We start from the raw sequence: 72089 nt of genomic DNA, 5'->3' as shown, positions 1-72089 counted from the left end.
ATCGGTTTTTCTGTTTTGGTAAAATCCAAGTCGATTTTATCCAGTTTTGGAAGCAAAATATCCAATCATATATAACCGGCTTCGGATTGGTTAGAAACCGGTATTTAGAATCTGCTCGAAAATTCTATATTTCTCATTTTTTTCGTATTTTGCTGACCTTTATTTTATTGTTATATTTTAAATTTTAATATAATTTTCATGATTGAGGAAACAGTTCTATGAGAAAAACAGAATTTTTATACTTTGAATTCAGTTGTTTTGTTATACAACACCGGTAGAATACCCGCTTTTAAACAGAATTTAAAAGTAGTAAGGATTGGTTTGTATATAATATACCCATCAAATTAGTTTAATTTATTATGGGCCAAATAAAACCAACTTTGGTGGGCTGGGCCTAGTTTCCAAATAATTAACAAAATTATCTCAGCCACGGCCCACGAGAGTTTCATTGGATATTTCATGATTATATAAATTGGTTTTATTATACAAAATGCACTAAATATGTTCATGACATAGCAATAGCATCTAGCATCATTACCCTTATTTAACAAATCAATTCAAATATTTAGCTCATAACATAGCATTTAAAATCTTTTAACTAAAACTAAAAACAAAAAAAAAAATAAAAATAATAAAAAAATAAAAAATCAACAACGCATCTAATCAACTCATGCATCGTATGCATCACTGTCCTTTGCAACAATTACCCTTTTGCGCCTACGGATTCTTGCATTGTCAATGGAAGATCATTGTTAATTTTAATACCTTAAGGTTTCCAAAGCTCGGATCTTTGTCAAACACGAACTTATTCTCATCAAACCTATAGCATATACAGAAAACATGAATGAATCAAAGAAAGAAACACTAATAGATCTTTACACAGTAAGAACGATTGATTCCAAAAAAGTATATACACACACTAACAATAGTCGATTCTAAATATTTTGTCCCACAGCAACATAGAACAAAAAATAGAAAAGCCTAAAGAAAATAGGGAAAATATTTTGAACCACAAGATTTTAAATTAGTTCTTGTCGTAATTCAGTATCATGTGATAGAAAAAAAAAAAACATTTTTAACATAAAATTCACCATAGTAATCATCGAAAGCAAGCCAAAAAGGTTGCGCACAATCCTAAAACTTTGGGTAATTTAACACTCAAGGGACGAAAAGTGTTACCAAAGATAATTTTATGAGCAAAATGGTCATGTTACATGAATTTACCATCGGGTGAGCATTTAGACTTGTGGTCCACGATATTTTCTGAAGTTTTTCCGGTCCAAGAGCTAGTACAGTCCGGTCCAAGGTCCACAATATTCGCTGAAACTTTTCCGGTCCAAAAGCTGATACGATCCGATTCAGTCTGGTCCAGTCCAAATGCTCATCCGAACACCACAAGGACAAAAAAGTCACCTCTGATTCGAATCTTATTCACTCCTCTTTAGCTTTGTTTCGCGATTTCTTCCATTCTCACACTCCTTGAATCCAAGACCACAAACAAGATTTGTATTATTATATGTATACTCTAATTTTGAACTTGAAAACTTACCCAAAAAAATTACTTTCAACTCAATAAAAATTATCGAGTAAAAACCAAATATGAATTAAAATCATATCAAAGTAGAAAATTATAAATTTATTTTGTAATAATCCAGGAAGACCATTATTTACATTTTTTTTTTCAAAACATCAATATATTTACTTTGGGCCAACTTAAAAAGTTATCATAGTTATTTTGAGAAAGATAGCATACTTAAATGTGATCGATTACTATTAAGGTACACATGAACAGCAATCTTATGCCATATTTGAATAAATATCGCAAACTTTTTAAACTAAACCATCCTCATTTTTCCAGAACTTAGACCAAAATCTGTTAAATTCAATGGACACATCTATAAGACGGAATTTTTATAATAATAATAATAATAATAATAATAATAATAATAATAAACTCCCAAATTCATTGAAATTCAGCATAATCAATATGTAACCTAAATAAAAAAAATTTGCATCCAATAGAAATCACAATTGAAAAACAAAGAATCGAATTGAGATGAATTCAAATTAGGAGAACCCAAATTTAAAATCATACCATAACTTTAGTACAAATGGGGAAATCAATATTTGCATCAAAGATGTAAAAGAGGCTTCTTAAACGAAATTTCAAAAATCAAGTAAACCTAGCCAAGGAAAGTTCACTACAAACCACATATGTCGCATATTTATCATCTGGTTGTTTGGATCCAAACAACCTGTATGTAGTCCTGTACATAGAAAATGTACATAGAAAATGAGAAAAACAAAAATCAAATTGAAATTATTTTATGTCGAACTTGGTTGATTAGTACATAGAAATTTCTTGAATGGGTGGAAGAAGTCTACTAAACAGTCAGCATATAGTCATCAATTTCGAGAAATTTGATTTTAGTTCATTTGGAATTTGCAGAAAAGGAAATTAGAATTGACTTAAAGCCCTAAGTGAATTAAAAATGACCGATTTCAGTTCGAATTTACAGAAAAAGAAAGTAGAAATTAGAAATTTGATTTTGACTTAAAGCCCTAATTGTCAATTCAATTTCAAATCAACAACCATAAAACTTCATAGCAAAGAAGAAGAAAAAATTATTCGATAGCATACAAAAATGTGATTCTCGCTAAACCACCTGTAAGTTGCGTTATGTTTAACGTACTTTAAGTATAACTTATGTTTAAGTTCATTATCTTTATTATGAACCTATAAACAAGATTTATCAGTGATTCCAAGTCGTTATATTGATTGACCTACATACGGTGATAATGTCTAGGCTGGATTTACTGAGGTGTTTAAAATGGGATTTCCAAACAGTATATTTTGTATACCAAATGGAACATACCTCCGGTATGATCCTACCTGAGTGTTCCTTACTTGATAAATCTTGAAGTAGACTTTGAATTAATGATGAATCTAGACTAATAATTATTCGCAATAAATATCATACTACGACTTAGTGATAATGATATTAGGTTACGTCAAAGGAAAAGACAGTTTCTAGCAGCGAAGTGTTGTCCGAGTTTTGAGTCATCACTTTAACAAGTGAGTGCATATCCCTTTCATAAACATTATTTTAATACAAGTATTAATTAAAGTACTAAATATATGTTTATGTGTAATATATTTGATATTACATGAAATACGTATTAAGAGCATATCTCATAATATATGATGATTTAGAACTTACAGAATAAACCTAAATTAATTAAAATGAATCTCGGGTAGTATCTCCTTATGAGCATGGGTAAGATATACACAGATGGTAGAACTTTAAAATTTGTCATTGATCAGAGAGCATGGATTAGACATAGTCATTCGTCCTTAGTCCGAGAGTATGGAGAGGCATAGTCATCTGTCATTAATCCGAGAGCATGGATTAGGCATAGTCATTCGTCCCTAGTCTGAGAGTATGGATTGGGCAATAGTCATTTTCCATTGATCCGAGAGCATGGACTAGACGTAGTCGTTCATACCAGATCTGAGAGTATAGATAAGGTAAAGCCGTTCATTTTAGATCTGAGAGTATGGATAATGTCGTTGCGATGATCGACAGGGTGGGGTATTAGAATATTAGAATATTTCACTAAAAGAATTTGGTCTCACAGTCTCACAAAATTATGTTCGTCTCAAATGAACTCTTACCGATATATATATATATATATATATATATATATATATATATATATATATATATATGTGTGTGTGTGTGTGTATGTGTGTGTGGGTATATATATATATATATATATATATATAGAAAGAGAGAGAGAGAGAGAGAGAGAGAGAGAGAGCTAGGGTCAAATGTGGATTGACATCTTTTGTGCAGACATGTGGACAGTGCTATTCTGTGAGAATAACAAAGAAAGTATGTTTTTTCATAATATGAATACATTCAATCTTACAAAACTATTGTCATTATCATACATTCTCACTAATTATACCGTCTATAAGGTTCTTATAGATTTTTTTATTATGATTCTCATTCTGTCAGAATGTTTATTGAGTCGTATTCTGTAAGAATAAAAATGAGTGAAAAATGATGCATGAGAACAAAAATGAATAAGAATTAGTGAGAATGTATGAAAATGTCAATAGTTTTGTGAGATTGAACAGATTTACATTACTAAACAACTTATTATATTAGTAATTCTTATATTATAGCACTATCCACACGTCTGCACAATAGTTGTTCATTCATATTATAACCTATATATATATATATATATATATATATATATATATATATATATATAGTGGGTGTTAGTGGAGCAAAATGACAATGATTCATACCTAACCCATTCAATAAAATGGTTAACAGTTATGGATCGTAAACAGATCAAAATCTAAGATTCAAATCAGCAAAAATTTTACAGGTTTGAAGCAAATCAGGAACAAAATGCCGTCCATTTACAGATCTACCTAGGCCCAGCCTAATACATGAGCGAGTTGGGCTTAGGCCCAGGGCATCAAACTAAGGGGGGCATAAATTAAGTCTACTAAGTTATGGTATGTATATTACTTTGTCCCAAAAATTTAGTCCAAGAAGCCAAGAAGGCAGTCGACTCAACGTCTTGCAAGAGCGGGACTTCTTGAGCGCCAAATAAATGAAGTTGAAGAACTTTGAGAATTGGAATCGCTAAATCGAGTATATCCCCAAGAAAAACGTTAGAGATTGAGAGATCGAGGAGCCCTCTAAGGCCCTAAAGTCCAAATCGAGTTGGAGAGATCGAGAATCTATTTACCATCCTTCTACATCCGATTTCTACTCATTATTCTCTTTCTATTTCTCTCTAAACATGTTGTTGCACTTAATCGATCATCTCAAATTCTTAGTGATCTCATAGTATTGCAATTTCAGATTTGCAAGTTGGAGTTCGATTTATGATTGTTCAATTTTCTTAACCAGTTAACTGTTGACCTGAAGCAAAACCGGCAAGGAAAGTAGAAAGCCAGAAAGGTCTTGTTGGATTTTTTGATCCGATTTCACTTGAACTGATTTCGATGAGTTTTATATTTTTATTTTTCTTAACTGTTTTCTAAGGAAAAAAAATTCTAAACCTGCTGACCTTGGTTGTGGTTTGTTTTAGGATTTTGATTTTTACCTGTTTGATTTCATTTATAGTTGATATCTCGATTTTTGATTTCTTTTCAACTGATTTGGATGTTTGGGTGAGTTTGATTTCTATTAATGTGATTATAATTTCTCTTTATGTCTGCTGCCAGAGGTCTGATTTCTGACTTTTGTGGTTTTTTCAGGAGTTGGGTTTGCATATTTGATTACATTAGAATGGACATGGGAGTTTGATCAATTCCAAAGGTCCGATTTCTATATGTTTGTGCTCGAAATCTGTTGGTTTATGTTTGATTTTTTAGATATGCTTTAGGTAAAACTTTGGCTTTCTGAGGTTTGCTTTAGTTATAATGTCTACTAATTTTGATTTTACTTTCTATTTGAGCTTAAAATCTGCTTCCATCAATTTATCTCCGATTAATATGATTTTTGTTGTTTGTTTTGGGAGTTGGATTTTTTATTTTTGCATGTTGGAGTTCGATTACAGTAAAAAAAAAGTGTCTTTCTCCTTTGTCTGAGCCTTGGTTTCTCCCTGTTTAAGCTCGAAATCTTGTATCTTATAGGTACCACTGTGGTTTGCTTATGCTATAAATTTCTAAAGCTCCTTTCGTAACTTTTTTGTTCTTGTTTCTTGTTTCTGTGATGTAAATCGGGAGGCTGATTGAACTTCTTATTTATGTATTTGTTTCTTTGTTTGATGCTTCCAAATTAGTTTTTTTAGTTGATGATCAATAAAAAAATGTTGTTTAAATTTTGTGTCCAATTTGACAAATAGTGAAGAATATGATATTGAAAGAATTGGTTTATATATTGAATTACAAATTTTGTAGAAAATGTTGTCATGAAACATACAAAGGTCCTCTAACATCTATTCAAATAATAGAGTATGCAAGAAGAATAGATATGTTCTCTAATGTGTTTGTTGTATATAAGATATTTTGACGGAGCTCTTATGGTTGTTTCCGTGGAAAGAAGTTTTTCAAACTTGAAGCTCTTGAAATCGTATCTTCAAAATTCCATGAATCAAAGAAATATTGAATAGATTAACAATTTCAAGTATCGAAAGTGATTTTTACAAAATATTGATTATTGTAAAATAAAAAATGTTTTTGCTTCAAAAAACGCACGATGACATTGTTTTAGGTGGTTTTTGTAGGTTTTTGTTTGTATTATTTGTTTGATTATAAAATTTATTGCATTTTTTATTTTTCAAATTTTTTATATCTAATGGCATAAGGTTCTTAACTCGTCCCAGGTAGTAAAAAACGATGGACCGGCCCTGGATCTACCCATGTTATGTAATCTTCTTATCAACTTTCTTGTAGTGAAACTTTTAAAGTTGGTTGGCAAAATAATCAGTGGAATTTACTAATTAAAAATGCATTTCTTAATTAGAAAATAGTTAATTTGATAACTTAATGAAGAAACCATAAAAACTAGTTATTGTTTTTTATTTTAGATTATAGCTAACATTTTTCTTATTTATACATAATTACTACTCTACTCCTAAAATACACATTTCATCCAAAACGAGACCTGAACATTTAATTTTTTTACTAAGTATTTAATATTTGTCGACTCCTAATACCACCATCAAGGAGGCCCTTTGTTGTCATCGCTTATTTAAATAGTTGCTAATCTACCCTAATAAATGAAAATGTTATTGACACTTGTCATTCTTTCATTTAATTGGTCACATGTCATTTTGTCATAATTTTGAAATATATTTATTTTCCACTTGTCAATTACTTCATTATTCATATTCATTTTCATTATATCATTAATTTAGTTTCTATAAATTAAACCTACTATAATAACTATCAATTTCAAATTTCAAATTTCAAATTTAAAATTTAAAATTTCAATTTCAATTTCAAATAAATTTACATTTTAAACCTTTGTACTTAACATTTTATTATAAAAACTCGTTTACTACACGGGTCTAACAATTAAACATATAATTTTAATTAATTTATTTTTTGCATGTTTTTTATCATAATTTTCACTTATTTCATATTTCAAATTCAAATAAAATTTTCATTTAATCGCTCCTATTTAAAATTATGTTTTAATTAACCCGTATAATATACGGGTTTCACCACTAGTGATAAAATATATTACTTTAGTTTATAGTTATTGTTCACACCCTCACTTCAACAAGTACAATTCATATAACAATATTTTAATAGAACAAAGTAGTATTTTTCAAGCATATGATATATGTAATGGTATCCATCGTTAATTTTATCAATTTGTAACACTTCAAATAAAAATGTAACTTGTAACATCTGAAATGAAAATATACACCCATAAAGCACTATTCAAGTAATGTTATCATCATTGTGTATAAGTTATATTTACATACGTGCTCTTGCATGCACCCAAAAATATTGATCTTAACTTTACCATTCTAACACTTTTGGGATGAATGACGGTTATATATAATCTTGAAGAAATCTAAAATGGTGGGAAAGATAGCGGATGAAGCTCGGGATTTATCTTTTTGTGGATTGAAAATAGAAGCAAAAATATATTTTCTTCATGGATTGATTGGGTTTGTTGTCCTCAAACATCTCGATGTTGGTTAAATTGTTGGTGTTTTTTTCTTTCACACCTAGTTTTTTGGTAGCCTTTTAACAATAAATTTGGATGTTTAAAAAAACTTAGATCATTATATCACATGCACATTGTTCTTTTTCATTCATGATCACCCTATGAAAGCATGTTGTTCCATTAGCTAACACTTCGGAACAAACGTTGTGTTTTACCTTTATAATTAATCATCTCATCGATCTTCATGTCACATTGTATGTCATTACATATGTTTCTCATAAAAGTAACATACATGAACTTTTACCATACAACTCTGCATTGATTTGATATAATATTTATTCATAAACATTTAATAGTGATGTTCATATAATGTTCAATATTTTTTGTCTCTTATATTAAAATACATCCTGGTTTTCGAATACTCACAAGAACCCACATAAGATTACGTTACGTCGCTCGGTTGTTAATCACTTTCCTCAAATCTTTATTTGTATGGATTTTTCTTAGGATAATATCACATTAAAGATTTCATATTATACATTAATTTGACTTAACAAACTAGAAAACATTCAATGGTTAATTAACCAAGGTGCCCTTGTGAAATTTGAACTATTCCACTTTCGTCACCACCAACCAACAAGGTTTTCACAGTAAACAATATACATATCAAGAGGATGGTTTTTTACAACTCCCAAGTCCCAACTAAACAAAAAAATTGCCAAACTTTACCGATTTTCTATCGATTCTTCACATAATGAACTTAAATGTAACTTCCACATAAGTAAATGGTTTTACCTGAATCTTTAAACAACAAAGCAAACACTAACCTTTTCGAAATATATTATTATAAATGAGCATGGAAGTATTAATTTGTCGCTATTTGGTCTTGTAAGTTTAAACTGTGTTAAACTGGGCCCAAAGGTTTTACAAATGTATCAATTGAATCATCTTAATGGTTTTTAGTTGTCTATACTTTAAAACGTGCTAAATTGTACTCTATAATTCAAACTTGCTAAATTAGACTTTAAAAATAAAAAAGCTAAATTACACCATTTGTTTTAAAAAAATTAATATCTTCATACGTATCTTTCTATTCTTATAAAACAATAGTTCATTAATTTTATCTTTTAATCTTTTTCTTTTTACACTTAATCTAATAAGTAGGAAGATTTATAGCAACAAAATGTAAGAAAATTTTAGATTTTCTTTAAGAAAAATTAAATCTCTCTCTCAAATAAATAAGTAAATAACTCAACTATTAGTATCAAGTGTTATCCTTTTTTTATGTCAAAGATTCAAGTTCTGTTTAAAACATAAGTGGAATTATTAATTATAATTACGTTAATAGTAGATTATTTGTCATTAAAAAAAAACTTATTGGAATATTTTGTTAACTACTTAATTTTCAGAACATATATGAAATTTTTCTTTAAATTTGTCAACGTTGAACAGTTGATATTACACATATAATACTTTTATAAAATATGACACATAGTATTGGGTTCACAAAATACAGTCATTGGAATATTTTGAATACATGCATTAATCGTCTATAACTACCTTCATTGGCAATGAGTTATAAGTTATTTTGTTTATCTTAATTCCAAGTAATGGTTATATTAGAGTCGTAGCGAAAATGTGAAATTAATGTATCTCACAATCATGTTATAACCAATTTTTTATGCTTATTACATAAAATTTATTTACTTTTATAATATACAGTTGTAATAAACTAATTAACTTTCAAAACAAGTTAAATTCAAAATCATGAAACGAATTCAAATAAATTCAAACATTAAATATTCTCATTGATATTAGAATAATCACAACCTTCGAAAACATAATCATCAAAATTGAAGAAACAAAATCACAGGTTTCAATCAAACAAAAATCTAAACAAGTTACACATTTCATTCACTCTTCTTGATTTCTTCCATCATTCGAATCTTGATTACCCAAACATTAAAAGTAAAATCCTAACTCTACAAAAACAAACCCTGTTTTTGTTTTCAATTTATTAATATTAAATTAATCAAGCAAAAACAGAACCACAAGATAAAGCCATCAACAAAATCGCAGCTTGTTCTTCTTCACCGATCTTCCTCCTTTGTTTTGTAACTCTTGATCTTGGCCTCTGTAACACCACTTCTGAACCAAGCGCCATTAATCGTTTCTTCAAACAAAAATCACCACCCATGTTGCTGCCTTTACTGGTGGTCAAACCGCTAGTTTGACTATCTCCGCTAGCTGACGTGGCAGCCATGGTGGTTTTCTTTGGTTTTTTCTCTTCTTTTGGCATACCCAAAAGGGCTCTTCTTTTCTTTCTGCTTCTGATGCCACAAGCATTGCATAAAGACTGTATAGAATTCATCAAAGAATCGAATTAAAACAAGATTCTTGTTCGTTGATAGAATTGAAGATAATTTGGGGGAAATTAAATGAAAAATATTAAAAAAATGAATAATATATACCTTAGGACCAGCTGGGCCACCTCTCCAGAGAGGCGTTTTGGTGGTCCCACAATCGGCACAGGTTTTGATCAGATGACTACCACCGTCGGATGAAGATGATCCGCCTCTTTCTGGGCTGCTTTTGCAGTTCATCAGATCATCACACTCGGAACCCTAAAAAAAACAGAAAAATAATCAATTGAAATCAAACACGAAATCATTCATCAATGGATGATGATTTTGATCAATGATCACTCACCTTATCGCTTAGATCCCCCATTTATGAATCGCTTCAGTTGAATCAATCGATCGAGCCACCGATTCAGCTGTTCTTATCACGATCACCTTCAAATCAAGTGATCACACCGGAGAACAGCGATTGAAGTCGGATAAACCACACCCAGATGGTGAAAAGCCTGATCAAACAATGATTAAAGATAAACCAGTGATTCGGTTCTGAAACACGGTAGAACAGAAGCTAGAAGCTATAGAAATGTCGAGAGAGATTGAGATTGAGATCGAAGTCGATTTCTTCAAAGGAATTGAAAACCCAGATGATCAAACAGGTGATAAAAGCAGAATAGCTCACGATGCTATAGCGAATCACTCGAGATATTTCAAGTCTTCTTAGCTTGAGATAGAGAGAGAAAGAGAGAAAGAACAAGGAGCCGAAGAAGTAGTAGCGGCAAAATAAAATGAAAAGATTTTTAAGGTCGAAGAAAACCCTAGGAGCGCGGTAATGTTGAAATGACGAAACTACCCTTTTGTTCTGAAAGTTTTTGGACGTTATAGCTTACCCCGCCAAAAAATGAAAAAGAGCGCCATTTAATTTTATTATTATATTTCGTTTGGGGGTATTTTTGAAATTTTGACGGAAATTTGAAGTTGGAATTACGTGTGTGCGGCTACACATATTTGAAATTAGGGTTTCCTTTTTTCTGTTTTTGAGTTGAGAATCCTTATCTTGATATGTCCAAATACTTTATCTAACGGTTTAATTTTTATTTTGGAAATATCCCATATTTTGATTACTATATAATTGGATTAAAACGTAGGCCTCATCAAAATTACCACAAGTATATATTTGGGCACCCACTAATGTATTAGTATGTTTAATTAAGAAAAGACAAATGTTATATATGCAAATGGTAATTGCATTTAAAAATAAAAAGCTGGACTATAATATAAATACGAGTATCCGATTCATTTTTTGTACTGTTCAAATCTTTTATTTTCTATGTTGGTCGTATAAAATTCGTATCATCAAGGGGACAAAAAGAATTATATAAACATAAATTTCAGTCGTAAACCCGTCGCTAGCCAGTCGTCAATCTGTCGATAATAGGAATCCGTTGGAATCATGGTTCCATCGCGAATTACCATTATTTATTATTTGTGTATTAAAAGGTTTTTTATCCTACTCGCTAATATATATAGAGATGGCCTACTAGATGTTGAAGCTTATCATAGTATTAATAAATTTTGTTTATCTATAAAACAAATATTCATGGGCATTTTACTTTTCGAATATGCATTCAAAATCAACTTACGGCCTTGTAAACATACGATTGAAGAAATATATATATATATATATATATATATATATATATATATATATATATATATATATATATATATATATATATATAATTTTCTAAAAATTAAATATATTATTGACACCGGTAAAAACACTAACTTCAGAGTTATCGTGATCGTCCGATCTTCTTAAGATTGAATCTAGGATGTTTAAATTAGGAGTGGCAATTGATGACACGACAAGACAAAAATACACAATACGAAACGAAATTATGACGAAACTGGATTTTGAATTCGTGTTCGTGTCAAATATAAAAAACACGATGTTGCGTCGTGTCGTGTTCATGTTAAACATTCGACACGAAATTGACATGATTTATCATTTGTTTGTCGTGTTATGTATGAGTATATATTAATTAAATAAATTAATTATTATTTTATGTTATATTTGTCGTGTCGTGTTGTGTTTTTCGTTTTTTAATTGCTTCAATTTCGTGTTGATTAAAGAAAACAGGAGAGCCAAAAGTGATTAAGAAATTATATATCAATCATTACCATAGAAAGTGTGTGTGTCTATATATATATATATATATATATATATATATATATATATATATATATATATATATATATATATATATATATATATATATATACTCCTATTATTATTCATGAAATTGTATATCTGTAATACTCCTATTATTATTCATGATATATATATATGATATATATATATATATATATATATATATATATATATATATATATATATATATATACTCCTATTATTATTCATGAAATTGTATATCTGTAATACTCCTATTATTATTCATGATATATATATATGATATATATATATATATATATATATATATATATATATATATCATGAATAATAATAGGAGTATTACAGATGAATAAACTTTAGTATTTTAATTTAATTAATTGTAGTCATTTAATGGTTTTACTGCAATCATTTAATGGTTTCGATAACTGACATAACCACTAGTTTACTATAAACTAGTTTATAACCCGTGAGAACCACGGTTATAAAATTAATCAAACTTTTATAGTAAAAACTAAAAATTACAATAAGTTATTTTAAATAAATTATTAATTTAAGATATATTTTTTATTAGTCATGTGAAATTATAATCATTGATTCAAATAAATATATAAAATTAATTTTTAATATATATTAGTTATTTTTTATTTGTGAATTAATGAAAACAATAATTTAAAATTTAAAATAAAATCACATTAATGAAGAGGTCTAATAAATTTAAAATTAAAAACTAATAGATTGACAAGTGGCAACACATTAATTAAAATGTCTAATATGGTGACACATGGCAAAAGAGCTACTCTTTTATTAGTATAGATTGTCCGTTAAATATAATTTGAAATCAATATTTCAAAATTGACAAAGTTGTCGATCTTCTCACCTTCGTTTGTCATTCCAAAATCAAATTGATATTATATAAGCGTACACCTCGCATCATCTGACTTGTATTAGAAATAATTAATAACCCCCTTTGGCACTCGTATTAACTCCAATTTCACTTAAATGTACAGTGACACTAAAATCACCAACAATCCTCCCACAGTTTAGTGTAACCCATGAATTAACACAAATAAATTTGAACAAACCAAACTTGTACATAAATTAAAATATTGAAATCGATTGAATTTTCATCTTAGTATCTTACACTTTTCAAATGGTCAAGAATCAAGGTGTTATAATAGTTGAACCCTTCAACATGACACAAATATAAAGTTGTGTCCTAATCATCTCATTATTGTATTAAGGCAAAGTCCCCAAGTCTACTAAATCTTGTTTCGTTCTCACAAACATGATTAAGATCACACAATTCATGATTAATTATATAATCATATTGTGTATAAACACCTAAGTGTTTAGATTTGCCATTATAAACTTGGATGTATGCCTTATCCAAAGTGGTTGCAATATCATAATGGATAAAAATAGGTGCAATCAACTTCGACCACAAATGGAATCTCATAAATCAATTTCCTTAACCACTCCACCTCTTTTTCAGCAGAAGCTGTTGCAACAAACTCTAATTCCATCATTGAGTATGTAATGGAAGTTTGTTTCTTGGATGCCCACGAAATTGCACCTCCCCAAAACAATAATACGCAACCGCTAGTTGATGAATGATCCTCTTTGTTGGATATTCAACTTACATATGAATAACTTTTTTAAAGCTGAAGGATACCCCACGTAACTCAAACCATAACTCATGGTTATTTTGAGATACTTAAACACTCTATGAATTGGTTCTTAATGTTGAGCACTATGATTACTGGTATACATACTTAACCGTCCCAAAGCATAAACAATATTAAGCTTGGTACTTGTCATTACATACATCAAGATATTAATCACCTTATAGTACTCAAATTGTGAAATGGGAATGTTCAGATTTGACAAAAATTTCACACTACGATCCAGAGGAGTGCTAAGGGGAGAACAATCACTAAAATTGAACCTTTTGAGAATTTTCTCAACATAATGACTTTGTGTCATTAAAATACCTTTGTTAACCCGTTTAATCCTTATTCCAAGGATTACAACACCATATCCCATGTCTTTTATTGAAACCTTAGATGACGACAGTTGCTTGGTTTCATATACTTGATTTTGATTAGTCCTAAAAATCAACATGTTATCTACATACAAGCAGGTGATCACTCATGCACCAGTAGCAACATCAAATCTATTACAAAACATCTATATTACATCGGTTTAAGGTAAAAACCACAAGACAAAATAATCACATCAAACTTTTTATACCATTTTTGGGTGCTTGTTTCATCCCATACAAAGATATAACAAGTTTACACACCTATGCTCATTATTGGGGATAATAAAACCTTTCAATTGTTCCGTGTAAACTTCTTCATCAAGATCACAATTAAAAAAAAACCATTTTAACATCCATTTGAGTAATAATCATATTTTAAATGCTCTCTAGGGCAAACACCAATATAGTAGTAGAAATACATGCTACCGGAGCATACATGTCAAAATAGCTAACATCGAGTGTTTGTCTAAAACCTAAAATGACCAACCGAGCCTTAAAATTATCAATTGTTCCATATTTTTTTTTTTTGAAAAAACATTTGTGATCAAGTGGTATAGAACTTGGAGGCAAATACGATAACATCCACGTATTATTCTCAAGAATCAATGACATATCATCATCAATTGCTTCATTCTAAAAGACAACATCTCGAGACTCCATGGCCTCTTGAAAAGTTTTGGATCATCTTTAATACTGTAATAATCAGAGTATTGAAGACCAATTTTATCCCTTAAACCTTTCACTAAATATATATGGAAACTGGGATCGAAATTCTTGGAAATTCTGCATCTTTTGTACTTAATTAGTGCTAAAAGTCACACCCTTAAGCCTTAGTATTGATGAAAAACACATTTCATCAAAATTTGCATTTTGTGACTCAATATCAGTGCTAATCGACACCGAATCACTAAATTATAATACATATAACCTATAGGCCTTGGAAATTTCTACATATATAGTGAATATATTGTCAATTCCACATTCACCTTAAGTATTCCTTTTGGGTTTGAGTAGTTTTAGAACAACTTGACAACCCCAAACCCAAAAATAACTCAAATTTAGTTTTTTCTTGAACCAAAGTTCATATATGGGTGCTATGTTCATTTTATTTGGAACCCTATTTAATAAATTAATAACAAGTAGTTAACATGGTATCTCCATAAAATTCCTCGCATAATACGTAGTAAGAAAGCATCGAGTTTACCGTTTATTTTAAAACTTGATTTTTCCATTGTGCAATATCATTTTGTTGGGGTGTGCAAAAATGTTTTGCAATTATGTAGAGTACATTATGATATTTTTGCCACATGTTGTCTGGTGGATAGAAACAACCGAATTTGAATAAGCTTTTGGATTTCCCCAGCCATTTGAGATCTCCGATGTATGTATTGGAATATATGATGTTTGCATGATATTCATAAAGTATTTTAGTGTTTTAGGTCGCATAAATAATTAAGGTTTTGTTTAGAATATTCAATTTTAAGAAAGTTCATTTTTGTCTCCAAATTGTATGTGTGTGTATTTTTAACCAACCTTCATGGGAAATATTGAACGATCCAAAACTTATATATATATATATATATATATATATATATATATATATATAAAACAAAAACAAAAACAAAAAACATGTATCATATATGATTGGAAAGCTCTATATGTGTAGTTTCTAATGAAAAAAAAAAGTCTTTTAGAGTTTTGTAGAGGGAGTTACGACGTTTTTCCACATATTGTTCGACATACAAAAAATGTTTGATGGTCTATTTTTTTTACTAACTTCAACGGGAAGCCTCTAAAGATCCAAAAAAAATCATGTATTATATATGACTGAAAAGCTCTAGATGTGTATATTCAAATGAAAAAAATGGATAGCCTTTTGGAGTTTTATGAAGGAAGTTATGATGTTTCCATAGACTCCCCATTAACAAAAAAAAAGTTTTGTGGTTAGAAAAATAATATTTTTTGACTTATTTCAACAGAAAGTCTGGAACGATCCAAAAGTCAAAAAACTATGTATTATATATGCATGTAAATCTCTAGATGTGTAGATTTTAATGAAAAAAATAAGAAAATGTCTTTTGAAGGAAGTTATGACGTTTTTGCCATATATTATCCAATATACAAAAAAAAATGTGGTTTGAAAAAAAAAAGTTTAATCAACTTCTAAGGAAAGTCTTGAAGGATCCAAAAGTCAAAAAATTAAGTATTATATATGCTTATAAATATTTGGATGTGTAGATTCCAATAAAAGTAATGACAAGCTTTTTGGAGTTTTGTGGATAAAGTTATGACGTTTTTGTCATAGATTGTCCAACTTATCTCATATGTTTGAAATGCTCTATATGTGTAGTTTTAGTGGGAAAAAAATACGGGAATCCTTTTGGAGTTTTGTAGAGAAAATTATTGTCTTTTTTGACATTGTGTTTAGTGTATAGATAAATGTTCGCTAATCTAAAAATATGTTATATGATATGAAATAGTGGTACGAAAATATGTTATGTGGTCTTAATGTATGATCCTATTTGTAAAATTAATATCTATATGTCCGTGTTCATGGGGCCTATCACCCAGGTTGTTTCGATATAATTTAGAAAATTAATAAACTCAAAGATGACTCAACCACAGTAGCCAACTAAACATCTTTTATTGATTTTAATCACATTGATATGTGTATATATGTAGTAGAACTATTTCAATTTGTTTGCATCCATCTCCCTTTATCCTTTTGTCTTTTTGTCCATCTTTAAGCATGTCATCTAACACAATTTTTGAGAAAGACTACATACATAGCGTGGCTTTGTTTTTGTAATCAGAAATTGATGCACCACACCAGGTTAATGGTGGATAACAGAGTTATACTTCAATTCGACCAACAGAGTAAATTAGAACAACTTGAAGCAATTAAGAATAAAATACCTTCTGAAATCATGAGATTGACAATAATATTCTATTCTGTGACATCCCCAAAATCACGGCCAGAAAAGACCGGTTTGTTTATGCTTTGTTTAAAAATCAGAGTTACATTTTAAATGAAAGTGTTGCGGAATTTGTCCCAAAACAAAAATATGATAAAGATTTATCAAAAACATTTCCATAGAAATGTATTTTATTAAAAGACTCGGGATGTCATGTTCGTACATATCAAAAGCATAAACAGTACAATATAAGCCTTACTACATTATTTCATATCTACAGGCCTATATCCGTAATCCCTCGTCCAAAACATCACACCTATGCTCATGCGCCACTACCTGTAATACATAAAACTGAGTGGGTCAGGCTTGGGAGCCTGGTGAGCACATAGGGTTTTCAACCCACAATAAATAAGTTTATTAATTTCATCGATCAACAATAACCCGATTACCCGTTCCCGTTATCCTCACTTTACGTCCCTAAACACCTATCATAAGGGACCTAGCCTAAGGATCATCATCGGGACGGACACTACTGCTAAGGGGATTCCTCATCAATAAATGTCCTAAAGGAAACCATGTGGGGGATGGAGTACACCAGTGAACATATCGTTCACAAACACCTACAGGTTGCGAGCCTGCTAGTGTTCCACTAGACTGTCTAGAAGAGTCCGTGGTCGTCATCCATACTCCGCTAGATGACAGAATCAACAACATCAACATCGAGGCCTCTCATCATTTTATCACACATCACCTATTGCATCTACCCATGTTTTACCCCAACATTTTCGTAGATATAAAATACATATACAGTTTAAATCATTGAAAACATGTATAACAACGTTCATCTAGCATAGATAGCAAGTATTCAGATAATATGCACACATAGCACGTAATTTATATAAAGTACTTCATATCTATGTGTAAGTTGAAAGTAACTATGCACTCACTTGTTAAGGTGATGATTCCAAAATCGGGCAGCGCTTGCTTCTAACGATTCTATTTTCCTTCGACGAAACCTAGCATTATTATCGCTAAATTTTAGTCTAATATTTACCGTGACCAACTATTAGTCTTAGTATTATTATTATTATAGAAGCGTTAAACAATATTTTCCAACCACTATGTACAGACAGGGGCCAGACATAAAACACCGGAGGGTAGGACCATTTTGGCATATAGCACTTCTGAAATCCAACAACCCTATGCGGCCCTTTAAACCAGATTCTCCGTACCGCGAGTAGTTAAAAAAAATATATTATAACGACATTTATATAAGTTATAATAATAGCTCAAATATTTATTATAAGTTCATAATAACAATACTAATTTTAAATATAAGCTATGTTAAAATAAGGTAAGCATAACTTACTTACAAGGGGGTTTTAGCTAGGAGTCGGGCTCTGCAGGGGCAGAACTTCGTCGCTGAATCTTTCTAAGAAAGATTCGTGCAGCGCTTCAGCGCTCACCTTACTATACTAAGCTACAGAAAGAGAAGTCGAATCACGAGGGACCGAAATGCTCGGGGGATAAGGAGAGAAAGACTCTTGAATCAAGAGAATGGTGCAAGAAATATGAGAGCCCAAGGCTCTTATTTATACTAATTGAATTTTCAAAAACTACCCTCCATAATTACTTAATGACCTTTTAGTTATATAAACAACTAAACACCCCTATATAATACTATTATAAATGGATTTAATGATATTTGTACTAAACTAATGTCGAAAGAACTCAACATTAGTCTTATAATGACCGCATCGTCGATACCTTTCTAATGATATATACATATGTATATATATGTGTATGTATACATGATTTATACTTTATTTTAATACGTAAATATGCTATTATAATTTGTAACTCGTTCATACGAACTCCGTTTCTGACGTTCTTTATATCCACGCGTAGGTGAAGACGTACTCTACAACTTTCGTTTAGACTCCGTCGGCTAATTTTGATGTTATTTTTAAAGTTATATTTTTAACAAGCCGGGACAGGATTGGTCTGTTTAAAATCTCATAACTTCTTCATACGAAGTCAGATTTGGGCGTTCTTTTTATCGATGTTCTTAGTTTAACATATTCTACGACTTTCGTTTAGATCACTAAGGCTAAATCTCGCTCTATCATAAATTCACTATTCACGCTTCCCGGTATCGTGCCGGTTCTGTCATGAAACTTCGACGGGTTATAACTTCTTCGTTATAACTCGGATTTCGGCGTTCCTTATATGCACGGAAACCTTGAGACATATTCTACAACTTTATGTAGAGATATCGGGATTATCTCACACTTTAATTTTGACGCTCATTTTTATTCTTTATTAATTATACATTTATAATTAAATAATAAACACATATAATTCACATAATACTCAAATATTTCATCTTTATTACTTCAAAAAGAGTTACAAGAGTTGACATAGACTATTACATTGACAAAAATGCTTAGCCCTGAAACTCGGGCGTTACATATTCTGAATAAAAATCTACTGACAATGTTCTTATTAAGTATAGAAAAGAGGTTTTAGGATGTTATGAAGAAGAAAAAAAAACATTTTGTAGCACCTGGTTCCTGGTATGTGAAATTTATCTAAGTGTTTTGCATTTTTAGCCTTGGACTCGGCGAGTTGTAGGCCCGACTCGCCGAGTAGAGACGGGATATGAAACACGTTTAAGTTGGCGACTCGGCGAGTCCATATTCTGGACTCGGCGAGTCCCAGCTGTCTGATGAAACCCTAAATTCCAAGGTTTGCACCCTATTTAAACCAACCTTATGCGCCGCAACCTCGCCCCCTTCACCCTCAGAGCTCCCTATATCGTCCAACCTTTGTTCCTTGTGAGATTAAAGTGCTTTGGTGTGTTTTCTTGAAGATTTTGAGAGAAAAGAAGAGTAGATCAAGAAGAGAAGAAGGAGGCCAGACATCTTGGTGTTATTCCAAGTGATTCCCTTGAGGTATAACTCAGTTTCCCTCTGTTTCCATGCTTGTAGTCCCTTATAGCTCCATTAAAGTCCTCCTTGAGTCATTTCCAAGCTTGGGTATGATTTAGGGTCTGTAATAAGTTGATTAACCTTTAGATCTAGGCATGATTGAGCTCCAGGAGCTCGAATCTACTGCCTTTATGCAGCCGTATTGCATGAAATCCCTAGATCTACTCTTTTAGTGCATTTTGAGCCCTAAAACCTTCGTTGGTGTTTATTTACACGTAAAGTGGGAAACTTTACGTGTTAATCAGGCCCTAGAAACCCAGATCTATGTATGGCATGAGCTGGATTCAAGCGAAATCGAGTATATAGTATTTGCATGTGAAAGACTCGACGAGTCGTTCATCGGACTCGGCGAGTCGAGTCGCGAGTCCCCGAGTTTTCCCCTTTTCGTGTTTGCGGAGTGGAATAGTGAGTCATGGGGTGTAACTCAGTGAGTCGGAAGCCATACTCACCCATGAAGGAACTCGGCGAGTCAATGTCATGACTCGGCGAGTTCAAGGCAATCTTCTTGCCTCAAGAACAGACTCGACGAGTTGTTCGTACAACTTGGCGAGTCTCAGCATAGCATGATCTTCGAATGAAGATGAACTCAACGAGTTGTTCATACAACTCGGCGAGTAGGATGAAGGACTATTGGACTTTGGGTTAGAAGGATAACTCGTCGAGTCAATGCCTAACTCGACGAGTAGAGACGAGATTTTGGTCTATCAAATGAATAGGGACTCGGCGAGTCGGGTCAACTGGAAGTTGACTTTGAATTTGACTCTTGGTTTGGTTAGGGGTAATTAGTCATTTTACCCTGAGGTCGGTTAGCAGTATTTGACTGAGTATTTTGTGGGAATTATAGCCGGAGGATTTCCGGGGCAGCAGCAGCAGAAGACAGTCAGTTCCCACGCAGATCAGCAGCTACTTTGAGGTGAGTTACCTTCTAGTAACGGTGGGTCTACGGCCACAATGCTGGCCCACCAGTAGGAGTTGTATGCTAAATGATTGTCTTTGTGATATCATCTAGGTTTGCTACTACCTGATATGTTATATGCTGGCATGATATGTATATGTGATTGTATGGTATGTGGTAATATGGGGGAACTCACTAAGCTTCGTGCTTACAGTTTTCATTTTTGGTTTCAGGTACCTCTTCTTCGAAGGGGAAGGAGCCAGCGCGGTAGCGGCACATCACACACACGCCTCGTATTCCGCACTATGAGATCTTCTTGGGGACTTGTACTCTGACATTGTTATGTTTTATAAAATGGTTTCCAGACACGCAACATCTTTTTATGAAATGATATGATCAGTGGGTGTTCTATTTCTAATGTTTTGCAAAGTGTATGTTTTAAAAATGAAATTTTTGGCTCGTATTTTTGGGACGTTACACATTTTGATTCATTTTTTTTAAAATAATCTAATATTTTAGTATTTATTTAAGTTTTTTTATAAATAAACAAATAAAATATGTTGCTTTATGATTATAAAGTACTTCATAGATAGATATTTGTGTTTGCTATGTTTCATAATTTCTTGATATTAATTATATCATAGAACTATTTTCAATATCAATATCCCCATTCCCTCCCGTGTTCACACGAGTTTATTGATGGGTTTTGGTCATAAGAACATCCTATGTGCTCATACAAACCCTAATGCTTGGATCTAGGTTTCTCTATTGCACATGCAAGTTATCCAAGACTATAAACACTAATTCTAGCATATGATAATCAATATAACATATAATTAGGGGTTAGATCATACCTTGATTGTTATGTAGCAATAACAATCTCAAATCCTTCTTGTATTGACTTTAGAAAGCTTAGAGTCACAAATGTCACTCCTCTAATGGTTCACAAACACCAAGAGCAAGAGGATGAAAAGGAGAGGAGAAGGAGGCTGCCCAAAACATGTGGAAACCCTAGAAGGAAGCTTGTCCACGTTTTTGGGGCATAAGGGCTCTATATACATTGAGGCTATTAGGGTTATCTAACAAGGAAATCCTAATTTGGATGCTTAAGCCCTAAGCAACCCATGGACTCCTTTCCTTAAAGGCCTTGGATGATTTCTAGTGGATTTTCCCATAGAATTCGTCCAACCTTATAATATAAGGCAATCCATGGCACAATTGCAATTATCTTATAATTACAATTCCAGTCCCTTAAGTTTAATTAATCTCTTTTAGTCACAAACTTATTTTTTATTAATTAAACAATATGATTTCTCCTTTAATATATTATTCTCACAATATATTAATAAATCATATTTAATCCTTTCTCTCCATAATTCATCCTATCAAGTTGCTTTAGTGAAGGCAACCCAAAAGAACCATGCACCATCGGGTCAAGTACATACCAAAATAGTTATGGAATTAGACACTAATCCAACAGTCTCCCACTTGGATAAGTCTAATAATTATTCTGCGTATGACTTCAGATCCTGATCTGCAATCGTAGCTTTCCAAAGCCGCTGTCAACTCTGATCCTATCATATACACGTGTACTTTAGATAAGGGATCATATATTCCTCCATTCTAGATATCGTGTTAGACATGATTTCTAATCATTCTCTCTGTACTATTTATTGACTTCCGATTTATGACGACTGACTAATTGAACAAATCAAATTAGCCCTAGCCCGACCGAGCATTTACGTTTGTCATCACTAAATCATCGAGGGGCCCAAAGATATCGCTTTTAACCTACTTTAGATAAAAGGAACGGATAAACTTTGATTCAATGCTCGCTTGCACTCACTCACCGAATCACACACAACAATATGTTTTATGACACCAATTTACTGGTGCGTTTACATATTATCAATGTGCAACCGATTTGCAAGATACAACTCACACATCTCGGTTTCAAGAATATATAATGTTATCGTCTCACCAATCACTCGTGATACAAATCATGGGGTGATCCAAGTGAGCGTGGGTTTAATCCAATGCTCAAATCATATTCATAAGCACTCATGAACGTTGCAGCAAACATTTGCTTATGTCTAATACTTTTTAGACAATCCACACACCAATTCACGACAATCTTTATTCAAACCTACTTCCAACATATGAACGACTGTGGCCCGTTCGAATAATTTGACTGTTCTTAACCAATTAAATTATTCAGGAAGTCAAAACATGCAAATGTGAAACACAAGAATAATACTAATCCCATATGGCCTCAAACCTTTGAGTATAAATAAAACTCCTTTTATTTATCACCATATCGATTACTCATTATTTGTCGTTTCGGGTAATCAACTTCTTACTTGAATTATTACACTTGTCCCATGCTCTTAGCATGCACACAATGTTTACCTATGGTTCTTACTTTTGTGAAATAGTTCAAATTGAACACATTTCCAATCATTCTCATTTCACAATTCCAAATCCTTTTTCATAAGTGTGAGAATATCAAATTCTTGTTACTTATAAAATATGCTAGATTCTAACATTCTATGCAATGATCCTTTTGTAATGTCACTGCACCAAAGTCACAAAGACTATTGCCAATGATATTACAAAGTCCTCTATCGGACATTGTTACAAGACAATTCCTTAGATATGATGTCTCTCACTCAAAGTACATTCATTTGAACATCCTTTTGCATAAAAGTTTCTAATCTAGACATAGATTTTCAATATTCAATTCCCAATATGGAAAACTTTCCATACTTACCATATGACAGCTCATTCTCAATAGAATCTTATCTATTCATAATAATGTTGATATGGTCCATCCAATACTATACTTCCAACTACTCACAAGCGACCAATCCTAGGCGAACTTTGGATTGTCCTTTGATTGTTGTTTAATTATCTTAGTCAAAACCGATTCTTGTCATTTTTCCCTCTAAATGCGCTAGACATTTGGAAAATTTTAGAATGGTCAAATATTATAGCATTTGCAATCGATCCTATACCCGAAGCGTATGGGACACGATGCATAATGTCTGACATAAAGATTTGATACTTTATCAATCTTCTGCCATAATATTTTATGTGCTACGTTCTCAAAATTCGAACTGTGAAGAGGAATTCCGTAATCATAATCGAAATTTGAGAACACACTATGTTTCCTTGACTAAATTATTAACATTCCACAACCTAAGCCTTTAGATTTGAAATGAAGCATAATATTCTCTCCCTTAATTATAGCAAAACAACTATTCAACCTTTACAACTTTGCAAATTATGACTTTTGTTTTTCTATAATTAATATTGATAACTTGCAATACTTTCCATAATAATCATGCAATCATAACATTTATGCTCCCACTATCATGGTGATTATTATAAACATAACACTTATGCTCCCACTAGCTTTGACATGTATTCAGAAACCAACTTAACTTCCAGAAAAACAATACTTATTGAATTTCTTAAGTTCATGTTTCTAATACTCAATGCTTTGATAATCTTTTATCAAGGCTTCTTAAACTTATACACCTTTGCCTTAGATAGTTCATATGTGTGTCTAAACAATTCATACCAATTGCCAAATCTCACAATTCGAATCATGGAAAGGGATACCGTAACCATAATCGAATTCGAGAATTCAATTTCACAATCATTATCTTCTTAAAATCTATCTTAGTGAAAGTATTTCCTCACAGTCATTTTCATGAAGGAGGGAATCTTATGACACTTAGATTTTAATGGTGTATGTGTTCCTATCCATGTGAATTTGTCAAAACCAAAGTTTACGACAAATTCAAACTCATATGGACCGAACTTTCTTAATCTTGACTTCTTGCCTTATGGTAACACGGCTGCCCACCATGTCTTCCAAGTAGTTAAGAAGCTCACCCTTTCCTATCAATGTACTTTCCATTGATCAAGGTGCCTGCCTTTTATGCAATCAAATGAGAACTCATAGAACTCACATGCATAATTAACTCAACTGGAATGGCACAGAAACAAAATAGTGCAACACGATAGGTTGTAAACCTCAACTCGTGTGCCAGTGATGATCGATAAGGTTTATTTTGATTTGTTCTTGAAACCTTGCAATACCATTAAGACTCCCACTGACTCCTTGACATATAAGATTCTCTTGTCAATAAACATTTCTTGACAAACAAATATTCAAGAGTTAGTGTAGTTTTTATCAAAACACTTCATAAATTAGTCCTAGTTGGTCTTTTTCTTATCAAAGACATCACAACTTTCTACATTTGATGAATGTTATAAACCTTCTTAATACTTATCACTCAATTCCATAATTTTAACTCTAAGACTTGTTTTGGAACGAAGTATGATTGACTTCTTGATTTAACCATTTCTTCAATTCTTGATTCCTCTTCTTAGACATACAATTGTACTAAGACTCACTTAGAGGATCAATTGATATATGGTTCTTAATCATTAAGACTTATCATAAAGCATAAAAGGCACTCTCCCTTCTTCTTAGAATAGAGAAACTTTTATCTTTCCGCCTACTTGATTCTTCTTATTCGTTCTGCTATTGAGTTAAACTTTTTCAATCAATTCAAAATTACACTTAATCTTATAAGTATAATCATATTTATCATGACGAATATCTTTGTTAATCTTATGGTAGACTTGATCAACACACAACTTTGTGTACTCGATCTCCTAGTCCTTCACTTGACACTTTGTCAATGAATTAGTCTAATTTCCAAACATGAAATTTCTCATTCATCGTGCAACCAAGTTGCATGATTCCAAGTTTCTATCCATTTGAAACTTGGGCGATGAGAAACTCTCCTTATTTGGTAAATTTTCGACATCTCCATAATTAAGAATCAAATCCATTATTGCTAACAATAGAAACATTCAAACATCAATTTTTCATACACGCCATTGCAAGGATAAATAAATAATATAAAATCAAAATTTATTTTATTGCGGAAAAATTCATCCTTACAATGCAATTCATTGAAAAGCTATGCTAATACATCTTTCTTGGCAATCTAATTCTAACTCTAAGTAGTATCTCAAGAATCTAATCTTCAAGTAATGCGATCGAAATCCATTTCTTCACGGTTAGATTCTGGTCACTTCTTCCCTTAAGCTTCCTTTCTTTTCTTCGATCCTACAAAACATCAATTGTAATCTTATCACATTATGTATTAAGAATCTAGAATAGGAGCTTAAAAGAGTTAGTCAATGGATTTTACCTAAAGCAGAGCCATACGTTTTGACTCTCCCATCTCTTAGATCTCTTAGGTAAATGGGGCAGCTTTGTCTCCGATGCCCCTTCTCTTGGCAATAAAAGCAAATTGACCCTTTTGGAACAGGACATGGAACTACTTCAAACATTGCCTTTCTCTTATGATCAAACTTTTCGATCATAGCATGTCTTTCGTTGCCATTGTCTATATCCATAAAGGTCTTGAAGGCAGGTTCACCAATCAACTTTGCTTTTCTATTGCGCCAAACCATTGCTGATTCAATGGCAATAAGCATATAGGTGAGATCTATAAGGGTCACGTCGCAGTTCATCATATAGTACTCTCTTACGAACTCACTATATGAGTTAGGAAGTGACTGAAGACCCAATCAACAACCATCTCCTCACAGACAACGGATCCCAACATTCTTAACCTATCAATGTGTGACTTCATCCCTAGGACGTGTGCACACACCGACTTTCCCTCTTCATGTTTACTTGCCAAAAGGGCTTAAGTGAGCTTGAACTTTTCAAGCCTTCGTACTTGTGGGTTAGGGAGAATAATTGGAGGAGGTGGAGGAAGAGAAGTATGATCTCTTGTTCCTCGATCGAATCGCGGAATATCATCTTCATGCGGAATGCTTGTTCCACGGGATCTGGGAAGACCATAGTTGTCAAACTTTGACATCTACAATACGGGAGAAAACAAATTCAAGTTAGTTGATTGATTGAGTCCTTAGTAAATCACCCAAATGAGATACTAAGGCTAAGAACCAACACAATATGCTACAACCTAGAAAAGGGATGTCGTAATCTAGTTGCAGAATATTTGAAGGTAAGTGAATGACGATTCACTAATTTCCACTATTAAAAAAATGAAAAAGAAATTTAAGTTTTAAATTTATGAAAACTCCTAGATCCTTTGAGATTCATTGAACTTTTCAATGGCATGTTTAAATCTCGATATGCCCCTCTAGTTTGTGACTGGGATGTCGAGGATCACAAAGCGGCTGTGAATAACCATGCAAACTTACATGGTGCCCTCACATGTTACAGTCACCTATTCGATGTGCCGGTAAACCACACACGCTCCACCGAACTATGACAAACATTGAGTCACCCTTTGCTACCTTTGCTTAGAACCATTTAGTGTGTTGCTTAGAACAAAGTGTAATTTCATGGAATTGCATCAATTCACTTTTGCCTAAGTAACTAAGATTGGGAATTTGTAAAATATTTAGTTACTTTTGTACTTCATTATACTTATAATGGAAGGTTTTGTCCTAGCCTACCCGTTCGGCTAACGTCCCTCCACTAGTCAAGAGTGCGGTGGGTAAGAGTGGATACCTATTCAATCGCCATTTTATAGGCAATTTCCTTAAACACCCCTTATAGACCAGCTTCATGAATGAGGCCTACTAACGGTAAGACTGATTTTTACTCAAACATATATATAATGTTAGACTTTTAATGTTATATATAGTATAGGGTGTATTTTACACTTTTTAAAATACTAGGTTGTCAAATTTAACAATTATACTTTTAATTCAATTAAATTGTAAACCTAAACTTTTATGGATTTATTAAACATCTTTTAATTATACACCTTAATTAATTAATAAAACCATAAGGGTGTGATTTAAACTTTTAATCAAAATTTAAATTCCAAAACTTGAGGGCAAGTTTTGAAACCTTTTCAAAACATTAGGGTTTCAACTATTTAAATTTCAAAACAAAACTTTTGAGTTCTAATTTAAACTATAAAACCTAAAGGGATTAATTTGAAACTTTTCCAAACTTTGTCAAGAATATTCTAGATCACATAATTCAAATAAGGCAATTAACTATAATTGGTGGTTATCTAATTAGATCTAGTTCAAATTCTTGCAAGATAATGATCAAATAATTTCCATAACTTAACATTTATCAAATTAGGTAACAATTATCTAATTAGATGACCAAAATCTTTTATTTTGACAAGGATAATCATAAGTAATCAATAAAATTCGAATTTTATTAATTTTAAACAATTATGGCAATTATCCTAAGTCAAAATAGGCGAAAATCCCGAAACAGCCTCCTTCTGACGCTCGAACTCGCCGAGTTCCTCTATGGACTCGCCGAGTTGGAGCTACTCGCCGAGTCCACATTGGAACTTGCCGAGTTCATCGGACAGGGGGCCAAAAAATCGATTTTTGAAGCTTGAACAAATAACCAAGGCATCAATACAATAGAAACCAATCAAGGCTTTGATACCACTGATGGGTTTTGGTCATAAGAACATCCTATGTGCTCATACAAACCCTAATGCTTGGATCTAGGTTTCTCTATTCCACATGCAAGTTATCCAAGACTATAAACCCTAATTCTAGCATATGATAATCAATATAACATATAATTAGGGTTTAGATCATACCTTGATTGTTATGTAGCAATAACAATCTCAAATCCTTCTTGTATTGACTTTAGAAAGCTTAGAGTCACAAATGTCACTCCTCTAATGGTTCACAAACACCAAGAGCAAGAGGATGAAGAGGAGAGGAGAAGGAGGCTGCCCAAAACGTGTGGAAACCCTATAAGGAAGCTTGTCCACGTTTTTGGGGCATAAGGGCTCTATATATAGTGAGACTATTATGGTTATCTAACAAGGAAACCCTAATTTGGATGCTTAAGCCCTAAGCAACCCATGGACTCCTTTCCTTAAAGGCCTTGGACGATTTCTAATGGATTTCCCCATAGAATTCGTCCAACCTTATAATATAAGGCAATCCATGGCCCAATTGCAATTATCTTATAATTACAATTCCAGTCCCTTAAGTTTAATTAATCTCTTTTAGTCACAAACTTAATTCTTATTAATTAAACAATATGATTTCTCCTTTAATATATTATTCTCATAATATATTAATAAATCATATTTAATCCTTTCTCTCCATAATTCATCCTATCAAGTTGCTTTGGTGAAGGCAACCCAAAAGGACCATGCACCATCGGGTCAAGTACATACCAAAATAGTTATGGACTTAGACACTTATCCAACATTTATCACCTAGTAAATAATAACACAATAATATACGTGGAAAAATTCAAAAATGGAGAAAAAAAACACAAATCTCTAGAGAGAAAAATTCATTATATGATAAATTGTTACAATAACAAAAACTAACCTCTCAAAGCCTCCTCCCCCTTCCCCTCTTCAATTACACACATACTCTCCAATGTTTCAACTAACATTTTTCTACATCTAAAGCAAGTGAATAAAAGTAAGAATAAACACTTAAAATCTTTTTTGACTGGGGCAGTTGGAGATCATTCTATGATTCTATCTTTTTATCTTCTATCAATGTTGGGACAAAAAGAACCTTCTTTCATATTATCCAATATCTCAGATATTAATAATTTGATATCTATATGTAAGAAAGGTAATATCATAGTATAATATTGGATAACTTGTTGTTTATGGATCATATTGAATAACTATATGTTAGTATTTAGTAAGCACAACATTTGGTGATTCTATGGTTTTTATCTCTATGACAATTGAGAAAGTTAATGTTAGGAGGACAACTTCGAAACTCTTTGTTTCTTATGTCTACGTGACAGTGTGACAAAATGAGGAAGTGTGACACCACTCCCTCCAACCTTATATGTCATTATTTGTGGTTCCTCGTGGTGTTTTGAAGCAGTTAGAGTCTATTAGATCTAATTTTTGTTGGGGTTGATGATGATGATAAAAAGATAAAACTATGTTAAATGGGATGTGGTTCTTAATTCTATAGAGCATGGTGGGTTTTATGTTGGTAGCATGTCTGCTTTTAGTGCTACTATATCGTATAAGTGGCGTTAAAGATTCTTATCTAAAGTGGAAGATTTATGGGTGAAGGTTATTAAAGAATGTCATGGTCTTGATGTTGCTTTGGGGTCTAATCGTTTGGTTGGGTATTGTTTCAGTATTTGACTATTTGGTCTTCCATTGTCGGTTCTTTTAACCATCTTCATGACAAAAGAATTATCTTGCTCTTGGATATAAGGCATATTGTTGGGGATGATAATCAGACTTTATTTTGGCATGAGGTGAGGTATGGGGATATACCTTTTAAAAACCGTTTTGATAAGTTTTATGCCTTATGTACTAAAAAAGAGGGCTATGTGCAATCCTTTTAGGGTGATAATGGTTGGAGCATTGCTTGGAGACATCCGATAAGGGGGTTACCGAGAGTCATCAGTTCTCAACTATGATTTAGGTCCTCAACAACGTGGTTTTATCTTCTAGCAAAGATTCTTAGAGGTGGATTCATAATTCTTTTGATTTGTTTTCAGTTAGATCAACTAGAGTCTGTATTGATGATCCTTGAATTCTTTTCCTTCATATTACTAGTAGGTGGAATTCCAAGGTCCTAATTAAAATTATTGTGTTTATTTGGATATTGTTGTTGAATCGTTTTCCTACCCATGATAGATTGGGTTATAAGGGGTTAGATACCCCTTTTACTTTATGTTCTGTGACATCCCCATTTTTCATGGCCAAAAAAGACCGATTTTGTTTATGCTTTGTAAAAATCAGAGTACTTCTTTTCATAAAAATGTTGCGGAATTTGTTCCCAGAAAAACATGATAAATACATTATCAAAACATTTTCGAAGAAACGTATTTTATTCATTTTAAAACGTTTGGGATGTCATCGTCAATACAGAAACATAGGCATAAACGGAACTTACATTTATTTACATTAGTGATCTACATCTCTTTAATCTCTCAGTATAATGTGACTTCATATCAACACCTGTGATATAAAAAAACTGAGTGGGTCAGGATGGGAAATCTAGTGAGTACATAGGGTTTTCAACCCACAATAATATAATTATTATGTTTAAACAATCAAACAATCAACTCAATTACCCATCCCCATTATCTTCTTTAGTCTTAAGGATCTACCCTAAGAATCAGCTATTCCTCATTCATTCATTCCTAAGGATCATCCTAAGGAATCGGCACAAAGTCCATCGTTGTCACGGTTTACACAACGGGCACTAAGTCTGCATAGTCGCCAGGGTTTAGGCATCAAGTATGCATGATCACCAAGGTTTAGGTATCAAGTCTGCATGATCACCAGGGTTTAGGTATCAACTCTGTATGATCACCAGGGTTTAGGCATCAAGTCTGCATGATCACCAGGGTTTAGGCATCAAGTCTGCATGATCACCTAGGTTTAGAGTACACCGGGTGAACACATCGTTCATAACACCTACAGGTTGCGACCCTGCTAGTGTTCCACTAGACTGTCTAGAATAGTCCGTGGTTGTCATCCATACTATGCTGAATGACGGGGCCATCATTGGGAAAAGGCTTCTCACATCGTCCACCTCTCACCCTCACCTCGTGGTCTATAACACCTCTCAACTCATCATCCACTCATATTCCATCTATTACACCTACCCATGTTTTACCCCAACATTATCGTAGATATAAAATACATATATAGTTTAAATCATTTAAAACATGCATAAAATCGTTCATCTAGCATAGACAACAAGTACTCAGATAATATGCACACATAGCACGTAATTTATATAAAATACTTCATATCTATGTGTAAGATGAAAGAGACCATGCACTCACCTGATAAGGTGATGACTCGGTACTCGGATAACACTTCGTTACTGTTAAAACAATTTCCCTCGGGAAAAACCTAGTACCATTACCACTAGAGTTTAGCCTAACGTTAACCGCGACTAATTAATAGTTTAGATATTATTACTATTATATAAGCGTTAAGAAACACTCTTGTATAACTCATGATAATAGCCCAAATACTCATTATAAGTTCCTAATAACGTTACTATATTAAAACATAAGCTATACTAAAGATAGGGTAGGTATAGCTCACTTACACCAGGTTTCCTTGGAAACTAGGCTCCATCAGAGCAGAGTTTCTGAGCCGAAGGATCTTCTTTTTAGAGCCGTCAGGCGCTCCGGGGCTTCCGCCTCGTGCTAGGGGGTTCCCTAGGCTTTTTGGGGGGGTTTTAGGGCTTAGAGAGATGTTATAGAGAGAGAAAGAAGTAGGGAAAGGTGTGAGAAAAAGAGGCAGCCTCGAGCCTCTGTTTATAGGCCTCCAGGGGCGTCACCACATCGTGGTGGCCCTCACCACGTCGTGGTGTTGCGTAGGCTCCAAGGCTTCGCCTAGTGCTGACACGTGGCGACGCACACAAGGTGAAAATCAGCCGATTTTCAAAAAATCATAAATTTCGTATACGAAGTTCGTTTTCGACGTTATTTTTTTCCACGCGTAGGTAAAAACAAGATCTACAACTTTCATTTAGACTCCGTCGGCTAGTTCTCGACCGATTTTAAATTTAACAGTAGGAGAAGATTAGACTGTTAAAATGACCGCGGAGAATTCGTAACTCCTTCATACGAACTCCGTTTTCATCTATCTTTTTACCGTTGATTTCCTATTAATGAGATATTCAACTCTCATTAAGGTTGCGTAAGCCAAAAACCGCTCGAACTAAAATTCGAGTTTCGGGTCATGCACTGCTATGCCAAATCTTAGAAAAATCATAATTTCCTCATACGGAGTCAGATTTGGACGTTCTTTTTATTGATGTTCTCCGTTTAACGTATACTACAGCTTTGGTTTATATTACTAAGGCCAAAAATTCTTCTATCGTAAATTCATTATTTACGTCTCACGGTGTCGTGCCGTTTTGCCGAAAAACTTCGACGGGCCATAACTTCTTCGTTATAACTCGGATTTCGGCGTTCTTTATATGTACGGAACCCTTGAGACATATTCTACAACTTGGTTAAGATTATTTATTCTAAATAATCCTTTGTCGAGAAGTCGTTTTCAACCCCTATTATCTCTAAATTGGCTAGCCCGGATCTACGTGCGTTACATGTTCGATTGTGGGAATGTTATGAAGAATGTTGATCACCTTTATTTAGTTGTGTCATTGCTCTTCAGACATAGGGTGATGGGTTGATTAGATGTGTTAGTTCTATATTTTCTTAATGTTATTCAAATAGCTAATTGGATTGATAGTTAGCCATCGATTCACTTAAGACAAGTTGGTGGGTGTCATTTTGTCGACTATGGTTTTGGTATTGTGGGGTTATCGAAATGTTGTTCTTTTTGGAGTCCGGAAGTATAGAAAAGAGTACATATTTGATAATATTGTAGTTCCTTTAGTTTGTTTTCTTTTCGTAGCGTTAAGGCTACACTGAATTGGGTTCGTTGGCTTCAAAACCCTTTCTTGCCTTAATATCCCTTGTATTGTTCTCTTTTGCTAGTGTCCAACTAGCTTTTATTTTACAAAATTTTGCCTCTTTTTTTTTTGACATCTGCATATATCAAAGGAGAACAAAACATCATTTTTGATAGTCAATCTCCATGGATCCCTTGTTTTCTAACTCTCAAAACACACGCAAATAGCCGTCTTCGAGCTATTTATGTTTCTTTTGCCTTTCCCTATCAATTAGCACAAATAAGTGCTCTAATACAACACAATCAAACATCAAATGACAACACAATTTGGTGCATACATTACTAACCCACAAAGATATACAACAAAATAAAAGAAGAAATAAATACATACATATTGTCTACTTAGAAAAACAAGGTAATAAAATAAAATGCTCATTAATACCTACATAATCACAATCAATTAAAAATCCTAACCAAATAATATTCGAATATAAAAGTAGCAATTAACATGTCTTTTTAGATAACATGTTCATCGAATTAACCATTTTTTTTCTTATCACCCAACTTTTGAAACACATGCGAAAGCATACCAAAGAACCAAGCAAGGGAGCATATGACTCGTGACAAGATATATACAATCCGATGTTTATATGTCTTCTTTGGGGAATGTGTTCGATCAGATTGTAATAGGGTCCGATAAATTGCTTCAGTCAATGCAAAATATGTAACAGGATCAGATTCTTCTGGTAGTATACCTTCTTCTGTTAGGCATGCTATGTCATATGCACCCGTTGTTATTGGTATCCCTAGATAGCTACAAATTTGGATTCGACCATTTATCCGCTCGATGGGTTTTAAAGTATCACCATGTGTTAGGATCAAGATTGGGTCTGAATCTGATATTTGATATCAAAGATTAAAAATGATAACTATGGAATTACATATATTGAGTTTATTGAAGCATTGAACCAACATTTCGATGAAGTGTGAAATGTAAAAGTACCCGTAAAGTACTAAAATATAGTACTAAAATAACAATAATTTAACTTGATGAAAAATTGTTAGACTAAGATTTCTTGAGAAAAAATATAAAATTCTTGAGAGAAAGAAATGTTACATTCCATTTTTGTTGTACAAGTGATCCAGAAAAAACGTTTGGACTCACTTGCATCACATGTGCATCTTCCACTTTTGCCGTACAATTGAAGGTGAAAAACTTGTACCATTGACGTGAATGAGACCTTGTTTAATTATTTATCAAAATCTAAAGAGTAAATTAATAAAATCGTCCTTATGGTTTGGTCAAAATTGCATGTTTGGTCCTTAATTTTTCTTTTGCACTCGGATCGCCCTATGGTTTATTTTGTTGCGTTTTTTTGTCCCTTGCATACATAAAGTTAGGGACCAAATGTGCAATTTTGACAAAACCATAGAGACGAAAAACACAACAAAATCAAACCATAAGGACGATCCGAGTGCAAAATAAAAGTTAGGGACCAAACATGCAATTTTGATCAACCCATAGGACGATTTCAGTAATTTACTCAAATCTAAATAATAAATTATACTTTTTGATAAGACAAAACTGCAAGATTGGTCCCTGTGGTATTCAAAAAACTTTGGATAGGGTCCAAAAAGTTTTCTACTTGCATAGAAGGTCCAAAATCAAGGTTTTTCTGTATTTTTAGTCCAAAAAAAACTTAAAATGACGGTTATACCCTTTTACTTTCTTTTTATATTTTTTATATTTTTCAAATACTATTTTAATATAAAAATAAAAAGAAAAGAAAAAATAATTATCTCTCTCTCTCTCTCTCTCTACACCATCGACGACAAAAAGGAGAATCGACAACCCTCCTCCAGCCCTCCTTCCTGTCGATCGGAAACAACCAAACACCCCTCAGAGTCGTCACTTCCCTCTGCTGCTACATTGGTGTTTCTTTCCCTTTATCCCTCGTGTTTTGCCAATGGAATAGAAGGAGAAAAACCAAGGAGGCCACCGGAGCAGCCCACTCGCTGTAACAGTCACCCAACAACGTAAGCTGCCTTCGTTTCTTGTTTCATTTTGGTGATGGACCAAACCTCCACCAAACCACCCATGTTCTGCTTTCGTTCTTCCTCCTTCTCCCATTAATCAAGTCTGTTCCCTTTCCCCCTCAATTTGTGACTGCCGACAACGAGCGAAGAGCTTAGGGGAGTTCGTCGGAGATCAACTCCTTCTCGCGATCTGTTTGACCACCAGATCACCATTGTGACTGCTTCCATTCGTGTTTCTTCTTTCCCGATCAGTAAAGACGAAGAGTAAACCCACAAAGGGTCTTCGGTCTCGATGGACCCCCTTGCCCATTCTTGCAATTTCCCATCTGTACCTCAGCTCCCGTCGATCTGTCTTTTATTCGTCTGTTCCTTGTCCAATCTGATGGAGACGATATTTATTCAAAGTTTTTTATACGATTTACAATGGTGTGAATTGGTTTATTGGTGTAACAAAGAAGGGAAACAACCATAGATGAGGTAGAAATAATAGAAGGGATGAGGAAGACGACCGGATGATATAGAGAGAGAGAGAGAGAGAGAGAGAGAGGGAGAGAGAAATGGTGCATACAGTGGGAGTAAAGGGTGAGTGGGGCAATTCTTTATTTTTTAATTATTAATTTGTTACGAAAATGGTAAAATAATATAAAAAAGGAAATTAAAAGGGCAAAATAGACATTTCAAGATTTTTATGACTAAAATCAAAGAAAATTCCTTATTTTGGACCTTCCATGCAAGTCGAAAACTTTTTGGATCCTATCCAAAGTTTTTTTAATACCACATGGACCAATTTTAAATTATCAATGAAAACAAATTATAAAAATTTGGTAAAAGATGTGTAATGGAAAGTAGATGCATGGAAGTGTGATGAAATAGTATTTTGTGTATATGTACTTACTTGATGTCCTTATGGAAGAACAGTGAAAAAGAGATTTAATGGCCAAAACTGGCTTAAGATCGCCACCGGAGAAGAAGGCCTTGTAAACGTCGGCCAAATTCGCCACCACCACCACGTAGTTCACTCTCCGCTTCACAAACCCACCGGAGGAGCAATTTAAGCTCAACCCCACATCATCTTCTCCGAAGCGACATGGTTGATTATGGCGGATTCCGTTCGTCATCCACTCTTTAATCTCCTCTATACCTTCTTCCATTCGATCCAAATCCAAACCCCTTGAATCGTAAACACAAAACCCATTTCGTTGTGATCGTAACACGTTGTGCTCTTCAAGTATCATAGTTGAATAATTCGATGATTCATCTGCAATCGACGTTTCGAAATGGAAATATGAAAACGGATTTAGGAATTAAGGCGGGAAGTGAAATGAAAAATACGAACGTACTTGAAGTTTGGGAAAATGGGATGAGTCCAGATCTGCCAAGAACACTGTACATAAAATTCACAAGCGAGCTTTTCCCAGAGCCGGATAATCCAACCAACAAAACAGTAATTATTGGAGGAATATCCATTTCTTCTTTCTTGATTCCACCAATTGGGAGCCAAAAATCACCGGATTTGTAGATCATGAGCTTGTGTTTAAGTTCATCCACACCTTGTTCACTGATCATTCGCAACCTCTCCATTTCTCTGAGTACCTTGAACATCGATGACGACGATGATGATGATGAATCATATGGAGATTTGAATTCTGGGATTGATTTCCACCAACAGAAGGATGATGATTCTTCACTGTTTTGGTGAGTGAGAGTGAAGTTGCAGGTGTCGTTCGTCATAGTTGCTCCCTTTTGGGATGAGGGAGATTAGACTTGCTCTGTTGACTAAAACATGGCCACCAAAATTATTTACAAACAAAAGAAAAAGACTTAAAAGTTAAAAACTTCACTCACTATATAGTTTGTTCCACCAACTTCATGTTATTTTGATTTTATTTTGTTTTTTTTTTTACCTAGGGTTGAATAATTATACTTCCTTCGTCTTAATTGATAGTCTATTTTTAACTTTTGAAGTCTTTCTTCTTTAAATTTGATTTTAATTATTTTTATTTGTGTTATATATTACTTGATAAAACTTAAAACAATGAAAAAACATTTAAAATACAATCCATTCATATATTTTGTATCAAGTATTATCCATAAAAAACAAAAGTATTTAAGGTCAAAGTTGAAGAAAAAAGACTCCAAAAGTCAAAAGTAGACTATCAATTTGGGACCGAGGTAGTCTATTTTAGATGTAATTTATTATCTGAAAATTTTAGTATTAGATAATTCAAAAAAATATATTAAAGAAATACTAAAACTCATATTTTTATATAAATAAAATATAATATTAACATATTTACATATCAAATCACGATTACTTAATTTTAATTTTTTATGATATCATATTTTCATAGCTCATGTAACATCCGGATTCTCAGGTACATTATTTATTCTTTATTTTGGAGATTTTGGAAGGACTCGGCGAGTTGATGCTTAGACTCGCCGAGTAGAGTCGCGAATTTCATCCGGGTTAATGACCGGACTCGGCGAGTCAAGTAGTGGACTCGGCGAGTCCACGCTGTTTAATGAAGCCATAATTCCCGGGGATTGAGACCTATTTAAAGGGGCTTATAGCCACCAATTGTGGCTACCGGACCCCTAAGTGAAACCCTAAGCGATCTAGAGCGTTTGTGAGGAAGAAGAGGCCATTTTTGATCATTGTGTGGGTGTTTTGTGAGAAGAAGGTGACCAAGGCAAGAGGGAGCTGAAGAGGGTGCTATTATGTGGATTTCAGAGCCTAAGGACTTCATATTGAGGTATATATTCGATCCTTCTTCAGTTTTGGGTGTTAATCCTTGAGAGTTAGGGTTTCTAGCCCATTTAGAGTATGAATGATGGTGCAATTGGTCCCTTCTTGTGTTGAGGCTTCGGATCTGGATCCAAAGAGGTCCAGAGACCTTAACTCCTTGATATTTATGGGGTGACATTGGGTAATATGAGCTTAGGGTGACATATTGAGGCCATTTCTTCAAATAGAGCCATTGGGTCTTTGCATGGGCATCAAGATCCAGACTTTACGTGTTTATATTGCTTAAGGAGGCCAGATCTATGGGTTAGAGGAACGAATCTGACCTCAGGAGGTCAGTTGAGCTTGAGCATGGCATGAACTCGTCGAGTCCCAAGAATAGACTCGACGAGTAGGGCTAAGGTTTCCCATAGTTCACTTAGTGAGTAACTTGCCGAGTTAGGGGAATGACTCGGTGAGTTAGAGGGAAATAGAGGACTGGAGTTCAAGGCGGAACTCGCCGAGTTCATAATGGGACTCGGCGAGTTGAGTCGGGGTGGCCCCGCGATTCATGCCAGGTGTAACCCGTCGAGCAGGGGAAAGACTCGACGTGTCATGCGAGACTAGAGGGATAGTGGACATGTGTAGACTCGCCGAGTCGCCCAAATGTACCCGGTGAGTCGGGTCAAAGTTTGACCGTTGACTTTTGTTGACTTTGAGGGTTTGGTCAACATTGGGGTCTTTGTGTCAAGAGAGGGGTAAAATGGTCTTTTACCCTTCTGAGGGTGCCAAGAGAGGGTTAAGTCTAGTCTCGAGAGTTATATTTATGAGAGTATTTACTTTATGTGATTAGGCAGAGGCTAGACCATATTTCTACCGAGTCAGAGATTTACCGAGACATCTGAGGTGAGTCTTCTCACTATACTTTACCTTGAGTGGTAATTAGAGTTATGTGACAGAGTTATTGTATGCTATTTATGTGATGTGTTGCACTGCATTATTTCTATGTGATTTATGTTGTGTGTATATCAGTGTGTATCAGAGTTAGAACCGGAAGGTTCACAGAGCTAGGACCAAAGGGTCCACAGAGTTAGGGCCAGAGGGCCCACAGAGTTATAGCCTCGAGTGGCTAGTATGTGTTATGTGTGGTATTTTGGGGAACTCACTAAGCTTCGTGTTTACCGTGTTGTGTGTTATGTGTTTCAGGTTTTCCTCTCGGAATCGTGGGACGACACCGACTTGATTGTACAAACCAGAGAAAGAGTTATGAGGATCCTCGATTATTAATGGAGTTGTGCTTTGTAATTGAATAAAAGAGATTTTTATATGAGATGTTACGAAGTGTATGCATTTTAAAAATGAAAAATTATTTTAAATTTTCACGTCGTTACACCTCATATAATTCAATTTTTTTGTTGTTTACTATTTGCATGTTTATAATTTGTTATTTATTTGAAACTAGAAGAATTATCGCACCGCATGTAATTCTGATATAATGTTTGGCCAACTAAAATCTTAAAAAAAATGTTTCAGATTCATACCTTAATCAAAATATCTACAAAATTACATTGATATAAAAAAAATTGAAATTAGTTTATCAAGAGCTATTTTATGAATGAAGAAAGAGAAAATGTAACCTCCCGGTTTTACAAACAAAATTTTTATTTTTAATTAAGGTAAAACATCATTTTTATAAAACATAAGCTAATAAAACTTATTTGTTACAAACACATTTATATGAAAACAGGAAAAACGTAAGGTAAACGTGCGATTCCAATGTTACGCGTCTTCGTCTTTCCACGATCATCATAGGTACCTGAAAAATATTTAATCCACAACTGTAAACCAAAGTTTGATGGTTCCCCCAAAATACCACACACCACAATATACATACAATGCATGCACACATCGATCTTCAGTCTGTCTGACTCGCCTCGTAAGGCCTACAACATGCCTCGACCGCTCTCCTAAGCCTACAATTTGACTGGACAGCCTCACAAGGCCTACAGTACACCTGCACCGCTCTCCAACAACATACAGTTGATCCGGACTTGGCCTACAACACACCGCTGACCTGCCAGGGTATCTTGGTCTACCGCGCACAACAGGACCACCACAACCACCACCCAATTTGTCAACATATAGATCACACAAGTAATCAAACAAACACATAAACTTAGGAAACTATCTACACTAGTCTACCTGCGTAACAACTCACTACCGCATTGTAATGTCCCAAAACATCATAATAATTTTTTGTTTATTTTCAAACCAATTTCATAAAACCTCTATTCAAATAAAAATTATTTCCCAAAACACCAAACAAACAGAGTATCAGCACATCTCTCAAAATATTAAAATCCATGGATTGATGTGCACGATCACGCCTTCGTCTTTCCCCGGTCCTCTAAAGTACCTGAAACATTGATATCCACAACTGTAAGCCAACGTTTAGTGAATTCTCCAAAATACAACACACATAACCAAGTATCAACACAAAGCATGCAAGTATGAGCCTTCAGTCTGCATGGACCGCCTCGCAAGGCCTACAATATGTCTGGACCACTCTCCCAAGCCTACAATCTATTGGCCCGTCACACAAGACCTACAATAGCTAAACAACTCACCTTGGGCCTACAGTCTCAACTAGACCCCCCAGGTAGTTGGGCCTACAACACAAAGTAGGACCGCCTTAACCCAACCAAAACATGTCGACATCAACATATAAACAATATCATGTAAACACATGTAATCATAACAAGTCACCTGCCTATCATACTGCTATAACTCAACAAAATCCTATACCCAAAGATACATAACATAATCAAGTAGGGTGACCTTGGTGCCTTAGACCCATAGGCATAGTGAGAAAACTTACCTCGAAATTAAGCAAAATATACAATAGCTAGGGCTGTGCATGGGTCGATTTGGATCGGTTTTGGACCCAAACCCAACCCAACCCATAAATGGTCGGTTTCTGGTTTTCAAAACCCAATAGAATCGGTTTCTGTTCGGTTCGGTTTCTCGGGTTCTGAGGTCGGTTTAGGCGGTTTTTCGGTTTCTTGGGTTCAACCCATATATTCACAGGTCCTAGGTTTAAACCCATGGGTTTTGGGTTTGAACCTATTTTCCATAAATGAAGCAAAGAGTTAAATATTTCAAAAAAAAAAAACAAATTTAAGTTAAATACTTCAAAAAACATGAGTCTTTCAACAAATACTCTATTACAAGTTACAACGAAAGCCCGAAATAGTCTATTAAAACCAAAAAAACAATTAAGTATGGGTCCGTTTCTCGGGTTGGATGGGTCGGTTTCTTGGGGCAGTTTGTCGGTTTTAATTTCTCAAGTTGGATGGGTCGGTTTCTGGGTAAAAACCAAAACCGAACCCGATTTTCTGCTTTTTAAAAAATTCAAACCCTAACCTTCGGTTTTGGTTTCGTCGGTTTTAGTCGGTTTCTTGGTTTCTTGGTTTTGGTTTACTCACCCCTAACAATAGCTCCCCCTAAGATGAAAACCGACACCACGAGTCACCTATAAGATAGTAGGAACTCAACCTCAGTCTAAAGACCAAACTCACAAGTTGACTAAAAGTCAACAAGTCAATCCCATGGTCAACGGTCAAGTCAACAACCCTAATAACCCTAATCAGCGAGTCGCCACGTCGAGGCCATCCATTAGCCACGTTGTGGCAGCATAACGACAAAATAGACGGGCCCTTACCCAGTCGCCACATCGTGGAAACCTAAGGTCACACTGTGGGAACTGGTCTGAACAACTTAACATATTAAGCCGTTTTCCAATAATTCCAAGAGCTTCAAAGCTCAGATCTGGTCCTTCCCATGGTCTTGATGGATAAATTTTACAACTTTATCCATTAAGACATCTCAATAAGTCAACACCTCAAACCCTAAGTCCTTAAAGGCAACTCAAGCCATGCAAATACCTAATAAGTACTTAATCATTAGAGTTACTCTTCCAACGTTTCCAGAAGGGTTTCTTACACCTAATGGACCATAAAATTTATAACTTTATGTTGATTCATTTCCAATGCATGCCCTTTCCTTTTAGGTCAAAAACATGGCAAATACGTACTCAAAGCTTGTGCATGGGACCAAAACTCCAATCCTTAGATCTGGAACATATAACTCTAAGATGACCACAAAAATCTATAAAGTTGCCAACTTTATGGAATCTAACCTTCTAAACTTGCAAAACATGAAGATTAAGGGACAAAAGGCCTAGATCTCGAAGCAAGTGACAAAAAAGATTAGATCTTGGACACATACAAAGGTCCATAGAATACACAAGGGAAAGATAATGAGACTTGGTTGTTGAATCTACACTCCAAAGCACCTTTTTTTCTTCTTCTTCTCCAATCTATCAAAAGCACCAAAAGGACCAAGAATCATCAAGAGAGGTTAGGGTTAGGGTTTCTAAGTCTAGAGAGTGATGGAGGCTCGAGATGAGAAAATCATATCCCTCACTTTCCTTTAAATAGGGCCCAACCTTAAAAAATTAGGGTTTGAGTCTTTAGGCGGCCTCCATGTCGTGACAAGAATACCGCCACGCCGTGGGAACCAAAATTGGTTACATGTTTAACTTCGATTGGACACATCGTGGTGGTGTCCCCACCATGTCGTGGCAACCCCAAAAATCATAAATTTACTTAATTAAAATATACCTCAAATTTCGGATGTTACACACATACATGGTATCATACACTACGTTATAGCCGACATATCTCCAATGAATAGATAGTTATATGTAACCAGAAGGTGAGATATACATTCGAAAAGGTGATCCCAGTCTAGAGCCACAACTAAACAAGGAACATTCCGGAAAGCCTAGATCAAGAGTTTTCTGGCTATCCTACGTCAATACATTAAACCCTTAGGGCACTCCACTAGATGATTACCGACCTACTGGTACTCTAACCAACATTCCACTACTTATATATGTTGGCATATAAGGATATACATTATAACACACATTATAGTGACGAAACTCACCTGAATCGAAGACCCAAGGAAACACAAAAACACCCTCACTCCATTCAACAGTTAATGGTCAACATAAGTCAACAGTCAACCAAGTCAACGCTCACCATGATATGGAGACCTCTTTACCACGTTGTGGGGATGTTAGGAAAAACAGTCGACATGTATGGTTCCACCATGTCATGGCAAGCCCTTGGCCACGTCGTGGTTTTGATAGAATACATTTTTATTCATTAAGAACTTAATCCTTACAGATCTAAACCCATGACTTCAGATCTAGTCCTTTCTTAATGACCAAACAGATAAACTTTCCAACTTTATCCATTAGGACTCCACCACAACGCAAAATCTACACTTCTAAGTCCAATAAGTCCTAATGAGACTAGAACTTGAACATATACACAAGGTAACTCCAACCATGACTCTTTTCTCAATTACCAGAAGCTTAAATACCACAAGAAGACCATAACAAGCTCTAGAGTTCCTCAAACTCCGAGAGCATCCATGGAAGGGACCAAAACCATTTAAAAATTACCCCAAATGTGAATTCAAAAACATAAATTCCAATATATGAACTTTATACCTTAAATAGCCCCGAAATCAAAAGAGAATTATAGATCTAAATGAGCTCCTTGCTTTCTTGCACTAAAATAGACTTCCTTCTTCCTCGAGCTTCATAAAAAATCCAAAGAGTAAGCTTTAAATCAAGAAAACAAGCTCTTCAATCATGAATGGAGGCTAGGTTTTCATGTTGAAGGGTTGGAAGCTGAAGAGGATGCCTTAATCCTTGAGTTTAAGTGCTTAAATACGGCAGAAACCCTAAAAATCACGGGTTTGGGTTGCAGCAGCTGCCACGTCGTGGCGTCCATTCGATGTGAATTTCTTAAAGTTCCCATGCCACATCATGATACTCCATTCACCACGTCGTGGCACAAGGTTTTTCCCAAAAACATTACATTTGGTCCTTCAAGTTCTCAAGTGAACTATTATGGAAAACGAGTGTTGTAACACTCGGAATCTTGAGGAATAAATGTTGGGAATTAATCCCTTTTCTAGGGTTGGACACAGCATATTGGAGGAACCAACATGGCGTGTCTAGATTTGAAGAAACGTGACTTTTGTTAAGGCCAACACGTCGTGTTCTGCCTTTATGCGTCGTGTTGGCGGCTGGTGGAGAGAACCCTAATTTTTAGGGTGTTGCACCCTATATAAAGACCTTAAGTCCTCATGGTTGGCCTCCTTACCAACCTCCATTGCCACTAAAACCCTAAAATTGATCTTTAAGTCTCTTGGAGGTGTTCTTGAGATAGTAAGAAGTTCTTGGTGCTTATGTTTGGTCCTTGCGAAGGAAGAGGAGATCTTGAAGTTGCTTTGGTTGGTGAAAAGGCTTTGGATCCAGAATCATCATCTTGTGGGAAAGCTTTCTAAGTTATCAAGTTTGCATCTTGTTTTATAGATGTTTAGATCTCTTCATATTGTGTTTTGTTGTGCTTTTGGTCCCTTTTTGGGTTGATGAGAGAGTGAAGTCGTTTAAGGTCTTGTTATTCCATATCTGAGTTTGTATTGGACTCCTTGAGCATAAATGTGCAAGCTTTATGAGATAATTGGTTACATGCATGTATTAAGTCACTTATTAAGTCCTTTTTAAGCTTAAGAGCTTCATTTTGACATGCATGAACGTAAATTGGCAACTTTACATGGTTTTCCAGCTTAAGGAAGTCAGATTTATGTTTTAGGGCTATGTCTTTATGGATTAAGTGCTTATTGGTTATGCCCTTGCGCTATTAAGCTTTATGGATGAGTTTTGAACCTTTTTGGGTGGTCCCAATGGATAAAGTTAGAAACTTTATCCGTCTAGAACACATGAGGGATTTACAAATCGGTATATATACAACTAATTTATGCATTCAATCCAAACCAAACAACAATGAAATCGACAGATTCAAATGAGAGCCCCCTAAAACCGTTTTTACAAACAAAAACTTAAATTGAAGCAAAATTAGCATGTTTTAATGAAGATAAGCATGAGGATTCAATAATCGGTCCATATGTCACAAATATATGTAGTCGGTTTCATCAAATAGGGACCAAATCATCAAACCCCAAATTTTCTACCCATAAACCATAACTTGCAAATGAACCCAAATTTGTAATAAAAAAAATAATTATGGAATAGGAGTAGAAAATAGGTTGCCTTTTGAGTTATTTACCTAGAAATATTGAAGAACAATAGTTAATGGATCACAAGGCGCTACATGCTTGCGTGCGTGTGCGAGGGCAGAAAGGGAGAGACCGAAGACCTTCACATGTAAATCATATGTGATTCACATGTAAATCATATGTGAATCACATGTGAATTATATGTGAATCGCTAAAAGGAAAAAAATTAAAATAAATAATAAATAATTAAGATGATTCACGTGTGAATCACAAGTGATTCACGTGTGAATCACAAGTAATTCACGTGTAAATCACAAGTGATTCATGAAGAAAAGCAATTACCAAATCATATGTGGTTAATTAGCTAATAGATAAAATATAATGTAAATTTTGCTCCTTTGTAGTTTTATTAATCTTTTTTTTTTTAAATACAATGTCAACAAACACCACATTTGTAGTTCGTGAATCGGAAAAATCAGTCTTTTAAATTCCATAACCTAATGCAATTCTAGTGCAATCATGCATTAATCTCAAAGGTTTTAAACCTGCAATATGTGCAGCATCAATATAAGCTCGCCTTTGTAAGTCAGAAATATGATGAAATCCCAATCACATAGCTTGAAACAGGGGTTTCAAGGTTTTTCTCTGCCATTTCCTTTAAATTTGCAAATAACATTCCCAAAATCTGCACAGGTATTAAGTGTGTTTCTCATTCAAGTACTGTAAGTGAATCAAAACACCACCATCAAAAGCTTCACTGGTTTCAAAAGGTAGTAACTTAAGATCATCCTGCACTAGTGGATTCTTGTATTCACTTCCAATTAACCTTTTAACTTGAGAAATAGTAGATCTAGGGTTCATAGTAGCAGATGCAGCTCTAGCAGAACCCCAAAACCTTTGCATCTCACCAAAACTCACCACAACAGGTGTCTCGCGATTTGATTCGTCATTCAATAATACATCAATCCCACGACTTTTTGTAGCAACGATTACATAATTTTCTTTCCCAATATCAAACCCAACCACACTCATTTCTAAAATTTTAAGTTTCAGCACAGTTTATTACGCAAAAATCGATTCAATTATGAACAGTGGCTTCACGTAAATCATGTTAACAAAAAAATTTATCCATATAACTCCAAATTAACAACAAAGAAAAAGAGAAACAGAAGTTCAGGTGATAATGTGGCATTGACTATTGAGAGGGAGACTTCTTACCTAAACCTAACGAATTGTGTAATTATCAAAACTCGAAACGTAATTCTATAATCGAAATTTCTCAATTAGAACCTTGATGAGTTATGTAGTCGTATATTTTAGAGGATAAACGGCGAACGCGCTGACCGAGGGTAGCGGCGGAGGAAAATAGATACATACCTTGAAGTCACAATGAAGGCCAAGAGGCAGACGTAGAAATCAATTCGAAGGGATATAGGTGGATCGGATCTCTGCTATCGATGGTTAGTAGAGAGGGGAGGGAGGCCGGAGAATCTTCGACGGAGATAATGGCACGCCGATGTAGTACTGATCTTCGAAGGAGAGGTTGGAGGATCTCTCAATCTCTTGTCGATGCTTTCCCAGGCGGAGGCACCACCACTGTGAAGACGAAGCAACAACGATGAAGACGTGTGTGTGTGAGAGAGAGAAGAAGAAGAAGAAGAATCGGTGTTGAATAATGAAAGAAATGGTTTTCTAAATTAATTAAAACAATTACTAATTATATTTTTCATACCCAATATACCCCTGTGATCTTATTTTAAAAGTCTAAGCTACCATTGAAGTTGTTTTTAATTACAATTATGTCATCTTTGATCTAGGCCATTAAAAATTTTGATCTAACGTTTCACTTTTAGTTCTCGGGTTCTCAGAAAACTATAAGTTCTCAAACGATCCTTCTCTCTCTCTCTCTCTCTCTCTCTCTCTCTCTCTCTCTCTCTCTCTCTCTCTCTCTCTCTCTCTCTCTCTCTCTCTCTCTCTCTCTCTCTCTCTATATATATATATATATATATATATATATATATATATATATATAGGATATAGATCCGGTAATAATTTTTTTTCATAGGAAGGTAAGAAATTTTTTTTCTACATATTTTTTGGCGAACAAAACAAATGAATCACTGGATGAATAAAAAATAACATGATTCACAATGAATCATGAAGACGTTTTTTTTTTTTTTGAATTTTTTCTTGTGAATCATCTTACTTATGAATCATTTAGTGATTCATTTTGTTTTTTCACTGAAATAATATGTAGAAAAAAAACTTCTTATATTTCTACCAAAATTTTTCTTCTTATTTGATCTTGACTCTCTCTTAGGGGTGTATGATATGGGCATATTTAGTTATAAAATTCATGCATTATCTTAATACTTTATGTTGGTTTTATCTCATTTAATGAACAAAAGGTACTTAATTAGTTTATAATTTCATTTTTCAGCAACAAAGACATGATCAAAAGGAAAATGAAGCGGAATTGGCGATTGGACGCTTGGATCTTGGATTTTGAAGAAAGAAGGATGTTGCTGGACAGCTTGACCCCTCGTCAGTGTTTTGGCTATATCTCATGAACCGTAACTCCGATTGATGAGATTCAAAATGTTCTGAAAAGTAGACACAATTTCGGATGACTTTCGTGTTTTGAGAAAATACTGATTCGAAACGTACTCGGCGAGTAGGGTCGATTACTCGCCGAGTTGGTCAGAAGTTTCGCGATTCTGGACGCGCTGACTTGCCGTGCACGGGTTTTAAGTGACGGACTCGCCGAGTAGGTCACTGGACTCGCCGAGTAGCCTCTGTTTTGTGAAAATCTATATAAAGGGACTTTCAGATCGATACCCTAGCATGGAGAGAAACCCTAGGAGGCTGAGAAACGATTGGAAGTGCTGCTAGGTCGTAAGGAACTGAAGAATCAACCCTACATTCAATTGTGAAGAGAATCAAGACAATTTTGGTTTATTCTTAGTAACTTTTTGATTTGAATCATGTTTACATACTTTGATTTCGTTTTTGAGTTTATGTTTACTGCAATCATGAGCTAAAAACTTATTCTTCTGTTAGGGTAGACAATTTTGTGAACATGGATTGATTATTTGAGTAGGATTAATTTTAATTGGTAATTATATTTTGTTAAGCTTGTTAAAGAACCTTATGTGTTGACAATAACTATTCTCCTGTTAATAAATCAGTAATTAAGTTGTATGAACATCTCTTAGTTATTAATTTCATATGATTTATTGTGACCACATAGTTGTATGTCTAGGAATAACGAATGTGAAACTAGAATTAACTAGAAGATAGGTAAGTTAATGTGTGGGCTTGTTTGATGAACATCAACAAGAGGTTAATTGAAGGGCCAATTTAGTTAACCACTACAAGTCTTACTTAACCCGAATCAATAATCTAGGAAACCCGTTAATTTAGACAACTGGCCATTGCTTGAGTTAATTTGTTTTCTAAGAATTAGGAATAGCGAACGTGAACCTAATTATCTTAATCAGTAGCCAATGAAGAATTAATCCGATACATTAAAATCATCAATGGGAACAAATGAGTCGTACCTAAACAGAAGTCCTCTTTACTATTGAATTTAGTTGGTAATTAATTGTTTTAGTTGCTAGTTAGTTAATTTGTGTGTTGGTTATTCTAACTAAGTTCCCAGTCTTGTAAAACTAGAGAAAATCCCCTTTTTGTTATTTGTTTTATTTAGATAATATTAGCATTTATTTTAATTGTTTACCGTTCCCTGTGTTCGATACCCTACTTGCTTGAACTATATTACTAATCGATAGGTACACTGCCTTTCGTGTGTTTATTTTGTGTCTAAGTTAGTAGGATTAAAACTAGTTCGTTTCACACACATCAGTGTAAACGAGCCGAGTCGAGCCGAATACTACCAAGCTCAAAGCTCAGCTCGACTAAAATACTCGAGCTCGAACTCGACTTGAGCCTTGGTTTTAAGCTCGAACTCGGGATCGTGAAATACTTGACAATCTCGAGCTCGACTCGACTAAGATTTAAAAAGAATCAAAATCACTAAATTGAGTAAGAAATATTAAACATTCCACATGTAAATGTCCAAACTACCAAAAAAAACCACTATTAATCATCTAATATCAATATAACATCAACCATATATGTCATAAATGAATAATTATAAGGAAATGACATATACGTTATAAATGAACAATTATAAAAAAATGACATATATGTAAATTATAGTAATTTCGACTAAGCTCGCGAGCCTTATGAGCTGAGTATTTTTGTACTCGAGCTCGGCTCGATTAGGTACTCGAGTAGCTCGAGCTTGAGCTCGACTCGATTAAGGTCGAGTCGATTTCGAGTATTTTCCGAGTCGGTCTCGAGTTTCTCGCGAGTTGGCTTGTCTCACTTACACCCTTACTCTCTCTCTCTCTCTCTCTCTCTTTCTATATATATATATATATATATATATATATATATATATATATATATATATATATAACCTTCTGTAAGACATGTTTAGAAAAATTAGTTGGTATGTTATAACACGTAGTTGGAAGTTGTATATTTTATTTGTTATATGAGTGTTTAACAAAAGTAGGTACAAACTTTTGAAATATGTAAAATTACATAAAATGACACTTGTTTAATAAAGATAAATATATAAATATATTTTTAAAGACAATTTTGTAGTTTGATTAAAAATATCGATCCTTTTTTTTTAAATGTTACGTGAAGCAGTTTTTAAACTTGGAACTTTTTGTTTAAACTAAAATTTAAACATTAGTACTCCTTAACGAAGTTCTTTGTTCAAATCAAACTTTTTGTTAAAAAACTAAAAATTAGAAACTCTCAAATCCTCGCTGCCAAACACACCCTTAGTTAAAGTTTGGAAGAAGAATTCTCATTCACCACCATGAAGGCACGAATTCATTCAAACAAGTTATAACCCAACCCCTCCATTTAGCAGTGCAACCTGTCTCCCAAAGAATTTCGTCGAAATAATCCCAACTAAAGGAATAATACATCTTTCTGAAATCTATTTTGAAAACCATTAGTTTCTTTCTATTCACAGTATACCACCCGATTAACTCGTTCATTATCAAATGACCATCATATTGGTTTGAGTCACCGTATGAAGATAATCTAAATTCTAAGATACTTTACAAGTTCTTAAGTTAAGTACTTCTTCAATTTGATGTTATTTAAGATATGCAAATTTTCATTTCCATAAAAAACTTGCAAATTTATTTTATTTGTAGTTTATTGGAAATTTCCCTGATTATTATCAATGAGTTTTTACAACTGCCTTATAAAAAAATATATTAAATATTTAATTATAAATTCCTTACTCATGCAATATTTATTGAATTATATAGAAATAAGATATTTGATTTTTAGACAATTAATTATATATACTTTTTTAATATAGAGTAACTTACACGAATGGTCCCTATGGTTTACGGTAATTTACGCGTTTGGTCCCTAATTTATTTTTTTAACTTGGAAGGTCCCTACTGTTTGTTTTTGTTACGTACTTGGTCCCTGTATTACCTTCCCTTGATTTTTTAATTTATTTAAATAAACACACCCTCGATCTCATCCCTTACCTTATCTTACCTACCTCATTATTTTTCTCTATTTAGATAATAGTCTTTTTAGATAAGACAGGGACCAAACGTGTAACGAAAACAAACAGTAACAAAAACAAATAGTAGGAACCTTCTGAGTTAAAAAAATAAGTTATGAACCAAACACATAAATTAGTACAAATCATAGGGACCATTCGTATAATTTACTCTTTAATATATTATAAAGGTTTGATATGCATGTTATTCAGCATGGAATTAATTTGTGACAGCGCCTTTGTCCTTTGCCATGTTAAAGATAGAAGTCATGTCCTACCGTCCTCAATGATTGTGACCGCACTGGTTGCAATTTTGACCGCTCTAGTTACAATTTGAATTTGATGCTCTGGCTCAGTAGTTAGTACTAGTACTCATTATTTTGTTTTCTACCTTAAGTTCAACTTTAGATTATTCACCAAAATATCATATTTTATAAATGCATATCACAAAATAATTACTGTATTTTTTATAAACTGCCTAAATATTTTTTAACTTAATTACTGAATAGTGATAAAGGATATGTAATTGTTTTATAGCAATAATAAATTAAAAAAAAATGTAATAAAGGATCATCATTTGTAGAAACTTGTCTAGTTCTTCCCATGATAGTGACTCAAAAAAACCCAAAAAGATAAATATAATCATATTACATAATGGCATAAATTTCAAGGTCATATGAATATACACACACTACAGACTACTCACCTCCATTCATATTCCATACCAAAACCCCGACTCAATCCAAAAACATTCACAACCAAACAAAACAAAAAAAGACGAATCCGACCTCGAACATTGCTCCAAAACATTCAACGATTCGAGCCCTCCCAAGAAGAAAACAAACAAAATATATATTCCCGAAAATAAAATACCCCTGCACATCCCATAGAAATAAAAAAAAACAATACCTTCTTCATCCGGTAAAATTAAACCCGCCAGCGGGAACTTGACCAAAATTCAAACCACCAACAGCCTCCTCTTCTTCTTCTTCTTCCAACCAATACGTTTCAAGAATCTTGACTGCTTTTTCATAAATTTCAGTATTATCATGACTTTGCAAATTCTCAATCTTTTCTAAACCTTCTGCATCATCTATCATTTGTGCATAGAAGTTAACATCTCCTGTGGTCCCCGCGTTTTTCTCAACCTCTCCTACTTTTAGAATGTTCTCCAGCCCTTCCAGACTTACAGTTATGATGCGTGGGTCCGGGCATATCAGAAGATCACACAACGGTTTTATACACCCTTGACTCACCAAATACCTATTTATCAAATCATCACAAAGAAAGGGTAGAATTGTCATATAGATTTAATATTTACAATTTTGGTGGGGAACGAACGTACTTGATTTGATCATTGGTGCCACCGGAAGTGGCGTTGGATATAGCCCATGCAGCTTCTTTTTTGATATCGAATTCGGAGGTTTGGAGGAGATGTATTAAGGGGGGGATGAGAGCGGAATCAATTACGGTTTGGATTTGGTGTTTGTTGCCAGCTGTGATGTTTGAGATGGTCCAACAGGCTTCTTTTTTGATGCTTTTCTTGTGGTTGTGTGTTAACAAGCTTAGGAGACATGGGAGTGCACCGTGATCGATGATGCATTGTGTTTGGAGGTCGTCACCCGTCACGATGTTGCCGATGGTTCGCAGGGATGGAATCAGAACCGATGGAGATGGGTGACTGGAATATGGAATCGGAATATGCTTGTTAAGACTTAAGAGTGTTTTTAGTATCATGGAATGGAATCAGTTGTTCAAACATGTTTGTTATAAGCAATTGGGAAAGTAAATCAAAGGGAAATCTCCAGTAAACTCCCAAAATTTTGGTCCTGAATTTTTTTTTTTTTTTTTTTTTTTTACAAAAAAGTCCTAAAAACAGGCAAAAGGTTGCATTTTGACCTTTTTTTACCTGTAACAAATAAATTTGGGACTATTTCGTAAACTGACCCAAAATATTGGGACTTTTCTGTAAAAATAACTGTAATATTTTTATTAAAATGATAATAACAAAAATAATAAGTTTTTTTTTTTTTTTTTTGCAAAAAAGTCTCACTATTTTGGGTCAATTTATGAAATAGTCCCAAATTTATTTGTTACCGGTTCTAGAACTAGTAGAAAAGGATCAGAATGCAACCTTTTTCCGTTTTTTAGGAATTTTTTGTAAAAAATAATAATTTTTGGACTAAAAATGAACAGGAAAAAGAGCTGAAGTCATGGGAACAAAACTGTAATTTTCTCTAAAACTAAATACTATGAAATTTGAAATCTTATTATAGAATTATAATCTAAAATTTATTTTTGGAAAAAAAAACATGAAATAAGTTTACTTAAGTCTTGAAATATTTTAAAAACAGTATTTTTTTTTAATTAAGCTTGTATAAATAAAAGTAATTTATAAACAAAAATCAGAATCACATTATGTGGAAGAATGCTGAATTCCATTCCCATGTGACAAACAAGCATGATTTTCCATTTCATTCCATTCCCTCTTCAATTACCCCATACCAAACACTATCTAAAAGTAATTAATTAATCACCATAAAGAAAAGAAAAAAAACTCACAGAAGAAGCTCAACAAGGCGTCTGCATACACCTGCCTCAATCACAGCTTGAATTTTATCATTTGTTCCATCAGATAAATATGAGAGAGCCCAACATGCATCCGTCAACACCTCTTCATCATTCGAATGAACAAGTCTCTCAAGTGCAGGAAGTGCTGGTTTTGTCTACAATTCAAAAACATTCAGACTCTCAAATCACTAATCTCAAACTGATAAAATAACAATAACAATAACAATTAACAATTAACAATAACCTCCTCAAAAGGAGGCTGAGGTTTCCCTCTACAGAAATTTGAGAGTGTCCAGGTGGCATTTCTGAGCATGGAAAGCTTAGCATGTTCATTTAACTGAGCCAACAATGGAAGCAGAGCACCTTGTCCAAGAACAAGATCACGACACCTTGGGGAATCACCAGCAACATTTCCAAGAGCCCAAACAGCCTACACAAAATAAAAAATAAAAAAAGATAATTATACAAATTAAAAATCATCCCTTTTTGTCTACATTGAATGAGTAACTATTAAGGATATCTTTCGCAATGTAAGCTTTTGAAAGGTTAAAATTACATAAAGCTACTTGAAGTAACTTTTGGATTATGAGTTTCTTTTAAAAGCTCTGAAAAGCTAGTTGCCAAACACGTTTTGACTGATAATAATATCTATTTGTTACCTGTTCACGAACATCATCACTTGGGGAAGCAAGAAGCTTGACAAAAATTGGAACTGCTCCATGATCAATTACAACTTTTGTATTGTCAGAAGTTCCAGAAGCAATGTTTGTAAGTGCCCATGCAGCCTCAAACTGTTGAACAGATTCAAGATTAGGTCAAAAGAAAGAGAAAAAAAAAAGAGGATGATGTTTCTGAATGCTGACCTGAAGCTGTGGGAAATCTTCTCTCATCAAGAATTCAACAAAACGAGGTACAACACCAGATTGTATAACTTCTTCAATTGGTGGACTACGTTCTGTTAAAACAAAGTTAAATCATGTTGGTTAACAGATATTTGTTCTTGACTTCTTGCAATGAACAGAAATTGTAAAAAAAAAAACATGGTTTAGATTTTATACCTATTGAAAGCAATTTACGAAACTGAGTAGTTGCTTCCAGCTGCATATTGTTGTCATTTGAATATACACCAGCAACCATAGCAGGAAGACTCTCCAACTGCAATTCGTCAGTTTATAGGGTTAAATGACAACAATATACAGATGCACATATATGTAATGATAAGAAACAAATCATAGCTTTAAAACAGTAAACTAGATTATGAACGCAAAGGTTAAAAACTTCTAACCTAGTAAGGACGTATTCAATCAATCAATCGACATCAGGTCTGATTCAATTTTAATTACAATCGTATCATAACTTGTAATATTAGCAAACAATAGATCAATGTAATAATAATACTAGGTGTACAACTCTAATCATACGCATCTGATGTTACAGTTACAAAAATCGTGAAATGAATCCAAAATCGAATCGGAAAGTGAGAGCTAACCTTTTTCTCCACGGTGGACGTTGGGATTGGAGCACCGGTGGACAAAGGCTGTGACGACGGTAGTACTTGACGTTTCTTAAGTAAGTTCTCTTCTCTCTTATTCTTACGGATCTCGACCATATTGTCTTCTCTCCGCCGCCTTCCTTCATCCGCATCGACGGCGACCTTGTATCGGTTCCGGCGAACCTCAGTCCTCGCGCTCGGCCTCAGAGACATAATTGATGGCTGATTGATATCGCTCAACTTGAGAATCGAAACCCTAAACACATAAATTCATATGCACAAATCGATCAATACACAAAATACTTCATGATTTAGGGAAATTGAAGTGGTATACATTATAGTATACACTACACATACCTGAAGAGGGAATTTAGAGAGAGAGAGAGAGAGAGAGAGAGAGAGATGAGGGGGATCGGTTTGATTATTGAGAGAGATTTGGATTACTCGGTATTTTTCTTTTTTCTTTTTTATTTTTCTTTTTTAAATACTTGAAAAACTTAAATAAATATAGTTAGAAAAAAGTTAAGTTTCAGTTTGACAGATTTGATCCTTTCACTTTGTAAAACTTCACATTTGTGGTCTAAACCTTTACCTTTCTAAAAATGCCCCCAGATTCAAATATAATCTATCAACAATAAATTTCAAATGATAACTTAGTTGACTGTTTTTGAGAAATTATATATTATATAATAAAAACCTACTACAATACATTGGAATTATTTCAAAATGAGAAATTTTATCATTTGGTTGTGTTATTATATGAGAAACCCATTTAATTATTTTCAAATATCCTGAATATATGTAACAAACACGAAATAAATAAATTTAATAAATTTGAGTTGATGTATTCGATTAATTTTTATGATGACAACAATACATATGTTTTTTATTTAGTATAGATATTCAAAGCTAATGATTTTTTTGAAAGATTTTTTCATTTAATAAAAAAGTATAAAAAAAAATTATTTCCTATTGTTGAGCTTTTCAACGCTTATTCCTAAGTTTTTTTCTTTTTAAATTTAATAAAGAAAAGAGAAGGAAAATATTGACAGAAATAAAGGGAGGGGAAGGAAAAAAAATTATTTTGTGAAAAAAAATAAAGGAAAATGTTTAGTTTTTGTGTTAAGAAAATAAACTAAAAGATTTTTCTTCCCCTCATTTTCTTCTCAAATCTATCAAATTTGTAAGGAAAATATGAATACAAAATCTTTTCATTCTCCTCACTTTCCTTCCATTAATGAAACTTGAGAACATAATTTTCCTTCGACATCCTTCACTTTCCCTCCATATCACTTTCCTTCTATAAATGAAACTTGAGAACACACTTTCCTTCGACATCCTTCACTTTCCCTCCATATCAACTAATTATTAAATAAGCAATTTTAAAAATAAAATAAAATTATATAAAAAAAAACTTATGGATCTCATAAATAAGTTGATGATATTACGAACTTATTTATTTATTTATTTATTAATATTAGTATTTTTTTTTTTGATGAATGGTACCTTCTTATCAATTATTATAAAACTTAAAAAATAAGCTTGTGATTGTTTTGTCAAAATCATCACTTGTTGTCTTCTTGATAGGGCGTGAGGTCATTTTGGTAAACAAATTTGTGAAAGGGTAGCTTCAAATAAAGTTAAATAGAAGGGCAAAATATTAAAATTCACCCCAAAACACAAGGATGTGGCAAAGGAGGAATTAGTAAATAAAGGTCGGCATTTATGAGCAATTAAAGGTTGTACCGCACTTTTGACATGAAAAAAGCAGCCACTTCTGTACGACCGGCTTGAACCCAGTGTGAACGCGATTTGGATATGGTCTCAAGCGTTTTATTCTTGTAACCTTTTTTTTGCAGAAATATATTTAACTTATTCAATCATTTTAAGATATATTTGTAAACATTGGTTTATAAGATACCATATCCAAATAGGGATCTCGATATGTTGTTCAACGACTTTGGAGAAGACATACAATAGCATTAAAGCATACACCATAAGACCATTTGGAGTACCTTATAAGCTAGAAGGAACTAATAGAGATATGTCATGGTTATTTGAGATATATGTTATCGTTCTACAACCTATGTAAATATCATTGTTGGACACACAAACTCGTTTACTATAGATATTGGACTACACCAAGGCCCAACTCTCAACCCGTATATATCCATTCCCGATGTTAGATGAGATTTCTCGTGAGATGCATGGGGATGTAACTTGGTGTATCCTATTTGCAGATGACATGGTGTTGATTGCCAAAACAATGATTGAGTTGAATGATATGTTATATATTTGGAAGAGGATGTTGGAAGAAAATGGATTACGAATCAACAATGTTAAAACATAGTACTTTTGGTGCAATTTCAATCCTTAGGGGGGGGGGGGGGGGGGGGGGAGGGAGGAGGAGGAGAATGCAAAAGAAGTTGATGTGTGTATTGGGGATCAAGCATTATCTTCAATGGAGCTTTTTGAATGTTTGGGGTCTATGATACATAAAACGGATAAGGTAAATGTAGAGATTACCCATCGTATAAAGGCACGTTGGTTAAAGTGGATGACAGCCTCATCGAATGTTTCGTTGAACTGAAGGGGAGATTTTATAAGGTGATTGTGATACCAGCTATGACGTATGGATCTGAGTGATGGTCGAGCAAGAAAGATCATGAGAGGAAGATGAAAGTAGTAGAAATGAGGATGTTATGGTGGGCGTGTGGCAAAACGTTGTTGGATAGGATATCAAACGTAATGTAAAAATAAAAAATTCATCGGGAATTGTTTAATTATTGATGGAAAGTCGATTGGGGTGGTATATGTTGGAATATGATGGTTTTTACAAACAAATGCAACATACGAAAATCAAAACTTTTACCATCATATTACATCGAGGATCACAACGCAACACAAGAAAATCAAAACTTTTACCATCATATTACACCAATGTAACACACATAAATTGGATAAAATATTATTTAGGATAAACAATCTTAACCAAAGTTATAGTATATGTGACAAAGATTTTGTGCATATAAAGAACGTCTGAATATGACTTCGTAAGAGGAACTTATGATTTTTCTAGTATTTTAGCGTAGCAGTATACGACTCAGAAACCGAAATTGAAACCGGTCGATTGTTAGGAAAAGTAATCTAAACGAGGGTTGAAGATCAATATAAAAAAAGTCGAGAACGGATACCATATGAGAAAGTTATGAATTTTAACGGACTTTAACAGTCTAAGTCTGTTAAAAATATAACTTTAAAAATAAAGTCAAAACTAGCCGATGGAGTCTAAACAAAAGTTGTAAATCTTGTCGATAGCTATGCGTGGATATAACCCGTCGAAAATGGAGTTCGTATGAAGAATATATGAATTTTTGAAGAAACATAAATTTCTTATGTACGCTCGCGTGCAACGATAGTAGGCGCGACGCGTACTACCACACCACCTAAAATGCGACATGTGGCATGATATTGCTACATTTATACACATATTTAGACAATATTTTAATACATTTAAGCTATATTTTGGTTAGTTGCAAAGATATTTGATAAATATGCAGCTAAAAAGGACAATCTTGAAGGAAAGGGACCAAAGATGATAAAAGTTGGAATCTTAAGGGCCAAAATTAACAGTAGCATGGGCCTTCAGTCTATCCGGCCCGCTCTGGGCATGTTGACCTACAACACAAAGCAGGACTGCCTCAACCCACCCCCAAGCATACAATCAACACATAAATAACAAATGCTAGCATGTACAAACAGTCAGATTGTTCTAACAGATCACTAATCATAGCATCATCCTGTATACCAGGATATGGACCTAACATGTCACTAAACATAGCATCATCCTATATACCAGGATATAGATCTAACAGATCACTAAGCATATCATCATGCGATAACCAGGATAACAATCCAAAAGGGTCGGCATTGGTGTCTTTGACCCTGTTAGTATAGTGAGGAAAACTCATCTCTCAAGTAGTGTTGAACTGATAAATCGTATCCCAACTCACAACTCCAAACTCAACTGTCTGTAACCACCATATAACTGATTCCATTAGAATCCCAAATTACCAAAATACCCCTATAAGTCAAACTTGGTCAACCATGGTCAAAGTCAAAGTCAACAGTCAAGGTCAACAGTCCATGTTGACCCAACTCGTCGAGTTCTTCTACTGACTCATCGAGTTTCTTCATATCTCAGAAGGTCATGAAAAACTCGAGACAACCCGCCGATTTACCCGAGTAACTCGTCGAGTTCTTTAGTATTCAGAAGACTGGGAAAACCTAAATCAACTCGCCAAGTCATCTCACCCACTCGCCGAGTTCGCTCAATATCCAGAAGGCGGGTAAACCATATCCAACTCGTCGATTTGGCTAAGAAACTCGACGATTTTTCCTGTCTTAACGCGTTCAGCCCTTTCCATTCGACTCCAAGGCCCCAAACTACAGATCTAGCCTCTTAGGACTAAGATACTACGTAAAGTTGCTAACTTTACATGCATGCAAGGCATAAAAGGGATTAAAACACTAAAACTAAGCTTAATAAGAGGTTTAGGGCATGGAGGATGGCTAAAACTAGATATAGCAGACAACTTTATGTACATGGGGGGCCTAGAGGAGTCCAGATCTGAGACCACGTCCTCATGACAAGCTTAACCCGAGAGGGACTCCATTTTGCACTAGAAATGACCATATTCTTGCATAAAGGAAGATCTATTAATAAGAGGTCAAGGTAAAGACATTTACCTCCAAATGGATGCCAAAACCAAGTAGATGTCAGATCTACTGCTTCTCCCTTTACTCCAACCTCTTCAAACTTCAAAACCCTTCCAAAAGAGCACAAAAATGACATTCTAAGTTCACATACACAAGGAAGTAGTAAAGCACGTCTACAGTTTCCTTCTCTAGGCAATGAGGTGATAAGGGAGGCCAAAGAATGCGGGTTAATTCCTTTAAATAGGGTCCAAACCCTAGAAATTAGGGTTTTCCCATTCAGCTCCAACTCGTCGAGTTGGGGTCTTCTAACTCGTCGGGTAGGTTCCAAAATCCATGCGGCTTTATTAATTTCTACACGACGAGTTGGGGCCTCCAACTCATCGAGTAGGTCTTATTTAATGAGAAAAAATCCTTAAAATTTCATACCTAGGAGTCGGGATGTTACACCCATACTTCTATTTGGTGAAGATGAACCCTGATCATATGTGTAGATTTTGAATATTGGATGTTTTATATTGATTTTACTTATGTTTGATAAACCCTAACATGTTTAGTTATAGTTTTGAATGCCTTGATATGAGTTTAGTGTAGTAGATGATCATTTTATTTGCATGAACTTTTTGTCCTAATTGTTTATGATCATTAAATAATTAGAGCTAGGATTAATCACATCTTAGACTGGGTAATTAAAGCTAGCAACTTTAACTATGTTAGAGATCATAATTAATCTTAATTTGTGATTGGTTGCTTAACTTGATCATAGAAAAGTAACTCTTATCATTCATAATCCAATTTGTGCTTACTATCAATTTAGTGTTAAACTTGTGCATGACCATTACATGGTAATACATAAACTGGTAAGTCTAGATATTTGATCATAATAGCTAGATAACAAGTTGGTAATCAATATATACCACTAATTAGAAATCAATCATAGGAAAATGTGAAATCAGATCTAAGTAGAAGTACTCTTTAATTCTTAAAGTTAATTTGTGTTTCTTTGGTTGTTAGTAGATAATAGTTTAAGTTCTTATGATCTTGTAAAATCAGTAAAAAAACCCCAAATCATAGTTTGTTTGTTAGTTTAATTAAAAGTGGTTAATTTATTTTATTGAATTCCATTCTCTTTGATCAACACCCGACTTTCTTGAGCTATACTATAATCTGACTAGATATACTGCATATAAGTGCATAGTTAGTGAGAGTTTGTTAGGTTATAAATTTAAGACTAGTAGGTACTTTTGTGCACATCAAAGGTTTTGGCATCGTTTCTAGGGAATGATTTATTTGATTTAAAATTTAATTGCTTTTAGTTATTCGATCCGTTTGAGGTAAAAACCGCAAAAAATTATTTTTCTACATTGTTATGTTTTTCTGTGAAATCAGCTCCCACGACGTGACAATTTTATTGCCACGACATGAGCACTGTTCTTTTTTAGGTTTTCGTTTATTTGGTTTTTGTTTATTTTACGCGTGTTTTTGTAGTTTTGTTTTAGTAGGAATTATGGGGGACATCACGACCATGTCAATGGAAGAGTACAAGCGGCATATGAGGAATGACAACATATGGGGTCTTGATCCACCAAAAATCTCAACCACTACAAAGTTCGAATTACCAGGACACATTCTTGGCATGCTAAAGGAACTACTTTTTTTGTGGGAATGAGCACGAGGACGCCTATGAGCACATAGAAGAGGTGGTCGAGATTTCAAATTATTTTAATGCACCAAACATGAGTAGAGATGCGGTGATGCTTCGACTTTTATCGGTCACATTGAAGGGTGAAGCTAAGGAACGGTTAAAATCACTTCCCTTTTGGAGTAATCATGACATAGGTTGATTTTAGGACCAAGTTCATAAACCAGTTTAACCCTCCTTCAAAAGTGGCAAAGCTAAAGAGAAATATCCAAAATTTTCAACAATTAGAGGGGGAGTCGCTATATGAAGCTTGGAAGCGTTACAAGAGATTGTTACGACATTTCCCTTAACATGACTTCAATTTGTAACAAGAATTCTCGATATTTTATGACGGAGTCAATGTGTATACTCGCCAATTCTAGACTTGCAAGGGCCCATGACAAGGAAGGGTTCGAAAACAAATAAAGCTTTGATCGAAGAATCAGCTAAGCATTTAAGAGAGTATCATAAATCAAAGGAGTATTTCACCAAAGAAAATTCAAGTAAAGATGGAGGTCAAGATTTTATCAATGCAGTAATTGCAAAGCTCGACGCAGTGGAAGAAAAGATCACAAAATTGGGCGGATAAATTCAATATAAATGCAGAGCTTGGGGGGGGGGGGGGGGCATTCTACTAAGGATTTTGAACTGGAGTAAAAAAGAGATCGAGATGCAAAAGAAATTGAACAACTTAAGCATGATCTCTACCAAATAGAACAAGTCCAATCTGAGAAAATATATGCTCTCAAGTCAATGTTATTTAGATTTATGGAAGCTAGCAAAAACTACATGATGCTATAGATGCAACACTTAGAGAACAAAAAGAATATATTTTGAGCATTTGTATGCAAATGGGGCAATAAACAAAGCTTGTTCAAGACAAACTACCAGATTCACCTTCAAGAAAAGTTGAGTCAATACCCATCTCTCAAGTTGTGACATTCCCAATTTCACGGCCAGAAAAGACCGATTTGTTTATGCTTTGTTTTAAAATCAGAGTAATCTTTTAAAGAAAGCAGTTGCGGAATTTGTTCCCAAAAAAAATATGATAAGAATTATCAAAGCATTTCTTTAAATAAATGTATTTTCATTAAATAACAAAATCTCGGGATGTCATGTTCCGATACAGACCAAAAGCATAAACAGTATAAAATAGACCTTACAACAGTTATTTATAACTACTGATCTATAATCCAAAATCTCTCGTCAAGTCCACCAACTTATACTCTTGTGCCATTACCTGTAATGCAAAGAAAACTGATTGGGTCAGGCTTGGGAGCCTGGTGAGCATATAGAGTTTTCAACCCACAATAATATAGTTATTATATTTAATCATCAAACAATCAACCCAATTACCCATCCCCATTATCTTCTTTATTTCTTAAGGTTTTACCCTAAGAATTAACTATCCTTTATTCATTCGTTCCTAAGGATTTACCTAAGGAATTGGCATGAAGTCCATTGTTGCCAAAGTTTATCTATCAGGTACTAAATCCATAGCTATCAGATGCTAACTCCATAGTCACCAAGGTTCACTGAACAAGCGCTAACTCCATAGTCACCAAGGTTTACTCAACATGCGCTAACTCCATAGTCGCCAAGGTTTACTTTAACAGGTGCTAACTCCATAGTCACCAAGGTTCACTTAATAAGTGCTAACTCCATAGTCACCAAGGTTTACTCAACATGCGCTAACTCCATAGTCGCCAAGGTTTACTTTAACAGGCGCTAACTCCATAGTCACCAGGGTTTACTCATACCATCTCTCATCACACACCAACTATTCCATCTACCCATGTTCTACCCAACATATTTGTAGATATAAATTACATATATAATTTAAATTATATATAAACCTATATAAAACATTCATCCGACATTCATCTCAAATAAAAAAATAATATATAAACACATAACACGTATTTCATAGCAAATACTTCATATCTATGTGTTAGAAGAAAGTAACTACACACTCACACCAAACATATACTTAATACATTCCAACAATACTTGTATTAAAATCGTGTTTATGAAAGGGACTATACACTCACTTGATTAGACGATGCTCGTATAGCACTACGACTTGTAAAAGTAGTATTCTTCGGTAGATCTGGAAGATCTTCACAAAAACCGGCTTCTCGCAGGCAGAGCTTCGGCTCGGGAATTTCACTTCTCGAGATCTTCGGGCTTCGGGACTTGCTTCGGGGCTCGGGAATGATATCGGGGCTTCGGGGGTTAAAATAGGGCTTAGAGAGAGTATCGGGAGTGGGAGAGTAAGAGATGAGCAACCAAACTCGGTTGACCCTTGATCTCTATTTATAGGGTGAATTTTCTGAGTTCACCTCGTAAGTTTCTAATATTCACCTCGTGAGTTTCTAATATTCACCTCGTGAGCTCGATATGTTATTGCGTTCGTCATGGCCACTTTCCCTGGAAGACGTCCATCATCTATTCACCTCGTGAATTTCTAATATTCACCTCGTGAGTTCTGACAGTTTTGGGGTTTCGTGCCCCGAACTTCAGAAATTCATAACTTTCGAATACGAACTCCATTTTCGACGTTCTTTATATCCACACGTAGGTAAAAACAAGATCTACAACTTTCATTTAGACTTCGTCGGCTAATTTTGACTTCAATTTTAATATATTATTTTTAGGAGGCCGGGACAAGAAACTTCGTTCGAAATTCATAACTCCTTTATCTGAACTCCGTTTTTGTCTGTCTTTTTATTGTTGGACTACTATTGATGAGATATTCAATTCTCATTTAGAAAGTTTTGGCTAAATATCACTCGACCTCAATCTTGAGTTTCGGGCTGCATACTGCTAATGCTGAAACTTCGAAAAATCATAATTTCCTCATACGAAGTCAGATTTAGACGTTCTTTTTATGCACGCTCTCGGTTTAACGTATTCTACGACTTTCATTTAGATTGATAAGGCCAAATATCGCTCTAACGTAAATTCACTATTTACGTCGTGCTGTGTCATGTCGATTCTGTCGCGAAACTTCGACAGGTCATAACTTCTTCGTTATAACTCGGATTTCGACGTTCTTTATGTGTAAATAATCCTTGTAACATATACTATAACTTAGTTAAGATTAATCCTTCTAAACAATATTCCATAAAAAAGTCATTTTTGATGCTTATTGTCTCTAAATTGACTAGCCCGGATCTACGGGCGTTACACAAGTCATGGTTGTTTATACAAAAGAAGAGGAAAAACTGGAGAATATGGGGGGTCCTTGATTTAATAGAAGAATAGTTCAATAAGTTACTTAAAGAAAAAGAAAAAGAAGAAAATAGTTGTAAATCTGATCAGTCGCCACGATGTGGAAAAACCTTGTCTAAACACTGCATGAAATAAAATAGTGTTTTGCATCATTTATGACGAATAGCAACAATCTATCAACTCTAAAATAACTTCACTACTAAGTATAAGATGATAAGTACCGATCTTGGTAATAGGATAAGATCGCTTATTGCCCATGATCAGATTCATCCTCCCATGCTCCACATCTTCACTTTCTTTTAGCCCCTACAATTCAGAACAAATGTGAAAATCACATCCTGTATCAAGGACCCAAGAATGAGCAGATGGTGAGTTATTAGTTTGAAGAGTGTATATATCCGCCGACAATCGCTTCACCTTGCCATCCTTGATGTCTTACAGTATCATAACAATGCACAATAGTAAAACAAGCAACAACATCATCCATTGCATTAATAATATAGTTTATACATGTGTGTTATGTGTATAGTTTGTAAGACACCAAATATATATATATATATATATATATATATCAAAATGAAAGACGAGTCTTGATCCTGCTCCGTCTTCTCAAACCTGTGCAGATGTACCTGTCTACTGATGACCTGAGAATACAAGTTATTTTGAAAGAGTATATCAACAGTTAAGCTGGTGAGTTCATAAGTATTTTTGTGTCAAAATTTTGCATCTGTTTCATGTAAATGTTTGTAAGTGTTTTAATGTAAATGTTTGCATATTTCCTAGAAAATCCTATATTTTCTACTAAAATGAAAAGTAGTCTTCTACCAAGACTCAACTATTTTGTATGTTTGTTTCTCTTATAAAAATGATGTAAGATGTATGCTTGTACTTGTAATAGTATAAATGTGGGTTTTCCATATTTCTAAAACTATCTTTACAGGAAAAATAGTATGCATTTCTTATGTGAGAATATCACTGTATGAATATAATGGAAAATGAAGATATACAGTAGTGTTTGTATAAAATACTCTATTGAAGTACTAACTACCTTAAAACCAAACTGTTAATTAAAGTAAAAATGTGATTATGTTATAACCCTGCTTGATTGACTAGTATAAAACACGACGTTCTTCAGACGTTGAAAATGGTATGACATTTGTCACCCGTAGACCTGTAGGTCCCACTGTAGTTAGCAGTAAGGTGTAGGATGATCAATCCCGTATAGAGCTATACACAAACTCATGCTCTCCCTCCAGGAGACTCTGGTTACAAAAAGTGACACAAACAAGTATATTGTTATGCCATGAAATAGTGGTTTCACATTATTGTTATTTTGTTCTTGTTATAGTATGTATGTTCCTTTCTGTTCTTGTTATAGTATGTATTGTAATGTATAGTATGAATGTACTGACTCTTGTATGTTTATCTATTCTAGAAATAATATGTAATGAACTTCTAAACTATACCTATTATAGTTTAGTAATGCGTTTGTTTGAACTATTACTGATTTGTAGAAAAGACTCAATTACTCACCATAAGCAGCTAAGTTAAGTATGTTCCTTAGAAAGGGAATAATATTCATATATGTATTTGATAAGTATAACTACGATTTAACCGACATTCGAACTAGTGATCCTACCCTAAGCCCACAACCTAACAAGGAACATGAGTCAAGGTATTTAGCAAAAACCCTAAGTCCGTTAAAGCATACTTATACGCAAATAGATAGTTGAATATAATTTGATATAAAAGAAGTTTGAAATAGTTTAAAAGAGTTTTAACAAGTTTTGAGTACAAGAAATCCTTTTTGAGTACTAATTTCACATACAAAAGGTTAACACAATTGCATTGTGTTCTACTTGTATCCCCCCTAAAAGCGTTTAAAAAGTATTTAAAATGTATTGTAGGGGTATGAACTCACCTGTAGTGAGTGATTCGAATGAAAGATCGATATAGGATGCTAAGTATGCCAAGTGAAGTCTCGAGCACAAATGGATCCTATTAAGCATATAACAACACACACATGTATACAATTAGTGTATGTAACAATTAACATGTAAGGGAAACAACCTTAGGAATTAGGAAACACTTTCAATGAAGTGTTAGAATCATAAATGATTGGTTGAAAGGTGTTCACGGCCAAACAAGGGGTGTTCATGGCCTTAGGAGGGTTCACAACCATAGAACACATGATGTGTTTACGACCCAAGCTTGATCTTATGAAGGGTTCACGGTCCTATCATGCATCTATGAAGGTTTCACGACCCTATGAAGGGTTCACGACCGTGAACTCTTTAAGATCTTGCAAATAAGTGTTTGTTTCATGGGTGGAATCAAGTGTTTCAAAGGGACAACAAGATGATGGATGAGATACTTACATTTTGGAAGCTTTTAGTAGTGATCATGGTTGAAGATAGTTGAGAGAGAAGGGACATGTTTACGGCTTGAGTTTGAAGAAGTGAAGAAAAATGATCCAACTTCATATATATGAGAGTTGTTCACGGCCCTAGGATGGGTTCACGACCGTGAACCTAGTTTGTAGTCATGAACTCCTTTTGATGGTGTTTCCGGCTCGATTGCAACTCAATGATCTCAAGCTAACACTTACTAACACACAATCCTTGAGTGTACTAGGCTTAAAAACTCTCAAACAGACCATTAACACAACATAATGGTAACAAAAACAAGTCTAGCTTTTGATTGAATTGATTGAATTTACAAGATAAAATTTCGGGTTGTCACACCTTGCCTTTGGCTCATTGCTTGATAAACCAACTCGGGCCTTGTTCTTCCAGTTATCTCTAGGAGCAGCCTTCCTCTTCTTCCCTTTGTCTTTACCAATAACAAGAATGGGAGCACTAGCAGTAGTGGTAGGGGCTTGATTCTTTCCCTTCATTCCCGACTCAACAGTCTATAGGAAATTATGGAGTTGAGCCAATATGGTTTATGTGTTGTTCAAATGATAAGCTATTATAAATTGATCATAACAACTTGGAAAAGAGTTTAAGACCATGTCTATGGCCAATTCCTTGTAAAAGTGCACATTGAGCTTAACAAGGCGCTCCACATATCTTTGCATTCTCTGCATGTGGTTGCAGACAAACAGACTCTCTCTCTCTCTCTCTCTCTCTCTCTCTCTCTCTCTCTCTTTCTCCGTCTCTTTTTCATCTTGCAAGTCATGAGGGTCTTGACCACTTCGAATTTCTCTTGAGAAGCTCTCTTGTGGTACTTTTCCACAAGGACATTGTTCATCTAAAATGGCCAGTAATCCTCATAAAACCTCTGCAATTCAGGAGTCATTGTAGCGGCCATGATGCATGCAAATTTTGTTGCATCATCGTAGTGTTTCCTATAGGAGGATAGCTGTTCAGGAATAACAATGGCTTTATTGACTTCAACGAGTTTTTCTTCAAGGACGTATTTTTACGCTCGAACCGAAGAGCCATTATGATGTTGCGTATCCAATCATTGTAGTTGGAGCCATCAAATGTCACTTTGTACACGATGGAGAGTAGGGAGAAACCCGAGTGGTGGGTAGACGATGATGGAGCAGAAACATCAACCAGAGTAGACATCTATAATAGTTAGATGACAATAATCCTTAATATTTTAACCCATAATAAACGATTAAGGCTAGGATCCAAAATAATAATTCACAACTAAGAAGAGGGATGACATAATCTTATTGCGAATTTATGAAGGCAGGTAAAAACAATTTACCAATTTTGCACTATGAAATTCCTAGAACTTTTGAGAATCATTTAATCTATCAATGACATATTTAATATAAATTATGCTATTCTTTTTGTGACTGGGATACCGAGGATCACAAACAAGATGTGAATAACCATAAAAATGCTCGACACTCTCGATGTCATTTATCATGTTATATTAATGTGCTGATTAACAACATGCTCTCTATTATTCAATGATAATTTTCAAGATGCCTATTATTACTCTTTATAGTCATTATTAATGTGTCGGTTAACCACATGTGCTCCACTAACTACTATAAATTATAAAGTGCAATTTTATGGATTAACATACTTTTCATATTTCCTAAAGTAACTAAGAATGAGATTTTATAAAAGGTTTAGTTACTTTTATAGCATCATACCTATTAATGAAATTATGTCCTATCAAATCCGTTCGGCTAACGGACCCTCCATCAAACAAGAAAGCAATGAGTGAGAGTGGACACACATTCAACTACCATTTTATATGCAGTTTCGTTATGCCCCCCCCCCCCCCCCCCCTTTATAGGCTAGCTTCGTGAGACGTAATAGCGATTTGACTGACTTTGTCTTATACATATAGTATATATTAAACTTTTAATTATATATATATATATATATATATATATATATATATATATAGAGAGAGAGAGAGAGAGAGAGAGAAAGTATAAGGTGTATTTTAAAACTTTTTCAAAATACTAGGTTTATATTAAATTTTCAAAATAAAAAAAAAATAATTTTCGAAATTAAAAAAAACTTTTAATTTAGTTTAAAATAAACCAATAAGATTTAATCTTTATCTTTTAATCAACAACTAGTTTATAACCCGTGAGAATCACAGTTATAAAATTAATTAAACTTTCATATAAAAAAATCAAAATTATTAATCAATTATTTTAAATAAATTACTACTTAAGAGATATTTTCTTAGTTATATAAAATTATAATCGTTGATTTAAATAAATATGTGAAGTTATATCACCTTATAATCTGTATTAATTTTACCATATTAATTTAATACAATTATAGTGAGAAAATTTAAAATGGAGAATCAATTACTAATTTAATGTAATTAGAGTGAGAAAATTTAAATTTTGAAATTTAAAATGGATAATTAATAAGTTGACAAGTTGCATGAGGAGTTTTAATAATATGACACTTGTCAATAAAAGAATAAACTTATTATTTTATTAGAATATGGAGATTAATTAAATTAATTTAAATCTTATAATGATTAGCTTTGTTAGAGACCATGTAAGTGGTGGAGTTGGTGAGAGGAGTTTATGTTATTCCTGTTGATGACCCAGTTGAACCCGTTGAGCCAGTTGAGCAAATGGATCCAAGGCAAAGGGGTCTACGAAATGTACGAGGAGTAGGAGATCAGGGACAACCGCAACAGTTCCACGACATACCAACCGGGGGTGTGCCTACTGACCCGTTTCAGAGTAGTGTTGGATATTATTTGGATAATATTCATGAGGTTGTTCATTATCAAAACAATACAATTGACAGGATTTATTCTCTCTTCCATATCGAGCGCCCACCACTTATGCCACCAGAAGCTCCCTATATTCGAAGTTGGGAGGAGATTTGGGCGTCCTACAACTTTGGAGCAGGATCGAGTGGAGCCCGAGAGGATGATGATTAGTGATTTTTATCCCTTTTATTTTGATTTTTGTTTTTATTCGTTGTGTTTTGTTTATTTAAAACTTCTTATTTGTTTGGTTTGATTTATTTTTATTTAGAATTGTAACCGAATGATTGTGATGTTTTCTGAAATTACCAAGGAAGTTTGTTTTATTTTTTGGTTGTGCAGGATAGAGGTTAAATTCATAAGAGATAATATAATGTTGTAAGAATTGAAGCGTAAAATTAAGAACCACATCTTTGCATAAGTGTGGGGTGCGTGTCGAGAGTTTTATTAGAATGCTGGAAGTTTACTAATTGTAAATCCCAATAATGAAGAAATTCCACACATTTCAAGCAGTGTATTTACATAGATACAGTTTCTGCTGATCGTTCAATTACCACGATGTGACGTCTTTAGGCCACGATGTGGCGTTTTTACTTTTAGTGATCTAGACGATTTTTTCCTCGACACCACGACGTGGCGTTGCTTTCCCACGTCGTGGCTGCTATACAATGCATTATTTGAAGTTTTGTTGTCTTACATTTTCGAGGGCATGGTTCTTGATTTCATTTATCTGGCACATTCACGCGTTGCTGAAGGTGTCCAAGCTTTACCACACAACTTTCAAGAATTCATCATTGCCACTACTACCTCAGGAGAGTTTGTTCCTATCTCTCCTTTTTATTTTATGCTCTTTTATTATTTTAGCATGCAATGGGACATTACATCAATTAAGCGTGGGATTAAATTTAGAAATGAAACTTGTAGATCTCGTCGATAGCTATCCGTCAATATAAAGACAGACGAGAATAGATACCATATGAGAAAGTTATGAATTTTAACGGAATTTAACAATCTAAATTTATTTTATGCTCTTTTATTATTTAACATGCAATGAGACCTATCCGTCAATATGAAGACAGTCGAGAACAGATACCATATGAGAGGGTTATGAATTTTAATGGACTTTAAATATTTAATAGTCTAGATTTGTTAAAATATAACTTTAAAAATAAATTCAAAATTAGCGGACGAAGTCTAAATGAAACTTGTAGATCTCGTCGATAGCTACGCATGAATATAAAACCCGTAAAAACAGAGCTCGTATGAAGAATATATGAATTTTTGAAGAAACAGAAATTCCTTGCAACACATACCGCCACACCATCCATAATACAACACAGGACACCACGTAGAGAACGCCACATCACCCTTGTCGGACCAGATGCGCGACACGCACATGATCTATGCGCGGCGCACACCCTTTTCGGGCCTGTATAATGGTCGTGAATGCAACTCATTTCTCACCCACTCATCCAAAATCTCTTTATAATTCTCTTTTACTTATCGTCTATTTTACTCCCGAGATCATGATTACTTTAGCGGAGCCCTGCGGTGTCAGATAAAACAAAAACAACGATAATTGTATTTACTCTTTTATTAAAAAAATAAAATATAAACTCAACTTACAAATAACGGATATCAATGTTGAGCTATCGAGTGCGAATTAATTTTATGAATATTTGTACATTGTGAATGTGATTGTAGCATTTCCGATATGAATTATTTTAAATAACGTTCGATTTTATTTTTGTTAATTCTCCATTATTGTCTATTGATACATGGATTTGTTTCTTTTTTACTAATAAACATTTTATACTTTTTCTTTTAAATGAATGTCATGAAACAATAAACACACAAGGATTTACTAGTTGGAATTTTCAATGATACAAAAATTGGTAGTAGAGGACTAGAGGTCTAGAGGAAAATGTCGGTGGTCCAACAAGCCCAAGCCCAAGCCCAATTCCTGCAATGCAATACAAATATAAAAATGATAAAATAAATATTTTCCTGTAACACAACTTAATATAACTTAAAACACTTCAAAAGAACTTTACATGATACAAATAATAAGGGGATACACAGTATAAAGTATTAAGTTTACATTAATATTTTAATTTGATACTGTGTTTTTTTATTTATCTTAAATTTAAGACTATGTTTTTAATTTTTTACAAT

The 72089-nt window shown here is 34.0% G+C and overlaps 3 protein-coding genes, 1 long non-coding RNA gene and 1 other non-coding gene across 7 annotated transcripts; all 5 read right to left on the bottom strand.

Annotated features, from left to right (window-relative positions):
* Positions 1-9508: 9508 nt before the first annotated feature.
* Positions 9509-10530, bottom strand: LOC145059124 (GATA transcription factor 15-like). Its single transcript, XM_079006981.1, has 3 exons — positions 10365-10530; positions 10127-10279; positions 9509-10011 (listed from the first exon to the last, which is right to left on the bottom strand). Exons 1-3 carry the CDS (start codon positions 10383-10385, stop codon positions 9688-9690), a joined length of 498 nt encoding a protein of 165 aa, XP_078863107.1. The 5' UTR covers positions 10386-10530; the 3' UTR covers positions 9509-9687.
* A 23370-nt stretch (positions 10531-33900) lies between these two features.
* On the bottom strand, positions 33901-37325 carry LOC145057917 (uncharacterized). 2 transcript variants are annotated; one of them, XM_079005828.1, is made up of 3 exons: positions 36862-37322; positions 36417-36779; positions 33901-34380 (listed from the first exon to the last, which is right to left on the bottom strand). In XM_079005828.1, the coding sequence occupies exons 1-3, from the start codon at positions 37250-37252 to the stop codon at positions 34022-34024; spliced, it is 1113 nt and encodes a 370-aa protein (XP_078861954.1). In that variant the 5' UTR covers positions 37253-37322; the 3' UTR covers positions 33901-34021. The 2 variants fall into 2 exon arrangements, with proteins under 2 accessions (XP_078861954.1, XP_078861955.1); XM_079005829.1 differs by lacking the exon at positions 33901-34380 and adding an exon at positions 35223-35900 and having other exon boundaries at positions 36862-37325.
* Positions 37326-39887: 2562 nt separating this feature from the next.
* LOC145058933 (uncharacterized) lies at positions 39888-47072 on the bottom strand. Of its 2 annotated transcripts, XR_013686580.1 has the most exons (3): positions 45947-47072; positions 40138-40659; positions 39888-40059 (listed from the first exon to the last, which is right to left on the bottom strand). It is a non-coding gene; the product is annotated as an uncharacterized LOC145058933 (long non-coding RNA). The 2 variants fall into 2 exon arrangements; XR_013686579.1 differs by having other exon boundaries at positions 39888-40659.
* A 4570-nt stretch (positions 47073-51642) lies between these two features.
* On the bottom strand, positions 51643-55542 carry LOC145056780 (importin subunit alpha-2-like). Its single transcript, XM_079004500.1, has 9 exons — positions 55430-55542; positions 55070-55328; positions 54639-54735; positions 54444-54535; positions 54240-54371; positions 53825-54010; positions 53572-53735; positions 52355-52690; positions 51643-52272 (listed from the first exon to the last, which is right to left on the bottom strand). Exons 2-9 carry the CDS (start codon positions 55283-55285, stop codon positions 51924-51926), a joined length of 1572 nt encoding a protein of 523 aa, XP_078860626.1. The 5' UTR covers positions 55286-55328; positions 55430-55542; the 3' UTR covers positions 51643-51923.
* A 6139-nt stretch (positions 55543-61681) lies between these two features.
* Positions 61682-61788, bottom strand: LOC145060631 (small nucleolar RNA R71). The gene has a single exon (XR_013686848.1). It is a non-coding gene; the product is annotated as a small nucleolar RNA R71 (small nucleolar RNA).
* Positions 61789-72089: the final 10301 nt, after the last annotated feature.

Source organism: Lactuca serriola, chromosome 6 (assembly GCF_051521515.1).
Source record: "Lactuca serriola cultivar US96UC23 chromosome 6, Lser_US96UC23_V15, whole genome shotgun sequence".
Lineage (NCBI taxonomy): Eukaryota > Viridiplantae > Streptophyta > Magnoliopsida > Asterales > Asteraceae > Lactuca > Lactuca serriola.
The sequence above is the reverse complement of the archived record's forward strand: the minus strand, read 5'-3'. Positions and strand labels throughout refer to the sequence as shown.

Bases quoted from the DNA above. Each gene is read 5' to 3' on its own strand.
- LOC145059124 (XM_079006981.1), bottom strand. From the start codon at position 10,385: ATGGGGGATCTAAGCGATAAG. The intron at 10,280-10,364 runs GTGAGTGATCAT...TGTTTTTTTTAG, and splicing joins TGGGGGATCTAAGCGATAAG to GGTTCCGAGTGTGATGATCT. The intron at 10,012-10,126 runs GTATATATTATT...AATTCTATACAG, and splicing joins GTGGCCCAGCTGGTCCTAAG to TCTTTATGCAATGCTTGTGG.
- LOC145057917 (XM_079005828.1), bottom strand. From the start codon at position 37,252: ATGACGAACGACACCTGCAACTTCACTCTCACTCACCAAAACAGTGAA. The intron at 36,780-36,861 runs GTACGTTCGTAT...CGTCGATTGCAG, and splicing joins CCCATTTTCCCAAACTTCAA to ATGAATCATCGAATTATTCA. The intron at 34,381-36,416 runs GTAAGTACATAT...ATCAAATATCAG, and splicing joins TTCTTCCATAAGGACATCAA to ATTCAGACCCAATCTTGATC.
- LOC145056780 (XM_079004500.1), bottom strand. From the start codon at position 55,285: ATGTCTCTGAGGCCGAGCGCGAGGACTGAGGTTCGCCGGAACCGATAC. The intron at 54,372-54,443 runs GTCAGCATTCAG...TCTGTTCAACAG, and splicing joins AAGATTTCCCACAGCTTCAG to TTTGAGGCTGCATGGGCACT. The intron at 54,011-54,239 runs GTAACAAATAGA...TATTTTGTGTAG, and splicing joins GTGATGATGTTCGTGAACAG to GCTGTTTGGGCTCTTGGAAA.